The 72,089-nt window shown below is 44.1% G+C and overlaps 2 protein-coding genes across 2 annotated transcripts; one reads left to right on the forward strand and one right to left on the reverse strand.

The window, feature by feature from the left end:
- Window positions 1–6,834: 6,834 nt before the first annotated feature.
- Window positions 6,835–7,325, reverse strand: LOC136548561 (protein ALP1-like). Its single transcript, XM_066540043.1, has 2 exons — window positions 7,154–7,325; window positions 6,835–7,070 (listed from the first exon to the last, which is right to left on the reverse strand). Exons 1-2 carry the CDS (start codon window positions 7,323–7,325, stop codon window positions 6,835–6,837), a joined length of 408 nt encoding a protein of 135 aa, XP_066396140.1.
- A 5,289-nt stretch (window positions 7,326–12,614) lies between these two features.
- LOC136549733 (structural maintenance of chromosomes protein 6B-like) lies at window positions 12,615–32,627 on the forward strand. The gene is made up of 28 exons (XM_066541129.1): window positions 12,615–12,842; window positions 12,942–13,047; window positions 13,494–13,627; window positions 14,466–14,521; window positions 14,995–15,081; window positions 15,472–15,792; window positions 16,480–16,599; window positions 17,202–17,336; window positions 22,408–22,484; window positions 22,566–22,641; window positions 24,063–24,137; window positions 24,273–24,377; window positions 24,476–24,642; window positions 24,715–24,817; window positions 24,950–25,062; window positions 25,594–25,798; window positions 25,865–25,993; window positions 26,076–26,190; window positions 27,451–27,536; window positions 27,634–27,729; window positions 30,598–30,731; window positions 30,810–30,912; window positions 31,248–31,327; window positions 31,432–31,510; window positions 31,615–31,672; window positions 31,817–31,914; window positions 32,001–32,095; window positions 32,181–32,627. The coding sequence occupies exons 1-28, from the start codon at window positions 12,734–12,736 to the stop codon at window positions 32,236–32,238; spliced, it is 3,120 nt and encodes a 1,039-aa protein (XP_066397226.1). The 5' UTR covers window positions 12,615–12,733; the 3' UTR covers window positions 32,239–32,627.
- The last annotated feature ends 39,462 nt before the right edge of the window (window positions 32,628–72,089 follow it).

Here is a 72,089-nt window from a genome sequence, read left to right on the forward strand (position 1 = left end):
AACCTAGCCCAGTCGCAATACCGGTGTATCACCATACTTTATGGTTTATGGCGTTGAGGTAGTGATCCCAGCAAATATAGCCTTTAGATCAGCATGGGTAGAGAACTTCGATGAAGACAAGGCTAATGAAGCGCGGGAGCTAGAAGTGAATAGTGTAGAAGAGAAGTGGCTCGATTCCTACGTACGTACAGCCAAATACCTTGCTGTTTTTGGCAGGTACTACAACAAGAACGTTAAAGAGTGGTTCTTTGTGGTCGGGGACCTGGTCCTGAAGTGGAAGACGAATCAAGCTGGTGTCCACAAACTCACAACTCCATGGGAAGGGCCCTTCATGATCAAGGAAGTCACACGACCAACGTCTTACAGGTTAGCTCACCTGGACAGTACGGACGTACCCAATTCATGGCACATCGACAAGCTTAGGTGTTTCTATGCTTAACTACTAAGATATGTACTCCTCTTGTACTTTCGATTTAATTCAATAAAGATATTATGATTTCTTCGACCACTCTAATGTGTCACTTTGAAGTCTATGGTTATTCTAACTCAACCAGTCAAAACTGACCACCATTCCTTCCTAGGTTTTTGGAGCAGGCCCTGTCTCCGGTTCCTCCCAATGCGTGCATGGGATCTGCTCTCTATGCCATGGGTGATTGGCAGGTCCCCTCTGGTTTGACTTGTCTACGTCTACGTGTGCATAGGCTACGCTCCTCACACTTCGACCATAGGACAAACTAGGGCCATACAAACCTGTCAGGATGACGTGTCGACTAAACTGGTACAACTAAATAGAATGCTAACATGTTCTCACTTAGTTACACCAACAAGAGATCCAAGCTTAAATACGTTTTCTATAAAACAAACAAGCTTATGATGATATACAGTTACGTTATTACAAGCTTGCCTGAAAAGGTCTAAGTTTACAATAACACAACTACGTCTTCTTCTATAGCTATAGCCTATCCTATTGGCTGGTCGGGGCATGCAGCACCTACTGCTCGCTAGTCCTAACATCGTGCTCGAGTCTCGAGGACTCTTGTACTTATCGAGCTGAAGAAGATGGCCCCGCCGATGACTGACTGGTCGAGACCGTAGGCTTCATCGGTTGGCTTAAAACTGATGGCGCTTCCAGCTGACTTGTTGATGGCATAACCTGTACAAGTGCTATCCCGCCTCCACACAGGTTAATGTCGCCAATTATTTTTGCCGACAAGTCCAGCTGAGTCATCCAAAGCTCCTCAGCCTTGTCTGGATCTACCTCCTTTGGGTATCTAGCCTCCAGGCGTTTGAGATCGATCAAGGGGTAGTGAGCATGCACCATGCTTAGCACATGTGTGCCTGTGTACTCACCCGCCTCCTTCACGAACTTTTGGAACCATCCCCATGCCTTTCGGCATCTATCGACTAGTCCGAGCTGTGGCGTCCTTGGCACGTCTTCTGTAAGCGCCAGATCGATAAGGTTAAGGACTGACAAAATGCCCGTTGCCACTTCATGGCACTAGTTTTTCCATGTGTCTCGATCCTCGGTGATCTCTTGGCACTGTGTCTTCCAGCCATCATGATCTTTTATCACAGCCTCCAGATGCTTCTTGGCATTGACTTTAAAAACTGCAAACCGCACAAGACATTAAAACGTCATACCACGACAAGATAAGGTGGGCAACAAAAGTGAGCAAAGGGGTCTGGAACACTTACTTTTCAGTTCCTCTTTCATCTTGGTCGTGTGGTCCCGGAGCTATGACTAGTCATGCGCCAGTTTCCTGTTGTCCTCCTTTAGGCGATCACACTCTATGACCGCATGACTATTCTCCTCTCGGAGATGGACTACTTCGGCTTCTAAGCCTACACTATGGCTATTACTACCAACAACGCAGCAACACTTGTCATGCAATCGTTGTGATAAAGTAACTACTTACTTGTTCTTTCCTGCTCTTTGTTACTAAGCTGGACGACCAGGTTCTGGTTCTACACCTCTTGCTCCATCCTCTCATGGTTGGTGGCTTCAAGTTGGTGGCGCAAGCGTTCCACTTCGGCCACCAGTTCTTTATTGCTTGCTATGATCCCCTCAATCTGGTCAAAGCATTTCTTGCGGTACCTTGCGGTCTTCATCAAGTCCTACATGCAAAAAGCTAAGTAAGATAGTATGACTAGATGGCAAGATCAGGTGGTCAAGCAAAGCATACCTAGACTTTCGTCACCAGTCATTTTGCTGCCTGTTCAACTTTCATGGTCTCTTCGACCTCTAGGATTTCCTCATGAACAACCCATTGGCCGTTCCACCAGCGCGACACATATACATGTTGTCATCTATCCTATGGATGGCCTAGGACCTCTTCTACTTCGTCCTCTTTGGCCTCTTCTTTGGGTATCGGTGCTGGTCCAGAGTTAGCAGCTTCTGTGATCACTATGGCCTTCCCACGGGCTGCAGCATCGACAAACGTGCTCTATGCTCTCACCTCCATCCGCTGCTCCTCGGTCTAACCCGTTACCCTTGGTGCTGAGGTATCGCCCCCTGTAGGGTTGATGCTCGGAGCATTTGTGTTTGGCTCGGCTCTTCCCTCGACCCCCTGCTCAAGGACTATTGTCTAACTACTGGTGGGCTGAGGCTCCGATGGATTTTTTGCTATGGATACCTCCATGGACGGCTGTTGCACAGTCTTCTCTGCAATTGCTGTCGGAGCCACGCTACTCCTGGCTAGTTGATCCGGATTTTCGGTGGACACCAACCTAGTACATCCAAGATAAGTTTAGAAGGCAACCATAGTCAATAAAAATTGCAAGCTTACATCAAAGTTACAAATACTTACATGTTGGAAGCACGGAATGATGTGGCAAAGGCACGTCTCTTTGGTCGTGCTTGCTCCACATGCTGTGCGGGTGACACCTAGTCTCCCTCTACATCCAGCACTAACGCCGGGACTTGGTGCTCGACCCCTTTGCTGCTTGTCCTCCACGCTGCAATGGTCGGTGATGCGAGTCCCATCGGCACGGAGGAGCCACCTTGCTCCATCGACTCTAGTTGCCTCCTCTTTCAAGGGATGAGTCGAAAGATGTCTGCATCCTCTGTGTCATTGTCCGACAGAGTAAAGATTGCCTGATGATGCTTGCTGGCTGCCGGTCGCTTACCAGCAACTTTGGTCGCTGCCTCCTCCCCAACTCCGAGCATGGCCCAGTCGACGTCTTTGATCCTGGCACTGGTCTAGGCGGTTGGGCCAGCAACTTGTGGCCAATCTACACCAGGGGGTGGAGACACGAACATTATTGCTCTATCCTGACCATTAATCTGGGAAACACAAAGGAGATAACACAGTAAGTTTCTATTACAACATAAAACTATGGGTACAAGGCAGGATGATTTACCTTTGGGGGAGGTCAGGCGAGCTTGAAAGCGTGCTCGATGTCGCTCAATCTGACATAATTTGGATCAGCTAAGTTAAATAGCTCTCCAATTCTGGCTCTGACTTCAATCTTGTCAAGTGCCTCTTGCCTTGTCCTTGTTGGGTCTGCGCTACCTTGGTACTCGTAGCCTGGATGTACCCTCCTCTGGTAGGGCTAGATCCTTCGGCTGATGAAGTTCTCGACCACGCTCGGACCATCCAGTTTCTTCCACGGGATCATCCCAAGTAGTTCTGGGATCTGTTCTAGGTGCTCGGGCTTCTCTGACCAGCTAGTCCACTTCTCTGGAATGAACCCCACGTCGCATAGTGTGATCGTGTTTGGCTCTTCATGGATGTAGAACCACTTCTTGTACCAGTCGTCAAGCGACATGTTCCACAGGCAGTGCAGGTACTAGGCCTTCATCCCGTCACGAAGGTTGAGGTACACACCTCCGGCTATCTTTGAGCCGCCGCTTCCTTTCTTCCATAGACAGAAAAGATGGCGAAAGAAGTCGAAATGGGGCTAGAAGCCGCCATATGCTTCGCAAAGATGAATGAAGGTGGAGACAAGAAGAATCGAGTTGGGATGCAGATTGCAAATCCCAATCACGTAATACAGACAGAGCCCCTAAAGGAAAGGGTGCACTGAAACCCCAAAACCCCGCTTGAAGAAATCTTCAAAAACCACAATCTCACCTGGTTGTGGATCGGGGTACCCCTCATCCTCCAGCGCGCGCCATCCTACGAGTTCCTTGTTGTGGAGTACTCCCATGATGACGAGGTCTTCGATGGTTTGCTCGTTGCTTCTCGACTTCCACCACTCCTTCGCCATGACTCTGGCTTTCTTCTGGGCATCACTTTTCGCCATGAATCTGGCCTTGCTAATGAAAGCGGATATGGTGGAGGAGTGATTGGTGATGATTTCGAAGGTATTAGGGTTGGCAAGAGGAAGAAGAAGGCTGTGGTGGCAAATAGTAATGGGGTTCAGTAAAAAGTAACTTACCAATTCTATATTATATTTAACCAAGAGTTCCGCTGTTTCATCTGCCCGAGATTCTTGGGAGACGTGCGCACGCGCTGTAGATGGTTGTTTTCACAACCTCAAGATCTATGCCAATATATGCGCCTCTTCGTTATCAGTGTATGCGTCTCTTCGTTACCAGTGTGAGAGGGCCCACACTGACGCACCTCCTTACAGGTGCTAAGTGACTGTTTGCTTGAAAGGACAAGAAGGCAGTATGACATGCTATACCCGTCTACTTTTTTGACCAGACGTGTCAGATTGGACTTGACAGAGTAAGAAGATAAATAAATACACCAAATAATAGTACAAGTGGCATTTGGTTCTTCGCGCGCACGTCTCGTGCTCAGGGATGGTCCAGACCACTATCGTGCTCGGGGGCTACCCAGACCACTACCGTGCTCGGGGACTTTTCAGACCACTACCATACTCGGGGACTGCTCCGACCACTACCGTGCTAGAGGACTTTTCAGACCACTACCGTGCTCGAGGACTGCCCCGACCACTACCGTGCTTGGGGACTATTCCGACCACTGCTCGGAGACCGCTCTCCTTGGCTACATGTGATTTGTACTCACATACAGTCGAGAGACATTTATTTGGACCTTGCTACAAGGCTTATACTTCGTCTTCCAGCAAGCTCGGGGACTACATCGGTACGATGCACCTGCCGGTGCATCTCGTATTGCTTGTACGACGATTGGATTCTTAACTTCAGTGGAAATTCTTTTTAGACCCTAGCACCACGTGCCTATGTCACCTACTACCAGGCTCGGGGACTAAGTGGGCACACTTCACCTTGCGGTGAATGTGTTTATCTTATCGACCCCTACGCTTTGACTGATTGCCAGAATTACTATTGTCCAAGGGTCACTTACATTTCTTTTTAGAAATACAAGTGGGCACACTTGATAAGGAAATAAATCTTTTTCTTTTTTCTTTAAGAGCACCATGCATTCTTTGGACAACCGGAATCTTCGGCTATAATCGTGGTCTACTGCTCTCTATTATGACTAGAATGCTGGCACATTCGATTGGTCAATGTTTCAATCAGTTGGAGATGATATGAAGATGGATCGCATTAGTCGAAGGAGATCGAACGGCGTGTCGCAGCATAATACATGGTGCTCGGAGACTAGCTGTGGGGGTATTAACCCCTATACCCTTACGGCTAGGCTTGGGCCGGCCCAGATTAGGGGGTCCAGTCCACTAGAAGACGACACGCGGCCTGACCAACCTATTCGGAATCCTGCGTAAGGAATCAAGACAGATTTAGAGATCAAGCAAGATCCTAGTCAGTTAGAATAGAAATCCTTATCCGGCCACCTATGGCAATTGTAACTGACTAGGATTAGTTTCTAAATCTGTAACCCTGCCCCTCAGACTATATAAGGTGGGCAGGGGACCCCTCTAAAAAACATCTCTCATTGATATACAACAATACAATCAGACGCAGGATGTAGGTATTACGCCTTTACGACGACCAAACCTGGATAAAATCTTGTGTCTGCCTTGCATCACCATCTTGTTTGTAGCTTGTGCATCTATCTACCGATAATCTACTACCTTGGGCATACCCCTAGGTAGACTGCTGACCATATTTCATCGACAATTATACACCTGAGTGGCAGTCACCTCCTCACCAGAATACTCCCTCAGTGCCTTAGCAACCTGGTTGATGTCCTTTTCCTTGAACCCCTTGTCTACCCTAGCACCAGAAAAGGATGAGCTACCTCATCCTACGTAGCACAAACCCATTGGTGTTGTTAGTCCACCTCATGGGTGGCCTAACAGCCCCACCAGCACCACCCCCACCAGCATTGACAACACCAATAGCCCCATTAGCACCAACAACAGGCAGAGGTTGCACATTAGCAACAACAACAGCAGGAGGAGCCTCACCAGCAAGGGCAGCAGAAGCAGCCATCCCAACCCCAGGAACCTATGAGGCAGCATTGATAAACCCCTCACCAGCATTGGCATTGATAGAAGACATCCTAGGTAGTGCAGCAAGATAGCATTTAACTAACACATACACCACCACCACCATCATCACATAAGCAGCATTGAATCATAAGAACCAAGAACATAGGCAATACCAAAGCATTAGTCTCAGCATAGTCCATGAAATAAATAATAAGTCATACACACAGTTCAATAGTACCATACAGTGACAGACTGAGTTATATTACAAAGTTGTTACAAAAATGTGGTTCAAGTCCTAGAAGTGCCCCTATTGGCCCACATGCTAGCAGAGATAGCATCTCTCCTAGCTGCCATCCCACTGCTCTCTTGGGACTGCAAGTGATTCACAGGTTGGTTGTTTATAACAACATGGGGGTTGGCTACCCATGCCTCTTCAGTTGGTACCACTTCATCAATGCCAAAGGACAGGATCTAGTTATGCAGTATGCAACAAGCTAGGACAAGCTTCACTTAGGTCTTGTAGGTGTGGAAGGGCTTATTATCTAGGATACGAAACCTATTATTCAAAGCACCAAAAGCACGCTCTATTGTCACTCTTAAGGAAGAGTGCCTTAGGTTGTACAGCTCCCTGTCATTACTAGGATATGTTCTGCTACAAAACTCAGATAGATGGTAGCGCACACCTTTGTAAGGTGGCATCAACCCAGGGCAGCATGCATAGCCTGCATCAACTAGGTAGAACTTGCCTATAGCATCAACAAGGACTGTAATCAGTTTGTGATTGCTCTAATAACACAACAATAACACATGCTATTGACAATTCAGTTACCTTCTGGTACACTCAACCCATCTTGTCTCTCAATAGCATCAGCCAGGATCAAAGCATCATGTGTTGATCCCTCCCAACCAACCAAGACATAGGTGAATTTCAGGTCAAAGTCCACATCAGCCATTAAATTTTGAGTTGGGTTACTCTTCCTACCCCTGAAGGCAGTCTGCATGTGTCTAGGCACCCTAGCCAACACATGGGTGCCATCAATAGCCCCAATGTAGTCCTAAAGAACATTTCATTACAACAAATTAGGTGTATGTGACTTAGATTGTCTACATTGACTAAAGGCAAAAAAGGTTTAGTACATTGAAATATGGGTTCCATCTGTGGCTCCTAAAAATCTTAGGGTGGGTCTCAAGGCCAGGTGGCTTGATCATCTCACTCCTAAGCTCCCCAACAACATACAACACTTGGTAGAAATGGCGGTGGACAGTCTCTATGGACCTTCTAAAACTCTAGTGGACCACCCTAAACCTTTGGTTGTGTCCAACTACATGGAGGAACATTGAAACTTGTTCCTCAACACTTGCATTTATACTGTCAAGCACAAGCCCCCTCTGCCTGAATAGATTACAGAGAGCAAAGAAAGGGACCCTACTCATCCTTAACATGGCAATGCACTCCTTATCAGTGGAGTTCTAAATCAAGTCCAAGTTCTTCCTCCTATGCTCATCTGGTACAGCCCTAGGACCATACACTATGGGTTCACCCTTACCCCTCAGTCTCTTAACTCTAGAAAACATAAAAGCCACCATGACCACAACCATTGCTGCAACCTGACTAGCCATGGTAGAGCGTTGGCTAGCTAGATCCATCTACATTCAGTTATTAGAGACAGGTTTTAGTCATCAGGCATGCCATTGCTGGCCTCAAATTGAACTGCATTCATATAAACATGGACATAAACTAGCAGGAACAACTGCTTCTATCAAAAGAAGCCACCTAGAACCTACTAATAGCATCATCGACTAGTATAAAACATTACAAAGCATCACGTGTACACTGTATCAACATGAATGAATGAACAGTAAACCCTAACCGACCAAGAACCACATAAATCATAGCAAATCGACCACAAAAGTACCAGCAGACTACTTTAAATCACCAGATCCATAACATTCGCACCTCGGTGGCCAGGGATTTGCACACAACCACCTAAAATCTCAAGATTTGGATCATCCAGCTCCACATTAAATGAGATCCACGCGAGGTAAGGTCCCAGAAGGGATATCACCTTGCTACGAGCGATGAGGAGGGACAGGAAGAAGAGGCGAGGCGGAGAGGTCCAGGCAAACAAACACCACCGCACATGAGCCGGAGAGGAGGAAGAAGAACTAGAGATGTGGAAGAAGAGGGGTCCTACATGACACCGGCCACCACCACCACCAGGCGAAGAAGAAGAAGAAGAAGGAGGCGGCGGACCAGAGCCAGAGACGCAGCAGCCACACCACCAGCACCACCTCCACCACAACGACGGCGGCGGGAGAACTCCCAAACCCTAAGCGAGGAAGGAGAGCAGAGAGAGCGAGTGAGAGTGCCGGGGGGAGGGAGGGGGGATAAATGGAGGCTAAAACCCTAGTGGCGCCGTGCGCGGAGATTTCACCACTCTCGCGCGAGCCCGTGGGGGCCAACCGGTGGGAGGCCAAAATGGCCGGGGGTTGCTTTGATAGCCGTGCGGGCCGGGTTAGGGAGGGAGGCCTGGCAAACAAACACCCCCCGTTGCAGCCCACGGGCGCACTGGCCCAGCTGGTCCAGGTAAACAAACGCACCCGTAGTAGCTGCTAGCAGGGAACTTTTTGTTCAGTGAGGACTTCCAAACCGCTATGGTTGTCATCAGCAATTGAGCATGATGCTCATCTACATGTGTGTACGTGGAACCAAAGAGTCAAAAAAAAATATGGGAATAGAAAAGGGAAGCTGAAGTAGAGCAACAAAGCACACGGAATCAGTGTCGCTCCTTGTTGATCTGAAGCTGCTCATGCCGGTGTCCCCCCTGAGCAGTTAAAAACTGTTGTTTCTTTTGCATCTATAATATAAGTATTGAGAAAGAACAAATAGGATTTTAAACATATCAAGGAAGCATTGAAACAAGGACAATCTATTACCTAGGTTTGGTCATGCACATGCGTCTACACATTATTTTTAAACAAGCAAAATGTACTGTATAGATTTCAGGCATATATTAAATCAATGAAATATTTTTGGCATTAACCTGGCAGCTGAACCAAGGCACCTAGATCAGCATTGGTTGCTAGCTAAAAAATTCAATCCAAATGCACGTGACACACGAGACACGGACGTTGCTTACGGCTCTAAATACCAGGATCCTTGCAGAGTGCCTCAAACGTGGGGTAGACAAAAAAAAAAATCAGATCGACAGAGGAGGAGAACAGCGTCAATTACCAGCACATCCAACCGCTGAGCTCGGCTGCCGCCGGCGAGAAAGCCAATCTCCGCCGGCGCACACGAACCTAGGGTTTCGTCGAGCAGAGGAGCACAAGCTCCCCAGTGGGAAGAGGCGTTGAGGAGCCCGCACGGAGGATGAGGGAGAGAGGGGGCCACCAAGCCCCTCCCTCGCCGGCGAGGCGCCCGCAGGGGCGCTGCCGCCTCATGCCCACCACCGCCTCGGGAGGGAAGGGGAGAGGGAGGGAGGAAGGGGAGGGAGAAACGGAGGTGAGATGCAGGTGAGGGAGGATGGAGGAGGAGGACGAGGAGGGTGGCCGCAGCCACCATGCCGGTCATCGCCGTCCTGTTCGCGTCGGGATGGAGAGGGAGAGAGACCGATAGAGAGAGAAGGGAAGGGCAGAAGAAGAATCTAAAAAGAGAAGTAGGAGCCGCAGTATATATTTGGTTATCCGGATTCGGACTCGAAGTAGGAGAAGCCGGAGAAGCCCACAAGAAGCACGAGAAGCCGCTTTCGTCGGAATCAGCTTCAAGAAATCTGGGCCACCCAATGCGAGATCTAACGGCCGGGAAGATTTGGGGCGACGTGGACGGGCTTCTGTGCGAGGAGCCAACGCACTTTGTAGAGTTAAAAAATATAAAATATAAAAATAATAAAAACTAGACTTAGACCATTCAATGTCCAATTGGATATTTTATTCGTTGATTTTTTGGACCGGATCTATTTGGACTTAGAATGTGCATTCAGATGAGGTCCAAAACTAGTTTTTCGTAGTGTGGAGTGCTCCTCTAGTAACGGGTCTTGTCGACTTTGTTTTAGCCCAATGCTTGTTCAGTTTTTGAATCCGATTTCACCTTAAAAATTAGGTCAATCTTTTTCTTCTAATAATATCTGCGGCAATGCTACTACCACTCTTTAAAAAAAGGTCCAAAACTAAAGTTGAATAATTGGACTCCGATTGATGTAATCCGAAATTCATTAGACTAAGATGGACAAAGTATTGCTTGCCAAGTCGTCTGCGCTGCACTCAAGATTCAAGAACAACGCCTTCCGCACAAGGAAGACGACCATGCCGACAACCACCGCGGTGGCAAGGGCGGCCATGGCAGCGCCAGACATGAGGCTGGCCTTTGCGTCGCCACACGTCTTGTCAAGCACGTCGCCACACGATGCTTACGGCTAGCACCTGGTTTTGGGAGAATATGGATGGGTGTTGCATATCAGCGTGGCTATCGATGGCGGACATGGATAGACCGTTCAACGCCACCAGGGGCGTCATCTTGGACTCATCATTCTTGCTCGAGGATCCCCGTGAGGAGGTCGACGACACGTCCACGAACTGGAGGTTCTCATTGCCGGACAAGTTGATGGCGAGTAGACTGGTGAAGCGGATCATGGTGATGCTGAGGTGGCATTGTGAGAAGTGTCGGTGGTAACGGGACGACAAACTTGTGCCTCAACACAGGGACCCATTGCTGAATGGGTTGCTGCTAAGCATAACGCTGGCCACCTACCTTAGGGTCCACTGCGGTGTGCTCAACAACCTAACGACTATGGATGGCAGCGGAGATGTACTTCGGGTATCGTCGGAACGTTCTCTTCCCTGCTACGAAGAATTCATCCTATCCCCGTCCCCGTCCCCGTCCCCGTCCCCGTTAAGTGTCTCGGGTATAGATTCTTGCCCATCCCCGTACCCATCGGGCATCGGTCGGGTAACAGATACCCGACGGGTACTGCATACCCAATAAACAAGGACACTTGGGGTCGCAGCTTTGCAATCGGAGACGTTTCTTCTTCACCCGGGTATAAGTGTCGGAGTCTCGAAAATGCCGAGGAGAAGGAGCGAGGTTGCGAGGAGGACGAGCAAAGTTGGCAGAGAGACCGAACTGAGAAAGCGAGGGGCACGAGCGCTCATGAGGCAGGCGTGCTTGTGCTGCTGGTGGAGATGGCGAGGAAAAATTGAACTAGGGTTCCTAGAACACATAAACTATATATATGATTGTTCAGATTTGGGCCAAAATACCTATGTTGAGCTTCTTTGGGCCTAATACTCGCATGACAGCTCAAATAGTCGGGTTCCACAACGGGTAACGGGGACGGGTAAACAGGGAATGTTCCCGTACCCGCTATACCCGTCGGGGATGGATTCTTGCCCATTTAAATGCCCGCGGGTAAAGATATGATTCCATCCCCGTCTCCTAATGGATCAAATACCCGTCGGGTATCGGGTATCGGGCCCCGTTGCCATCTAGCTAACGACCGCCGGCCATGGGTGATGTCATTCCCCATGGTCAAGGCCACCTACCTTAGGGTCTGCCATCGTCCGTGTCGTGGAGGTGCTAGGCATAATATCGAAAGGAAGAACACCAATACTTTGTTAATGCTATTTGTCCATGGATACCTTGGACTTCGAGTGAATGAATGGATTGGATTAGTTCTCGTTGAAGTTAGATTAAACTGTACATTGACTTCACATATTTGGATTTCTCTTGGTTTCTTCTTAATTGGATTTGGATCCATTGCTAGGTCTACATTGTAGTTTTTGAGGCTTAAATAGATGCTTAGCTCTCTAAGCAATACTGAACAAAACTACCATTTAAGTTAAAGGCTCTTACATAGATGCTTATTTATTCTTTCACCTTAAGCATATTTTAAGTGTCCATGCGTGTACTTCTTTTATTCTAAGATGTTTTTTTTTGTAGATACGTAGATTTTATTATATATTTAGATATACAATATACTTAGATATACATAAAAATATATTTAGAAAAGTCAAAACTTGTTAGAATTCGAAATAGAGGGAGTGCATTACGTTGCATACCCTACTTTTCACAGCGGTCCTCGATAGAAGTGGCAGAGAATGGAAGAAATATTTCAACTAATAATGAGTGTTATAAAAAAACTAATAATAATAAGAGAAACAAAGTTTTCTTTTTTTGCGAAGAAAAAACAAAGTTTCTTATGCAAAGAAATAATATTTGTTTAAAGTTTTTCACAAGCCCATCTTCCCCGCGGCCCGCGGCTATTTTGGGGGGTTCTGGCGGGCTTCTTCCCAGCTAAAAGCACACACGCTGCCCCCAAACAAACCGCCCGCAAAATCCTCCACTACTCATCCTTTTTCGGGTTCAAGCTTCCACCGACGAGAGAGAAGAAGCGTCGCGTGGTCGCCGGCGATGGCGGCGGGGACGATCTCCCGCATCCGGTTGGAGAACTTCATGTGCCACTCCAGCCTCCACATCGAGCTCGACCAGCACGTCAATTTCATCACCGGACAGAACGGAAGTACGCCTCCCAAACCCTAACCCCCCGTCCCTCACCCCATTTCTCGCGGTGCCTCCTGAAGAATGATGCCTTCTCTTCTCCTACGACGCGGCGGCGCAGGCGGGAAGAGCGCCATCCTCACCGCCCTCTGCGTCGCCTTCGGCTGCCGCGCTAAGAACACCCAGCGCGCCGCCTCCCTCAAGGACTTCATCAAGACCGGCTGCAGGTTGAGTTCACCTTCTCTCTTTCCTCCCCTTCTTCTTCTTTTAGACCTGAAAAAATAATTTTTAGTTAATGATTTTCTAAAGAAAGAGTTAAATCAGTTTTAGGGCTAACGACCTTTGTGGACTCTGTTACTGCGTTGAGCTGTTTGACTGTTGTCTGTCGATGTGGCTAATTGATACAGATGAGTTATGGTTATGGAGAACTGCAAATATTGTGCCACACACGTACACCTAGTATATTCCCAATATGCTCCTCAAGCTCAAGGCCTTTACAATATATTGTATTTTTAAAAAGCATAAAGAAATTTTCTTGACAGTTTTCATGCATAGTGGATAATTAATCTGCCACACATATTCTTCACCGTACAACCTTCACTTAAGGTTTCGTGTCTCCTTTTGGAACCAGCTGTAACCTGGTCTAATTTTTTCATCTTCTCTACCACTCCAGCTATGCAGCAATTACTGTAGATATTAATAACCATGGGGAAGATGCGTTTAAGCCTGAAGTATATGGGAACACTATTATATTGGAACGCAGGATTACTGAATCAACCAGTTCTACAGTTTTGAAGGATCAACATGGTAAAACTACTTGTTCTAGCCTCCCTGATTGTTGGTCGTGTTCTTCAATTGCAAGTAGCGTTTCTTGTGTGAAGTTGCTGGCACCAAGTTGTCAATTGTTGGCCGTGTTTTCATTCTAATAGTCCGTGCTATTTGCTTTAACATTATTGTAGTTTTTGATATTATTAATTATACTGCTGCCTTTGTTTAGTCACTTTTTCACTTGTTAGGTTGTTTTACAATAGAGGCTTCTCATGGTATTGAGTTCCCTCCTTTCTTTTCTTGCACTTTGCACCGCATGCCTTGCTGTTTCCAAAATTTTAATCAAAGTTGGGGCAGTGGTTCAAACATTTGGGTAATTAGCCTTATAAGTTGTGGCAACATGCAAATGCCCCTTTCAAATATTATAGACTGTTGCATTTCTCCCTTTCTTAGTTGCCACTACCTTTCTTGTGAGAAGTATCATGACCCACTTCCAAGTAGGCAAAAAATTCACATGCTCTTAAATTGTTGGCTTCATACTATGTGCTTTTAAATCGCAGACATTCTGCCCTCCCACCATTTAATTATACTCAGAGCACCCAGTTTTTATGTGTTACCCTTCATTTCCATCATATATAGCTAAAATTCTATTAAACAAGAAATGAAACACTGTATGTCTTGGATGTGAGAATGGCTTTTGGCCAGAATTACGGGCTGACATTTGAAATCGCAGTAAGTATGAATTAACCAATTGATAATTGTGGTAAATTTGCCAAACAGGACTAAGAGAATAGCTTTATTTTTTATCAGCTCTTTTAGATTTCCCCATGAATTCTTATGTTATATCAACTGTTAATGTCTGCATGTATTGGAACAGGGAGGAAGGTGGCGCATCGCAAGGATGACCTAAATGAAATAATTGAACATTTTAATGTAAGTTGCTTGTTTCTTAGAACACTCTTGTCCTTTTGACTTGCTTGGTAGTTGGTTGCCTCTTCATTGTTTGTTTTTCTGTGGAGTAGTACTGCTTCAAAATAGGCAAAATATGATCGTATGATTGTTAATGAAGTTAATAATTGCCACACTCTTGAATGCGTAAGGCACATGGTGAAGTTTTGCTATACAATACACACATCCAACATGGTACGGGAGCAAATTCAGTCAGCAATGTAGGAGCTCTGCATGCTTTGATGTTGATAATATAAGAGTATAAGACCATTTCTAGTTTCTTGAAAGCATAGTGTATATTTATGGATGCTTGTGGTGAAAAAGTTGGTGCATCATCATGAGTTCATTCTATAGATATCTAATTGTTTTCATCTTTATACCTTTCTGTTATACTTATTTGTAATGTGATTACCAGATATATGTTGTCCGCACTGTGATGCATCTGTGTGACTTTTCAGATTGAAGTTGAAAACCCTTGTGTAATTATGAGTCAAGACAAAAGCAGAGAGTTTTTACATTCAGGAAATGACAAGGACAAGTTCAAGGTAATCAAAATTTTTAGTTTCACACCACTCGTTGTGCAATTTTTAACTATGCAATGGAACATCTATGCCTTACTCATGTGCCTTTCAGTGGTCTATTATTGTCGAATCCAAATTCATGTGCCTCGCAGTGGCCTGGATATTGTATATTTTCATTCTTGCTGAATTATTTGCTGATTGCTGTTTCATGAATAAGATAATGTTCAACTTATTGATAGGCCAGATTTCAGTATATACCATACCATTTTAGATAAACTTGAGCAATTATGCTTCAGTCATTAAGTTGAGTTTAAAAGTGTGCTGCACCTGTGCATTCTGTATGCTTTCCTAATATAACTGATAACTGGCCTCATTCTAGGTTTTTACTGTTCATACCTTTCTGTTTTGCTTCAGTTCTTTTTCAAGGCTACGCTTCTTCAACAAGTGAATGACTTGCTTGCTACAATAAGAGACAACCTGTACATTGCGGACTCTATAGTTGAAGAACTGGAAGCGTCAATTAGGCCAGCGCTCAGAGAACTTGATGAAATTCAGGAGAAGATAAAGAATATGGAACATATTGAAGAAATAGCACACGAGATTGAAAACTTGAAGAAAAAGTTGGCTTGGGCATGGGTTTATGATGTTGATAAAAAGATTGGGGGACAAGAAGAGACCCTTGAAAAACTCAAAGAGCGCATCCCTGCATGCCAAGAACGAATTGATCGAAATACAGTAAGTGATACTTTAATGGGAACAATTCTGTCTCATTTTTCTTAGAGCAGTCCTGTTCTATGTATGTTGTGATATATTTGTTTTGTTATCTAACTACCTAACCTTACTCAGTCTCTAGTTGTGTACCAGTAGTGCTGGAAGAACTTCATGTTTGTCAGTCAGCATTTTACCAAATATAAATTCATAATAGACTGCTAATTTGTTTGCTTGTATTGTACTCATAGTTTTGTTAGATCAAAGGATGAATTCAAGGACACTTCTTTAATACATTTGTATGGTCACGTATGATATTTGTAATAATGAATGGAGTGGACTTCAATCAAAGCTATGTAGAAATTTTGGTAAGCTAAGTAGAGCTTCTATATTGTAAATGTGCAATGCAGGGTATAATACCATAGTTCGTATTGGTTAAGAACATTGATCTTCTGAATTTGTTCAAAACATTTGCAGTTGGTTATTTCATGGCAGTTTGAAGTCATCATTTATTCATTTACAAACTAACCTGTAGAAATGGAGTTGCCATGGTTCAAGTTTCATTCCTTCCAGTAGTTTATGTTACAATTTTCCCTACTCCCTGAGGATGTTGCAGTCATGTTGCAAAGTTTGTGTGCTAAATTAATACAGGTGTGCCAGGTCTGGAATGTTGAAATGGGTTGTTAACTGAATTGATTTTTCCTTATCTTGTAGGCCATTATAGAGGAACTGAGGAAAGAATTTATTGTGAAGAAAGAAAATTTTAGATCTTTTTTGGAGAAGACACAGGAAGCAAGGAGGATGAGGGAAAAAATGGATCATGACATTCACGAGGTATGCTGTTGGCTTAAGTAGCTTTCAGTATTGCTGTATACATTGTTTCTGATGTTTTACAACAATTACTTAAAACACATCATGAATCGTAAATAACAACCTTGGTGCTATTGCATGTGGTTTTCATAATAGATGTTTATTGTATGCATGTTCATGGCCTTATATATGAATATGAAATTGCACAACACTGCAAGTACCTATACTTCACATGTTTCAGTTTACTGATTATACTTCTCATTTTGGTGTCAATTATGATCTAAGCTTTACCTTTAGGTCATGGATAGTTGCCACGTTTTACCACTAGTCATATGATACTGTTCACATCTATCACTTGCAGGCAATCACTTGCCTCCTTACTTTTGCCATCTGAATGTGCTTATATGAGCATCCACATTGTCTATGATAAATGTATCATTTAAGAAATTCAATAGGTTACACATTGAAGTAAATTAGAATTACATGTTGCAAATTATGTGAAAATTGTCTTATTTGTGTGACAAATTTCCTGAAATTTTGAAATTCTATCTATTCCTATTAGGTACTAGATATGATTGCGCCATTACTTTGTTAGCTGTCTTCTTAATATTTATGTTCCGTTGCAGGCTGTGAAACTGAAGATGGATCTTGAGAAAGAGCATGCTCGTGGAAGACAAGTATTGAATAAAATGAATGCCCGTTTGAGACAGCTAGAGGGGCAAGTTCATGAATTTGAGCTGCAGCATATGCAACAAACTCAGGTGAATCTTTTTCTGCTAAATTTATTTTTCTTTTGAGTAAAATACACTGGCGGTCCTTAAATTTGTTGGGTGCCATCTAGGTCCATGAACTTGCAGATTGCACAAGTGCAACCCTAAACATGCTAATCTGTGTCATCTAGGTCCATGAACTTGCAGAATGTATAAGTGCATCCCTGATCTTACTAAATAGTGTCATACAGGTCCAAATTGTTAGACATATGAGAAACTATGTGTTTGTTTTTAATCTAATTTTGGAAAAAGACATCTCTAACATAGAGATGTATACCTGAGTGGGACTAGTAGTGCAAGAATTAGCCCATGTTGAATTTGTCTGTTATTGAAAGTATGACTATCGATTTACCAACGTGTTAGAGATGTATACCTGAGTGGGACTAGTAGTGCAAGAATTAGCCCATGTTGAATTTGTCTGTTATTGAAAGTATGACTATCGATTTACCAACCCGATTGTAATCCTTTTCTCTTTTTTTTTTGAAAGAACAACAGCAGGGGAAGCCCCCACTGTTAGTAATTTATTAAACCAAAAAGAACCAACTGTACAAAAGAGACAGAACAAAAAACAGCAGCAAAGAAGGAAACAGGTAGCCTGAGGCAGGCTGGACCAAACTATGTACACAAATCTATCCAAGAAAGGAAGGGAGAGCGCTTGTTTTCAGAGATCCTGTGAGCTTGTAGGCGAGCTTCATCAATGAAACCTGTTTTCCAAGCAAGGAAGGATGGTTGGCCTCAACTAAAAATGAAGTTGTTTCTTTGCTTCCAAATTTGCCAAGCACTGATGATAAAAACTTCCATGAAAAAAGGGTTTGAGAACCCCTCCGCATGATAAAAGGGTCCAAATTTGCCAAGCACTGATGATAATCCTTTTCTGTTGGTAGGGATTACACCAGAGCACCTGCTATTTCTAATAGGCCATGAAGATCATTCTGAGCGAGTCCATAAAAAGTGATCCACTTCTTCATTGGTTATAGTTGTGATAGTTATGCAAGTGGACACTGCTGTTCAATGTAGTATATCTAAATTGAATTAAAATAAACCAATAATTTCTCATATGTCTAACACTTTAGACCTAGATGACACCATTTAGTAAGATGAGGGACGCGCTTCTAAAGTCTGCAAGTTCATGGACCTAGGTGACATAGCAAGTTTAGGGATGTGCTTGTGCAATATGCCAATATGCAAGTTCATGGACCTAGATGGCACCTTAGGACAAGTTTGAGGACCACCAGTGTATGACACTTTTCTTTTAGAAAAGTAAAACAGCTAGTTGCCAACATGATTGGTTGTAGTTGGGTATGGAATTAATCAACTCTTTGAGTTTGTGCACAATCGCCCATTAATAGATCAAGCCACACATGACGTTGATTGTCTTGGTTCACATCTTGGCCTTATATCTTGAAAAAAGTTAAAGTGCACATGCACCCATATCTTACACAAATTGTTTCTTTATTGAAAATTCGAACTAAGGATGGTGCATCACACATTCCATAAACAATTAACTTACAAGATCAAGGGTGCCTGCGCCCAGATATCATGTCTCTTTTCTGTCGATCAATTTCTTATGGAATATATTTTTTTTCATAATTGTACATATTATATTCCATGATTTCCTGGGACAACTCACTGTACTCAGTTACAGACAGCTCATGGCTAGGCACCCATGCAAACTAGTATATAGCAACAGTTAAATGAGAAGATGCCTCAAATTCGTTAACTGATAGACAATAGTGATGAGGTTTAAGCTGCCAAGGCCCAAGAGGGGCACATAGAAGTTGGTGCAAAATAGCTCGGATGTGTATGGGCAGTTAGGCATTGCTGCTACAGCCACATGATTGCCATTGGTGACATGGCAGGTGGCCACACCTAAGTTTATCTCATTTTGTGTAGTTGGTGATGAAGTTCTGCATGGACTTGGGTTGAGCAACATTGTCAAGGTGTGGCCATCAATGCAGGCATCCAGCTGCATGGTGTAATGGCGCTGAAGGGGTAAATGCATGCACATAGGCCCTGACGGAGCATAATTAAGGCCAAAACCTCCCACTCCTCTTGATGCAAAACGACTCCTTAGCACCAGGTAATGCTGCATGAGATGATATGGCAGGTACCAAGTTCCTGGATGGATTTGTGGATAGAACTAGCAGGATTACTGGACAGTGAAGAGCAGGTCCAATCCGGGGAAGATGAAGTAGTTAAGGGAAATGAATTTCCCTCTATTTCAGTCACATATTCAAGGAGCACAAAGCACCAACATGCTAGTGCCAGAAGAGAACAATCAAACAATGCATCAGGACACAGCGGCCTATGTGGCCTAAAGCCTTTTCAACTCAGTATAAAATCAAAGGACCCTAAGCTCTAATTACTGCGTTAGCACATTAGGCATCAATGGCCGAATGGTTGTGACACCATCTTAGTTAAGGAAGCATTCATTGGAAGGCTCTGCATTCAAGAAGCCTGCCAAAGCTTGTCATCGGCGAGTAGCAAGCTGAGGCAGCTCATTAATCCAACATGGTCCATACCATCTTCAACCTCACATTAGTCCTCACATATTCTCATGCTTGCGTCCACTGACTGTTACCTCCTACGCATTGATCAGTTGACATCCTACACTTGCCCGCCCATTGTGTTGGCCCCACCTTGATTTCGTATCATGCTTTGCCATTGCACATAGATACAAGCTTGATATTATGGTTATTAAGTTATTACTGGAGTCAAGCTGCCAAGAGTGAAGAGACTAGTCTTTGACTTACCATCTTGCCAGCATACTTCATTGAGTTGCAGCTAATTAAGATCTGTATCTCTTTCTGCTGCTGCTGCTTCTGCTGCTGCAATGAGATTGGGTAGAAGAGCGGAGGGGATATTATCCTGGAGGGAGAGAAGAGATGGGCTGTCAATGACCTGAGGGAGGGAGGCATAAGAGTGATGCAACAGCCAGATGAAATGGATTTGAGTGCACCTCCAATTGATTTGTGCTTGGATTTGCCTTGGAGAGATCCCCTTATTCATAGGATCCTCTTAATCACAATTTGATTTATATCAATTTTCCTCGTAAACTGAACCAGTGACCTGAGTTGCTGGCAGCAAGGGAGAGGGAGGATCTAGCCCTGCCCTACCGTGGAGCAGCGGAGGAGTCGCCCGCCGGGCGACACAAGAGAGCAGAGCCTCCCCATGTCGCTTCCTGTGGGGGATATGACCCCCGGTATCCACAAGACAAGACATGGGCCGCACCATCAGAGGTGGCCCAGCCCACAAGATCAAGGCGTGTACGGCACTGGTCGACGTGCACCGCAAAATATTGTATAGTACCAAATAGGATATTTTCATTGTAACCCTACCCCTCCAGAGTATATAAGGAGAGGCAGGGGTCCCTTAGTCTACAGCTACTACATCTCAATACAATACACCAAAGACACAGGACGTAGGGTATTACGTCGATCAGACGGCCCGAACCTGTCTAAATCGCTGTCTTTACGCCTTGTGTCACCATCTGGTTCCTATCACGCGCACCTCCACCGATCAATCTACCTTTGTGGGATACCCCTCGGAGGACTGCCTAGCATCTTTTGTCGACACTTCCCCAACCAGGCCTGCGCCAGATCTGCTCGCCGCCATAGCCACTTGTGAAGCTCCATGAAATCAAACAAATAGGCCACTACGGGGAGAGATGGCCCCTCTGCCGGTGTTCTCGCAGTCTGCCAGGCTTCCGGCCATCTGCTCCGGCGACAGAGGAAGCAGGGAGAGGGGAGCGGTGGCGGCCGCGGATTTGGGGTGTTACTTTGGGGTGCCACCTGAGGCGCCCTTTTGGATGACGCGGGAGCCTCTCCAGCCCAGACTTGTTGATGATTTAGATATTATAAATAGCATTTATAGTAAATGGGTTACCTTTGGGATTAAGGTATCGTAGTCCAATACCCAAACATGAGACACATGATGAATACAGGTTCAGGCCTGCTGAAGTATAATAGCCCAATGTCATGTGTTCTTTTTCTTCATTATTGATGAACTGGTTACAGTGTAGATGTCTATACTTAGTTACAAGGGTCTGGGCTTGATGCTGCTAGACTACGATCTCGGTGAGATCGGGATGGTGATCTCAGCAAGGTTAGGTCTTGAGTTCGATTCAGAATTCCTTGTCCCCTGAAGGTCTCCTCCTGTAATGTGTTAGACTATATAACACATATCTCTAATAATATATTTTTTTCACGAACTACGCAGGAGAGCTGCGCGTCATTTCATTAAGGTAGAAAAAACAGTACACGAGTCCAGAAGGACCCAAACCCAAGTACAAAGAGCAAACACACACACACCACACCTCATGAACTAATCTAGATACTCGCCACAAAGAACAAGAAAAACGACCAGCGACCAAAGGGCCTAAGCACCAAGGGCCAGCAACCTGGGCATGAGCTCTTGGAGCTTTGAAGCCCCTGCTGAACACCAGAGACCACCCTCCATGCTCACAGCCCTCAGCACCACCTGAAGACTCGGCCTCGAATTCTCGAACACGCAATCATTGCGGTGCTTCTAGATCTCCCATGCCACCAAGATTATTAAGGAGTTGAAGCCCTTACGCGCTTCCTTTGGTACAGCTCTGATAACTTTTCTCCACCATCCAGAGAAACGACCCACTGAAAGATCAGGTGCTAGTCCGTGTCTTCACTCGATAGGAGTTTTCTCCTTGTTAGCCAAGGCTCTACCTTCTGTTTTGTGTTGCCCCTGCTCTAGTGCTGATTACGAACCCTGGACATACTTATCCACGTCCTGGATTAGGTGGGATCTGTCAGTTACATTCCCAAGATATTCATTATTGGATGTAATATGCTTGGTTGGTGGGCCTGAACCACAGCTGTATATCCTATGCTGGCATATACCCCTTATTGGGATTTTGAATTTTTAGTCTTTTATTAATATTTGATTTGATATACTCCAGCAGTCAGCACTAATGTGTTACATCCCTTTTGGTTTCTTTTGATATTCATTTGGCTTTGGAACCTTCACTTTTCTTTTGGAACTTCCCATAATTCTATCTCATTTGAATCCTTTCTATATGAAATCGAAGGCTGAAGTATCTCAAGTTGAGGATAGCATACGGGAATTACAGCAGGAGATAAACTCTGCCCAATTAAATGCTACAAGGTAGTTTTTCCTCCTAATTACTTTTGCTTTAGGTGACACCAGGTTTGCTTATTGGATGTTTGATTCTGCTGTGTCATCCAGGTTAAATGAGGAAGGAAGGAAATTATCTGAAGAACTACAGGGCATTATTAAAAACATCGGTGACATCGGAAAAGAGGTATTTATAATTTTTTGCCTTCCAAACTAGGTCTGCCAAGAGTGGCTTATTCATTGCAATTTTTTTATGGTTCTCAAATGTACCACAAGAAAACCAGCTTTCTGCACAACTTTGTCATCTTGAGCACCATCTCAGGAAGCATACTAGCCAACCTAACAGTGACATTGATGTGTCTCTGTTGCCAATGGACAATGCCCATTGTTCTTTGGTGTGTGTTGTAAGTGTTAAAGGAGTGAAGTGATCCACAATTGGAGCTTTAGGGTTCTAAGTTGATTAAAAAATAGCTATTGAGGTTTAGAAAGCTGCTCATGCCCTTTTAAGGGGTTCTATGAGTCGTAGACTCTTCTTCTTAATATAATGATGATACACAACTCTCCTGCGTGTTTGAAAAAAAAGGTTTAGAAAGCAACCATAATACTTGATGGCAATATAAAAGAGAACCGAGACCTAAGTCAAATCTCGTTTAAGCTGAAAACGATACGGCAATATGGCATATAGAGGTAAATATGTAACCATCAATGGCATATAGAGGTAAATATGTCAAACCATCAATCAGAGAATGATTTGAATAGCCACAACTATCTGCACCATATAATTTTTTCCCATGGAGAGTTGTATATCATTATACTCCATCTGCTTTTAGTTGATGCCTAAGCTCTGGACACTGAGACCAAGGAGATTACTAATTGGCATTGCAGTACGGCGCATCGTGGCTTCAGTGCCCAGCACGCTTGGCCATCATCACGCGTCTCAAAACTGTTGCTCTGGGCTTGCCAACTCCCGCACGGTAATGTTCTGAGTGATCCATGCTACTCAACGACTTGGGATTTATTCAGTTTGGACCCCAGGGCAGATCGAGTGGTTGGGTCACAGTGCATTCAATCTCTGAGCAAAATCAAAGCGTCATCCGTCTTGCTTGAGGCACAATGGGTGCCTGCAATCCTGCATCTCCTATGGGACAATTGATTTCAGAAACTTTTTTTATACCCTTATGCACTTATCAGAAATAAGATGGAAGGAGTGTTATTAAGCAGAAAAAAGGGGCAAGAGCCTTGACAAACACACTCACATGTACACAATTTGGTGTTTGATTACATGCACACTCTTGAAAACATTGAACAACCAAAAAAAAAAAGCATTGAACAACCTTGACCTAACCAAGGGGAAAAGAGGACTCCTACCGACTGCTCTGCGGGCCAAGGACAAGGAAAAATGAGATGCCCCTAGCCCTGGCCAAACCCCAAAAGTATAACTCCTCCCTAGTGAGCAACATTGTTTTGGTTTAGGGGAATAATTTGAGTAGTCACAATTATCTTCACCGCATGCAATTTTGGCTGTGTTGCTATTGTTTATGCTTTCGGCCTCTTTGTCTTGGATCCTTGTGGTATTGTACTGTATATTCTGTTGCATGTACTTCGCAGATAGAAGAAGATGGACGTAGGTTCAATCAACTGAAATGTCAAATTGATGATCTACGACGACGCCAACATGATAAAGTAATATCCGATGCTTCATTAAGCATTAAATATTTCTACTATGATAATGCTCTGTGTATTTTTTTTTTTACTTTTTCAGTAGCAGCTATTTGGTTGTATAAATTAATTGTAGCAACTAGTGATGCTCCTTTGCAGGTGACAGCCTTCGGAGGAGATAGAGTTCTGAGACTCTATAAATCAGTAGAGAAACACAAGAATAGATTCAAATGCCCTCCTGTTGGTCCAATAGGACATCATGTGGTATGCCATAACTATCTTTGGTTGTTGTCTTGTCTCTTTTGATTACTATACCTGTTCACTACAGGTTTCACTACCTTGCTTTGTTTGCTTTGATGCAGCAACTGGCAAGCGATTCCTGGTCTGTTGCAATTGATTATGCACTTGGGAAGTTATTAGATGCTTTCATTGTCTCATGTCATAAGGATTCACTACTTTTACGAGAATGTGCGAAAGAAGTGAACTACCACAACCTTCAAATTATTATATATGACTTCACTAAACCACGGTAAGACGATAAGGTGTTTTTTTTGTTCATCTTTGGTTGTCTCAGATGAATTCTTATTCCATCTTTGAATAGGATTGACATTCCAGATCATTTGCTTCCTTCAACACCACACCCGACAGTACTTTCAGTTATCCATTCAGAAAATCCTACTATACTAAATGTATTAGTGGATCAGGTAATGCGTCATGTACACTTCACAAATTTGTTTATTTATAGATGTCAATCACCGTTCCTTTTTTTCTTTGGGCTCACATGCTTCAGTTTTAATAATAGTTTTGAGACGTTCCTAAAAAAGTCGCTATTTCAGGGACATGCAGAGAGACAGGTCCTAGTTCAAGATTATAAAACTGGAAAATCTGTTGCATTTGATCAGAGGATACGAAATCTGAAGGAAGTATATGCTTCTGATGGTTGCAAAATGTATGTCTCATTGGCACTGTTGTTTTTTGTTATTTGGATCATGTTTTGGTCACGCTCTTCTCCACTCTGGCATTTATCTAGTTTTTGTTAAGAAACGTATGTGTCTAGAATTTTTTTTTTCAGATTACTCCCTTCCATTTGTGTAATTTACCATCTAAACATTCACTTGGTAGTTTTCCGCCTGTTGAGGTTTTAAGAGAGATCAACTCCAACTGGCTGACTTTTTTTTTCCCTTGTGAGTATGGTGAGAAGTCTAAAATGCTATAATATGATTTCTTTTGACCCCTTACATAAACATCACTGTGTCGATGAACACCTTTATCGAGATCATTGGTCTCTCAGATGTTCACGTGATTAACTTTCGTTGTTATAAGTTGCATTAAGTTTGGCTGTGGAAGTGGTTATATTGTGGACAAATGGACATTGGAAGTCTAGGATACAAATTGGCAACCTTCAAAAGTCATTTGCTGTTCTAAAGTGTCTTCCAGAAAAGAAATGATGAGTTCTTGATTCTGTTTCAATTGATTGCAGGTTTTATAGAGGTTCTGTTGAGACCACTCTTCCTCCAAGTGGGAATTGGAGAGCTGGTCGTTTGTGCACTTCTCTAGAAGAAAAAATAACTGAAATGGAGCAGGAAGCTACTGAAATTAGGCAAATAAACTCAGAGAGGTTGGATCGCAAAAGGAAATTAGTTGCTGATCGAGAAAGCATCGATTTGGAATTAAGACGTTTAAAGGTAAAATTCAAATTGATGTGCAGGTTCCTTATAAGTTTTCTGATAGCAACCCCTCATGTTCCACAGAAAAAAAGAGAAAATGAGGAGTTGAATCTGGAGCGTAAAAAGGCGCAGTTGGATGACACCAAGAAAATTTCTATTGACAATAGTCATGCTGCTGCTGTGGATACCTCTGAGCTAGTAGCTGAAATGATGGTTCTCGATTGCCACTTTACTGCATTGCAACCAATCATTATCTACGCTAGCATCTCATCAGTTTACTGTCTTAATTCTGCAGGAAGTGAAGGAAAACATTGGGAACCAAGAATTAGCTCTGCAGAAAATTAATTTGGAACTTGCAGATGCTTTGCAAGAAGAGAATAATAGAAGAGCTTCTTATCAGGACTTCATTGGTAACATCTATTTCCTTTAATGTTGACTTAACTCTTCTTCAAACTTTGTCATACTTTACTGTCATAATAGAGCCATGTGGTCATAACAACCTCAAGCTATGAATAGTTGGTGGTGGGTTTGTTGTGTTTGTTGCCAGTAAGGTCAAATTTAAGCAACAATAAAATTTGGAAAAAGATCTATATACTTGGAAGCAAAGAGATTTGACTATGTGAAATACATTTCCTATATCTCAGGAAAATTTCTATGTATCGCTTCTTTTACCAGTAGATTTTACATTGGTTGTAGGAGTAGAACACCATTCACATTACAATAATATATATATTTCTGGATGGTTTGTGAAGAAGGGGACAATATTTCCTCCCATAACCTTGCTCTGTAGACAATACTTTAAGCCATATGTAAATGCTTAGAGTCTAGCCAGGGGTGTTGTATTATGATTTTAGGTTGTGGTGTGGGTGCTCCAATTAAGCCAACCTGTTCTGTCAGGGCCACCAGTTGCAATTTCAAAAATTCTCTTGTTATCCATAACATGTATTTTTACAATGGGATTGGTGTGATACAGGTCTTTGTCAAGAGATGAAATGATGCATGCACAACTTTTGGACCTTTTCGATTTGTTTACTGCAGTTTTTCCACTTTGTTTATTTCACTAAACACAATATTCTATTTAATATTTAGATTGTAGAACAAGTTATTTTTTTTTAATCTTTCTTAAACTTGTTTGAACACCAATGTATATCTGTTCCATCAGTTTTTTATTTTGACCCGCAAAGAAAACATAATATTTGGATTGCCAACTTGTTTTTGCTTTATTTCTACAATTTGTTCTGAATAAGAGTTGGGCAAAACTTTGGAGTGAAAAATTCAGGGATCTTGTTGAACTATAAGTGAATTGCCCACCTCTCCCCATCAGCTTAAGCTTTTGGGTTGAGCTAGTTGGTGCATGCAACTCAATACGGTATCAAAGTCTTGAGTTCGAATCCTGGTTAGCGTAATACTATAAAATAATTGTTGCTCACTCCTATTCTACGTCAGAGGGCTGAGGGAGCCTCCACATGAGGGGGAGTGTTGAACTATGAGTGAATTGCCCACTTCTCCCATCAACTTAAGCTTTTGGGTTTAACTGGTCGGTGCATGCAACTCAATAAATTTAATTCTTCCTTCAATCCTGTATCCTGCTTTTAAAGAAATATCTCTGCACTCTGCTTCCCTGTGCTAAATTCTTTAATATATACTAAATGCTAAAAACATTATTCCAGAGTCTGCACGTGCTGAAATGGAGACTATTAGCAATGCTGAGCATGACTTGCAGCTTGTTGAAGGAAAAATACATGATGCTGAGCAGGTTTTACTTACTGTTCTGACACCTTGTAGGCTTTCATGGCATACTGTTCTTGACACTTGTGGTCATGGTACTACATTGTATTTTTGAACCTTTTCAGGAGAAGGCTCACTATGAAGTTGTTATGGAAACGAAGGTTTTAGGTCCTATTAGAACAACTGAATCAGAGTTGACAGATCTTCAACAGCTTCATCAGGTTATTGCTCTTTTACTGGCAATAATCCTTTGCTCAAACCCCCTCTTTTTTATGTGTAGTTATGTCGCACCATCAAAATATATACATTCTGATATTTAGCACCCTTTAGTAAGAGAGTCCCATTTAGTGACTTTTAGTAGCGGCCGGTACTCTAGTCAAATCGACTTTGTCCTTACAAGGAGGGATAAACGAACATGCGTGGATTGTAACGTGATACCTAGAGAATGTGTGTTCGCTCAACATAAGCTGGTGGTGGCTGACTTCCGCTTTCTGGTGCAAGCTCGTGGGAACAAACAAGCTAGGGTTGCTAGAACGAAGTGGTGGAAATTAGAAGGGGAGGCATCAAAGGTCTTTAAGGAAAATGTCATTGAAGAGAGCCCTTGGAATGATGAAGGCGATGCAAGCAGCATGTGGGAGAAGATGACAACATGTGTTCGGAAGGTTGCTTCAGAGGTGCTTGGAGTGACCAAAGGGAGCGGATGCGACTCGAAAAACACTTGGTGGTGGAATGAAGATGTGCAAAAGGCTATTAAGGAAAAGGAGTGCTATAAGCGCTTGTATCATGACAGGTGTGCAAACAGCATAGAGAAATACAAGGTGGCAAAGAAGACTGCAAAACGAGCTGTGAGTGGGGCAAAGGGGTGGGCCTATGAAGACCTTTACCGACGTTTGAGTACGAAGGAAGGAGAGAAGGACATTTATAGGATGGCTAGTGCTCGCGATAGGAAGACAAGGGACTTCAACCAAGTCAAGTGCATAAAGGATGAGAGAGAGCAGCTCTTGGTGAAGGAGGATGAGATCAGACATAGATGACAAGAGTATTTTGATAAATTGTTCAATGGTGAGAACGAGAACACCACCGTTCAGCTGGACGACTCGTTTGATGACACTAACAGGCGCTTTGTGCAAAAGATTCAAGAATCGGAGGTCAGAGAAGTCTTGAAAATGATGAAAGGGGGTAAAGCGATGGGTCCTGATGGTATCCCAATCAAGGTGTGGAGATGTCTCGGGGATATAGCTATAGTATGGCTAACCAAGATGTTCAATAATATCTTTTGATCGAACAAGATGCCTGAGGAGTGAAGAAGAAGCATATTGGTATCAATCTACAAAAACAAAGGAGATATCCAAAGTTGTACTAATTATCGGGGAATTAAGTTGATGAGCCACACTATGAAGTTATGAGAGAGTCATCGAGCAGCGCCTGCGAGGAACGACGCAGATATCAACAAACCAATTTGGTTTCATTCCCGTAAGGTCAACCACAGAAGCAATCTTCTTAATAAGACAGGTTATAGAGCGGTTTAGAGAGCAGAAGAAGGACCTCCACTTGGTTTTCATTGACTTGGAAAAGACTTATGACAAGATACCAATAAATGTTATGTGGTGTTCTTTGGATAAACATAAAGTTCCATCAAAGACATCAAGGACATGTACAACAATGTTGTGACTAGTGTTTGAACAAACGATGGTAACACAGATTACTTCCCAATTAAAATTGGACTTCATCAAGGGTCAGCCTTAAGCCCGTATCTCTTTGCCTTGGTAATGGATGAGGTTACCAGGAACATACAAGGGGGATATTCTTTGGTGTATGTTGTTCGCTGATGATATAGTGTTAAGTGGACGAAAGCCAGGCGGGAGTAAATAGGAAACTAGAGTTATGGCGGCAGACCCTTGAGTCTAAAGGTTTTAGATTGAGCAGAACTAAAACCGAATACATAAGATGCGACTTTGGTGGAGTTGTACAGGAGGAGGGAGATGTGAGTTTGGAAGGTCAAGTAGTGCCTAAGGATACCTTTCGATATCTGGGATCGATGCTACAGAGGGATAGAGATATTGATGCAGACGTTAGCCATAGAATCAAAGCAGGGTGCTCAAGTGGCGACAAGCTTCTGGCATTCTCTGTGACAAGAGGGTACCACAAAAGCTAAAAGGCAAGTGCTATAGAACGGCGATTAGACCGGCTATGTTGTATGGAGCAGAATATTTGCCTACAAAGATTCGATATGTTCAACAACTGAGTGTTGCACAAATACGTATGTTGCGATGGATTTGCGGTCACACAAGAATGGACCGAGTTCGGAACGATGATATACGTGATCGTCTAGAGGTAGCACCAATTGAAGAAAAGCTTGTCCAACATCGGATGAGGTGGTTTGGCCATGTCCAAAGGAGACCTCCAGAGGCACCAGAGCATTGTGGAGTTCTAAGCCAAGCTAATAATATGAGAGGTAGAGGAAGACTGAAATTGACATGGGGAGGCAATAAAAAGAGATTTGAAAGCTTGGGATATACCTAGAGATCTATGTTTGAATATGAGTACTTGGAAAGTAGCTATTGAAGTGCCTGAACCGTGACTTGGGGCTCTTGGTGGGTTTCAACTCTAGTCTACCCTAACTTGCTTGGGACTGAAAGGCTATCTTATTGTTGTTGTTGATATTTAGCACCCTTGTGTTTGAACACAGAACTTCCTTAGAGATTTTGTATTCTGCATATTATCTATTTAGTGCATAGGTCAGTTGTACATGAAATATACTGTTCTAAAAGCAGCAACTATATATTGCATTTGTAAAAGACAATAGAGAGATTTAAATTACAGTCATGTGCTCAGTTTTTTTTTTTTGAGTACTAGTCATGTGCTCTGTACTATGCATCTAAACTGAGCACACTGAATCTAAACTGAGTCATGTGCTCAGTTTAGATGCATAGTAGACATTGAAAGACTTAGAAAAGCTGTTAAGAATTTCGAGCTGCTAGCCACCAAATTTTCCTTGTGCCACGTACCACTTTGCTTCAAATTTCAGTTGGATGGAGGGGGTTTATTTGACTCACAATGTCCAGTATTGACTGTATATTCTCTCGCAGGAGTATTTTGAAAAGGCTTCAACAATTTGTGCTGAGAGTGAAGTGGAAGCTCTTGGGGGTGTTGATGGATCCATAGAACAATTAAGTGCTCGTATTACGAAATTAAAGCAGAAATTTCAGCAAGAAAGCAGGAGGTCTGACCATCGTTTGTGCATGTCCATAATATATAAACAATGAGTTCTGATACTTTCTCCTAAAAAATATTTGTGCAGATATACTGAAACCATTGACGATCTGAGAGCACTGCATGACAAAAAGGGACAGAAGATCTTGAGAAAACAACAAATGTATGCAGGTTTTAGGGACAAATTAAATGTAAGTTCCATGCAATTTTCCTGATATCTTCATTCTTTGTAGATGCACATGCACATGGTTTTAAAAGGCTTGCTTGATTTATATTTCCCATCAACAGGTAAAGGGTTGTGATTTGATAACAACTGTTCATTTTTAGTTGTGGATACATACAATATGCAAGCCAAATCTGCATGACTTGTGCAATGGTATTGATTTGTAGGCGTATTGAAGTAATAATAATGACTGGCAGCTCTCATGCCAATTTGAGAAGAAAAACGATAATGGTGTTAGATATACCAGTTCATGTGTGATGCACTCAAAATGGATCTGTTTTTAGCCCATTTATTGCTCTGTAGGCATGTCAAAAGGCATTGGACTTGCGATGGAAGAAGTTCCAGAGAAATGCGGGTCTTTTGAAGCGTCAGCTTACGTGGCTGTAAGTTCCTTGCTACGCTCATCACCAAATTTTCTTCCAGGTCTTCCTATGAATTATGGAATATGATTATCCCTGAGTCTTGGCTGCCTTTCCACATATGAAAGGTTCAATGAGCACCTGGGAAAGAAAGGTATCAGTGGGCACATCAATGTAGACTATAAGAACGAAGTTCTGTCTGTTGAGGTGAGTTACTTTCACAAGATTTCCTTTTTCTAATGTTTTACCTAAATGCATACATGATTGGTTTTGGACCACTCTAAATAAAATGATTATGGTGTTCACTGTAGCTGACAATGCCTCAAGATGCGTCTCGTGATACCATTAGAGACACTAGAGGACTTTCAGGTAGTTGCAGCTTCCAATAGTCTAGTTAATTAAACAAGTTTTGTTTATTCTTGAGAACATTGGTAAAGAAATACGTGTTCTTTGTTTAGTGTTATCTGATTGTATAACTTTAGTAACTTCTGTTTGTGCTGTCATTCTATCCAGGTGGAGAGCGATCTTTCTCAACCCTTTGCTTCACCTTATCTCTTCATGGAATGACAGAAGCACCATTTCGGGCCATGGATGAGTTTGATGTATTCATGGTGAGCAATCATCTGGCCTTTGCTATTATCTTTGTCCATTTAATAACAGAACAAACTTGGTAACTGGTGCCATATGAATTTGGCAGGATGCGGTGAGCCGCAAAATAAGCTTAGACACCCTAGTAGAATTTGCTGTTGAACAAGGGTCTCAATGGATATTTATAACCCCTCATGATATCAGGTTTGTCAATATAACATCAGTATAACCACAGTTGTTTTGAGCTCTATTCTGTTTTGTAATTTCTCATTCCTTATCTTTTCCTCAGCATGGTGAAGGCTGGGGATAGGATCAAGAAGCAGCAAATGGCTGCCCCTCGTGGTTGACAGTGTTGAGTACCCCTGGTCCTTGTTCCTTGGACATGGGGTTGAATCTGCTACTTTATATTTTGTTTGTAGTTTGCATATAGCTCATTTTGAGATGTACCTAAGCATGGTCTGGTCTAGAGCTTGCCCCTGGGCAGCATCAGCAGTTCTGTAGTTGCATTGCTGTTTGGACATGGTCCGACTGTGCAATGTTAATTAGTGGTTGATGCATGTCTTGAAATCGTTGGGCCATTAAATGAACAAACTGTGGCTGTAAATGAACAAATTGCGGCTGCAGATGTTCGATGAAGTTAGCCCCGACTGAACTGGGACACCTGTGGAGATTTGAGCCTTTGTTGTCCAGTCTACCAGATTAATTCCAAGCGTATGGTAACTAATCACTTTTTCAAGGGTACATTAATTGAATGGGAATTATGTTTTTAGTGGAAGATGAATATATTCTCATAGTATATTATGACTTCTATATAGATTTTTACTTAAAAGGGAGGTTTGGTTCTGTAGCATTAAAATATCATAAGATTTGAAAAAATACCATTGACATACTATCGAATAGGGATGAAAGTGAAATTGAAAAATATCGATTGCCTCAAGGCTTGTTTTCGAGGTTTTATTGTGTTTTTGACAAAATGTTGTGAAACGATGCCATTTGAGGATTAGACAGTTTTACTCTTAAAGGGTATGTCTTTTGAGAATAGCCGTGTTCCTTTGTGACACCTTTTTTGCTAGTATATTTCAGACATCAATGAATGTAACAGTTCTTTTAATTACTTCATTTACATTTCACTTCTGACACAAACAACGGTGGCGGTAACTGTAATACCTAATGACAGTAACAGTTCTTCTAATTACTTCATTTACATTTCACTTCTAACACAAACATATTTCATTTACATTTCACTTCTAAAACAAACAACGGTAGCGGTAACTGTAATACCGTATAGGGTAACTGTAAATACCGTACTGGGTAAATGTAAATACCGTATTGGTAAAGGTAGAAAATTACGAGTAACAGTGTTATCGTATTTCTGCATTGAAGTACTATGATATTATTTTTTGTTTTCTTTAGAGAAAAAAAAAGATGATCTCTTAAACTTTTGGGCTTGCTAGCGCCTGGACGGACGGGACGTTCGGATGTCTGAGCTTGCAGCTGTTTTGCGTGTTGTTGCAAGTGTTGCCGAAGCATTGGGAACAAAAGCTTGCATCATACGTGTATAATCATTGTAACATATACAACATCTCGATCCACTTTTACAACATCCGTATGAAAGACTTGTAATATACCTCTGAAACATTTGAAACACTCGAAATATACGCTTGCAACATACATTTCCTTGCTACTTGGAGAATGGAGGCTCGTCGCCGTGTGAAGTTCATCGGAGGCAGCGGTCCGAGGCGAGGAGCGAAGAAGATGGCATCCACATTGAGTTCAAGGAGGCAACGGATGGATCTCAGAAGAAGGGCAATCGGCGGTCCTCGGCTCTCACCCCCGAGTTCAAGGAGGCGGCGGTTCGGGGCGCGGGGGAGCAAGCGTGGGCGGTGCGGTAGGTGGGCGGGGAGGGCGGCACGATGCCGGGTCGGAGCGGCGAGGAGGCGGTGGGGTGCGCAGCTGTGCGGGTGGCCAGCGGGGCTACAGGCGCCCGCGAGGCGCTGCGAGCCGCACGTAGGAAGACCGATTTTTTTTTTTTGTTGAAAAACTCCTAAATGGATGGGAAGGGATAGTTGGGCTAGCATCGTGGCCCACCAACAGAGCGTCCGAGCCGGACGAACGCCCGTTTTCCAGCGTTACCGTTCAACTTTGGGAGCTCATCAGCGGACTAGCAACCTTCCTTCTCTTTACGTCGCACACCTTAGAAGCCAAGCCTAAGTAGTCACAAACTCTAGTCGCATCATTGTCCGCTCCACTAATTGTACAAACCTGAGCTGGATGAAGGCTCGTCTGTAGGGGCGATGGCGGAGGATGGCAGTGGCTCTATATTACTCAAGCCAAGCATGGCGTGGGGCGTGCAGGAGATCGTCCAGGCAAGGCTCATAGGTGAGATCCGTTTCCTGGTTGAGTTTGGATCGGAGCAAACGTTGAAGTTTGTGCTGAATGGGGGCCCTTGGCAGCATAAGGGCGATGCCCTCATCCTGGTGAAATACGACGGGTTCTCCAAGCTGTCGGATGTGCTAATCACAAGCCTTCCAGTGTGGGTGCGTTTCTATGATATTCCTGTGATAAAAAAAAGTTCGTTTGTACGTGCACTTGGTGGCAAGTTGGGGAACCAGATCCTCTGCAGTCGATGAGGACGACTTTTCTCTGCAGTCAGTGATCTGAACCGTTCAGTAGAATCGGATGGTACGCAGTTCCTCCCAGGTGCTACACCTCTTCACGCACTAGGCCTCGGCCCAACAACGACGTTGCCCGGAGGAGCTATGGCTGCTATCTTTTTTTGCGCGAGTGTGAGGCGGGCCATCCGCCATGGCGAGCTCAAGATGCTCGTCGGCCTGCTTTTCACCCTTTGGCTTCGCTCAAGCTCTGTTGAACCAATGACCAGCGTCGCCGCCGCACAAGATGCTTCGCTCAAGATGCCTGCCGCCGCGGTGTTGCTGAAAAAGCTTGTTCTCACCGCGTCCGACTCTGCCTCCATGCTCGTCACCGCCGCGACAGTTGCCTGCATCACGGACTCAGCTCGACCTCGCCGCTGCGCTCCCGTTGGACTCCCGCGACAAGGCCACAGTGGCCGCTGCTTCCGCGCCCATCACCGTCGCGCTGGCGGCTCTGATCGACTACTGCGGCGCCGGCGCCGTCTTGACCGGGATGTTTTGGGCTATACCCATTGAGTAGGCTCGCGCGCATCTATCACAAGAAACCCAGTTGAGCCTGACTCCGCCGTGACCTCCGTCTAGGGCTCGAGGGCTTGCCCGAGCTCCAGACTTCCGATCTACGTTGATACGTTGGTCCGACCCTTGACTCCTGCCCGGCTAATGACGCCAGCCAAGGCCTGAGCACAAGAAGACAAGCCCCAGGCTAACGAAGCTCGGGGGCTCCGCGACGTAGCCCCTTGGACACGACATTGCCGACCACTTTCTTGACAAGGTACAAAGCTTCCCAGCGGACTTCACAGGCTCGGTGGTTCTCGAGCCCACGGGTCAGCCCCTGGAGCCGACCTTCTTTATCGCCAAGAAGATCCAGAAGGTCCACCTGGGGTGGCCAGTCCAAGCCGTCACAGCTTGACACACAGAGTGTCAGAATAGAGCAGCCGAACGACGTCCAAGGCTTCTTCGGCTCCACGAGACCGTCACAGTCCACACGTGTCGTTGCAAGGCTTTCCTAGATTCTGGCTCATGTAGACCGTAGACTAGTTCCCCCAAACCGCTATGTACCCGACCTATCTCGTTATATAAGGGATAAGATCGGACCTATGTGGGGAGACGAGGACTAGAACTCAGATCATTCTATTCCGTTCCTTGGCCTCTACTCAGCACCGAGAGCAAGGCAACCCATGGAGGGGCATCGAGAGCTCCTCTACCTCATCCCGTTGTCTTCCTCCTCTCCGATGAGGGGAAGGCTCTACCGGCGGCGAGGCAACCTTAGATTAGCACCGAGGTAACCCCCTATCAAATCTCTCTACAACCCTATTGTAACCCCCCGATTTGGGGTGCTTTTGAGTATAAGGATCATCAGCTGTTGGTTGTAGGGTACCGATTGGTCTGAACCAGGATAAATCGTTGCGTTCTCTCTGTGATTCTTGTGTTCTTGAGTCCACCCGAGCAACATGCTTGGCCCGGTTCTAACCCTGTGACCGCTGGCATCAGGTAGGGGGCATCGTCAAGTGCGATTCTGGCTCTATGGTGGCTGGAGCCACCCACCTCGTCACCGAAGCAAGCAGCACCGCCCCAGACGGCAGTGCCCGCTTCCCCCGTGAGTTCTCCGTCATGGCTAGCGCCTTCGCTCCGGGCCAAGTTCTCAACTTTGGGAGCTTGGCCTACGACACCGACTGCTACGGCGAGCTTCATCCACTCTACATGGCTGCACCGGCGGGCACCGAGCCCCTAGCGTTGCCCACTCCGCCAGGACTTCTAGGAGCAGATCTCGAGGTTCTAGCCTGACAGATCCGACGCGGTTTGGGCCCAAACCCCACCATGTCGGACCGCCGGCAGATGTTCTACATGCTGGCCAACATCCACCACCAGATCACCACCGATGAGGTGATTCCCACCGCCTGACCGCTTCTGGTACTACCTCCCAGAGCTGCCTTTTGGGATCCAGAACGTGGCAACGTCCTCACTAGTTGCGAGGTGCCACAAAGCGCCATCATATCCGGCGCGGCGGGGACCGACGTCCCATCACTACGTGCCTTCCTCAAGATCCTTTCGGGGAATGACTCGGAGTATGACTTTGACGACATCGACTACCACGCCCCTCCATGCATGTGCTACCACATCGACGACGAGGTTCTACCTGATGAGGCACTGGGCTCACGTCGCCAGACCAGAGTCCCCACAGCCGCACGACCTACCTTTAGGAGAAGGCGGACCGCTTGCAAGCTCGACAGGTGGACTTGGAGGCTGCCGAGGCAGAGGTCGAGCACCAAAGGTAGGACTTTGCACGGCAGCAAGCCATGCACCCTCTCGGTGATGATGATGCCGCCCGCATGGGGGCTCCTAGTGGCCGCTGCTTCCCCTGCATGGTGTACAACATGGCAGTCGCCGCTTGGGAGACATCTCCGACACTCGAACCCAAAGACCAACGAGCGGCTAAATGAGGCAAAGCGGCTCCTCCGCATCGCCGTCGAGCAGCGGGCCAAGAGCTCGGCATCCCGATGCCGCACCACGCTCTCTAGCCATCCCAGATGACGGCTACTCCCAATGAGGACCACTCTAACGCTCGTGCCCCATAGGTAAGGGGAAGCAGCGGTGACACCTCTGACAACAGCTGCAACCAGCCAAGGACTCAGGGCGCTAAGCCTGGTAGGAGCGAAGGCATGACCTTTCCCCTCAGCATACCCTCGCGTTCCATCGGATCGGCGATGATCGCAACATCTGTGACACCAATGAGGCTAGGCGCCATGCTCAGGCGCAGTCCCGTACCCCTGAGCAACGGGGTGGGGTGCTGCCCCGGATCACTTTGCCCTCCTAGTGTTCGGGGCATTGATCCGAGCGGCTCCCTACTGCAGGCATTTTCGGCCACAATGCACATCTCCAAGTATGACGGCGAGCCCAACCTAGATCACTAGCTAGAGAACTACCGCCTTGCCATGAAGGCTGAGGGGGTTAGACAATGACTTCGTCGTTCAATACCTTCCTCTGCTTCTGTCAATTTCGACCAGAGCTTGGCTCGAGCAGCTCGAGCCTGGCAGGATTCACTGCTGGGGCGATCTCTGTTCGGTCATCATCGGCCACTTCCAAGGCACGTACACTCGGCCAGGGAACTCATGGGATCTCTGCAACTGTAGGCAGAGGCCCGACAAGACCCTCTAGGAGTACATCTAGCTTTTCTCCAAGAAGTACAACGAGCTCCCTAACATTACCAACGCCGACGTCATCAACGCCTTCATCTGTGGCACAACTTGCGGGGAGCTTGTCCATGTGCTCGGCTGCGAGACCCCGCACATGACGTGGGAACTCCTGAACGTCGCCACCCAGTACGCCACCGGTGAGGAGGCGGTCCAGGCCAACTTTAGCGGCAAGGCCAAGGCCACCAATCACCTCAGCAGAGGTGACGATGGCAATGCCCCGTCTCATCCTAGTGATGCCGCGATAGGAGGAACAAGGACTGGAAGCGCCATGGGGAGGAGATGGTGGCCGCGGCTGACTACACTGTCAGACCTCAGCCCCTGGGCAAGTTGCACGCCCGGAACACTTCAAGAAGGCGCTTGAGGCCCCCTACCCGTTCCACAGGGGGCAAGCAAAGCACCTCCACAAAGGCTATGCCACCATGACGGGATACATCCGTAGCACCCTCGCCACCATGATGGGATACATCTGTAGCACCCTCGGCCAACAGGGCAAGGCCCTAAAGGCCGGCGACCCGGTAGGAGGCGCCCGAGAGGAAGACAACAAGTTCTCAGAGGCTGAGCATTGCCTCATGATCTTTGGGGGCTCCCAGGCATATGAATCCCACCAGTAGCGCCGCATCACCGAGCAGGAGGTGAACGCCATCCACACCCTCGCCGCTCCAACATGGCTCTGATGGTCCTAGACGGCCATCACCTTCGACCAAGAAGTTCACCCCAACAATGTCCCTCATTGGAGGTGCTACCTGCTTGTGGTTAGCTCGATCGTGGGCACCACGTGCCTCACCAAAGTGATGATTGACGGGGACAACGGCCTCAACATACTCTACACCAGCACCCTCGACAAGATGGGCATCCCGCGCAGCAACCTACGCCCTAGCAAGGTGCCATTCTATGGGATCGTGCCTAGGAAGGAAGCAGTGCCCCTCGGACGCATCCGGCTCAATGTGACCTTCGGCCAGCCAGACAACTTCCGCAAGGAGCCACTCACCTTCGAGGTGGTTTACTTCCCTAGTGTCTACAATGCCCTCCTCAGTCGACCATGCTTCGCCAAGTTCATAGACATCCCCAATTACACCTACCTAAAGCTCAAGATGCCTGGCCCAAAGGGGGTCATCACTATTGAGGGTAGCTTCGAGCAAGCCTACTACTGCGAGCAAGACTGCATTGCCCAAGCTGTCACACTTGTTGCCCCTTGTGATCCTAATGGCTCTGGCTACGACGCAAGAAGGGTGCCGGTGGAGGAATCAACCAAGCATCGACTAGCCCCTCCATCCAGGCGCTCGGCCCCCCAAAAGGGGTTGACCCGATCAAGGTGAGTTCTGACCTTTCCCCATGAGGGAATGCCTACGTCGAGCCATCCACCCAAAAGCGTCGCCTCCTGAGCCATGGCCCGCCTGTCGACCTCCTTCGCCGACCAACCTCTCCAACAACAAAAATCAAGATAAGTCCTATCCTCCTGACCCTCTTGCTTCGCTTGTCTCCATAATTGTCTCCTTTATCCTTAGCCGCCCTAGCGATAGCTCGGCTACATCAGAGGATCGACTAAGCTAACCATCTTTCTGAAGGAGAACTACCGTAGAAGGCCCACGAGTGAGGCGAGAATGGGATGGATGGAGCGAGAGGACTGGGCAAGGGATCGGTAAGGCGCTAACGAAATAGCCTCGACTGCCATGTTACCAGCTATGTCATCTTCCCTTTTTCTTATGTCCATTTCATTTTATTTGCAGGTACCTACCTATCTCCTGATCCTTCATTAGATCAGGCCACCCGACCGCATGATGGTCCGGGCCCCCCTAGAAGGGGCATCGCCGAGGGTTCTAAGGTTGGACCACCGGGCTTCAAGGCCACCCGAAGCACCTAAAGTGCGAGGGATGTTTAGGAGACGAGCCCACGCGGCTATAGCTAAGGCGCCCAGAAGCATCCTGACCATCTAGACGAATGATGTCTGAGTACTGACTCAGAGCCACTCGTGGTGACCCAACAAGGGAGGCAGCGAGCCCCCAAGCACCAACAGACAGGCTCGGAAACTATACGAGTGGCTCGGTTAGGAAGCCAAGGATCTCACCTCTGGAGGACAAGACCAGGGCATAGAATGACCATAAACCTGACGTTCACATGGACTTACCCACTAGCAGCATAGGCACGATGATCTTGGCCATCGAGGCCATCGTCGTAACAACCCATCCTAACGAGGGACCAAGCTTTTGAGCATGACTCAAGAGCAAATGGGATTACAAATGAAAGTTTTTTCATTTTATTAATTGGGAATGACCATGCGCTCATGATCCCTAGGGTGTGCCACGGCTGGAAAACCATGGGGAAGAAGCTGAAGCTCATGGCCAGAATGGGCTTGCGCAGCCGCCAACGCCATGGCAGCACCATGACAAAAGCCATGCAGAGCAACCTCCCTGACACAGTTCAGGATGTCATGCAGGCGGACCACTGGGATGGCGCCTCTGGCATTGACGAATCCCACCGCGTACTCCACCGCTGATTGGAGGCTTTCTAGCTGAGCTGATAGATCTAAATGATTTAAAGGGGAGATGATCAGGATCTTGAAGATAAAATTAAGAAGTGATAGAAAGTTGTGGTAGATATCTCACTCATGATTCTGGCCTCAGCCTTGGCCAGCCTGTCCTCCACCGGATCAGCCCTGGAAGGCGATTGACTTTGAACCATGGCCAGAGCCAATTCTGCAAGAGAGAGGCAGTCGATGAGATTCTGGCTAGCCCTATCAATGGAGGCGAGCAGATCATCGTTGTTAATCTATCTCCTCGGATAGCAGGGGAGCTGGCGATGAGCTATTGACGAGGATGATCCCAAAGGTTGAATAGAGTCGGCCCTATGCTCTAGGACGGTAGGGGAATCCCAAGTTGCACCCTCCTGATGACAAAGGCGCTGGCGTGATGACACAGATTCGTTGAGAGCCCCCTCAGTAGACCACTTGCTGTTCTCCATGATCTCAAACCTATGGGAAAGCAGAAATCGCACCAAAGACACGAAAGGTTTGGGACAAAGCGGCTTGTTTTTCGATCCACAGCCGTGGCCCGTATATATAGCCCGGGAAGGTGTGAGGATAGATTTTGCCAGAGTTATGAAATTAAAGTTAGATATGGAAATGAATCGACACTCCAGAAATTAAAGTCTTCTTTGGATTGAAGGGAGTCCGAGTCTCCACAAGGCCGAAGGTCAACATGAACCGAGTCACATCGTCCCATTGATAAAATTATACCAGGGGAAAGAGAAAGGTTGCCTGCTTAACAGATGCCCAACTATTTCTCGGTGGCTGGGAAACTGTGGGAAAGAAGTCTATGGCTTTCCCGATGGGCATTTGGTGGAGCGAACAAGGGGAAGGTGTCCACACATTTTAGCCCTTATAAACACTAGAACAGCTCTGCCAGCATGGAGAGAAGACTCAGGTGATATCATAAGAATTCTTCTAACCACAGTAGCTGATCCTCTTGCTCGACAAGGCGCTAAGATGAGCGACACAATCACCCTATGCACAAGAATTCTTCTAACCACTCAAGATCTTTATGGCAAAAAATTAGACCATGGAGGGTCCGGCAGAGACAGAGGCACTCGAGAAAGCAGGCAACAGAGAAACATAACTGAGTTGATGAATTGCTCTCGCTGGAGTCAGAAGACATTTTATAGTCAGCCTAGAAAGATGGATCCAAAGTGCCCACGAAGCAATGATGCCCTGTAAAAGTTTTGAAGAATAGGCTCATAAGCTGGCAAAGACGATGACAGACGGTAGACCTCAGATCAAGATTCTCTACCCGTGACCATAGACCTATCGAGGATACATGCATGATAATTTTGGAATAAAATTACTTTTATCCCAAAATTAGGAGGCATGTGTTTACACCAAAATTTGGGAAGAAGAATTGCAGGTACTCGAATGCTCCCAAAATCGTGTCATCAAGGAATCGATTGCATAAAGATCGGTATCAGCTGATTCGAATGCTGTACTGGAATCGACTCTCTTTAGATAGCGTCAGCAGATAATGATAAAAGCTACAGTTGGCATCAAGAAAAGCATGTTGGACTCTACAAAAAAGGAAAGATTAGGGTCTAAGTTATCATAAATTAGGAATGTTTTCTCTTATGTTAAAGATTGTAATGAGTCATGCTTAAATATGATTCATGCGTAGGTTTCGGGTATAAATATTGGACCCCGGCTATTATAAAATACATAATCAATCAAATACAAGTTACTTACTTTTTTGGCTCCGGCCACCCCTTAGGAGTAGGAGTAGAGTAGATCTCGATGAGTTCTTCAGCGAGCAGGGCTGCATCGGTCCAGTTGACCTTTGACTTGTTTGTAAGTACCGTCATGGCTTATACTTCTGTTCGTACGGCTGCATCAATCCGGTTGACCTCAACTATGACTCTGGTATAAGCTAGTTATCAACTCTTGTCTAGTTCAAGTATGGCTGCATCGATCCGGTTGACCTCCACTGCTCGAACTAGATTAAGGTCAAGTTATCGGCTCTATCTAAGGGTGGCGTCCTTCGGGTAGATTCATTAAGTTACTGATCTTGCTGATATTTTTCATTATTATTAGTTTACAGCAACATCAATCCGTCTGGTCGAGATCGAAATAGATCGGCCTTATATCCTTTCAGCCTGTCGTTCACTTTACTATAACACAATGTTTCCTTACTCTGAGTGACGGATCATGCTTCATCTGCTATTTTTACTTTGATCTTGATTGTGCATAGTATGCGGTTAAGGCACAAATAATCTTGAAGAGGTCTGCTAGCTAGTTGAATCTGATTTATAGTTCACCATTATGGCTGTAACGATCCGGTCGATCCCCACTGATGGCACTATAGATTGGAGGATGCTAGCTAGTAGATTTGTTCCTAGTTAGGCGTGACCTTAGCCATTTGCTATGCTCACATCATCTAAATAGCTGATTGCCTGTGCGTTAATGCCTACGGTGTGCGTCCATGATTCTATTAATCGTGAATAGATCTATGTACTTTAAGGGTTTGATTCATTGTCTTTATCATGGCTGTATCGATCCAGTCGAACCCCACTATTAGAGATAGCAGGTTGAGTCTGAGGAGTCCATAGGTTTGTTCAATTGAAATAGTCGATTGTTTACACACTGTAGTCCTTTTCACCTGAATCAGCTATTTTAGTCGATTTGTCCGATCCTTCACGTATAGCATGTCTTTCGGAAAGCCTATTGAAGTACGGATGTGTTTGTGGATTCTTTGATTTTAGTTTGTTACTATCATCATAGCTGCCATTGATCCAGTCGAACCTCACTATTGGTGGTAACAGATTAGATTCAGAGCATTTGTAGATCCGTTCGTATCAGATAGTCAATTCGTTCGTGTGCTGTGTCTTTTCCCTGATTAGATTCATCGGCTTCAATGCTTTACACTAGTAACATCTATCTAAGCCGATGATCTTATTTACATCTATGAGTACTATACCTGACAATATGAAATTAATTGCTACACATGAGCTTTATAGTCCATAACAACCGATTTCTGTGTGGATCGGCTATTCAGTCACTCTTCCCATATGGCTGCTCCCGAAGCAGCACACTTGGAACTGTCTGGGCATAGACCAGCACATTCCACCTTAAATTACTGATAAACTTTTCTTCTTGTCAATTGCAGGGTCAAATTGACTGGCACGTCTTGGGAGGGAGTACGTAGGATCGATCATTCCTGCATTGAAGCCAGATGGATCTTCAGCTCCATCAAGTGGACCCTTCTGGCTTGCTCATGTGCCCGACATGATTGACACATTTTCGCGCCGACACATGTTCTAGCACGCCTGGTGGGACCCTACAATCGTCATGGCGGCTTACAACAACAACGACATCCTTATGGTACCTTATGAAGACCTACCTAATGGAGATAAAAATGTCATCAACAAAGCTATAGAAGAATTTCAGAACAAGTGTTTGTTGTCCTACACCAAGACACGTGACAATACAATTGTTCAGAAATATCCACTACCAAGAGTTCTATTGCATGGGCAGACGGATGTAGATGAAGCAGAAGACCGACGTTTCTTCGTGGAAGCTATAAACAAATCTGTTCATGATGCCATATCGAACCATAACTTATTGAACATATTCCATAATACCATGAAAGAGGTGTTTCATGGGTTTTTAGTTGATCAGGTTGGTCCGGCTTATTACAACATTCCACATTTGTCAACTCAGGGGACTAATCAAGCCGGTACCAGCTATCAAGAAGCAGCACCAACCAGTAATGATGATGTCCATATAGTTCAGAGTTCATCTAAGCAAGTTCAAGGTGCTACTATAAATCAGATATAGTATAATCCTGGATTATTAGTACAGCATGTGCAATAGCCAGCGGGGTAAGGTCTGAACTAGATTATTAATTTTGGCACATCAGGCCACATACCATTGTCGGCTCAAAAAATAGCACCATCAATTCAAAGGATCCGTAGAGATATAGATCCCAATGTCTATAACCAGAGATTTCAAGCAGCAAACTAATAAAGGACCCAGTAGATAGAGATTCCACAAGGGTATCATTATGACATAGATTACAATACCCTTCACATGATTCTGAATCTAGGGTACCAAGGTACCGAGAATTTTAATCCACAAACGGGTCAGCAGGTGCAGAGAAGTCCAAATCCAAATGCTGATGAGTTGTTGCTAAGAGTAACTGAGATGATGAAGAATCAGTTCGGTTGGAAGCCAAAAGGGCAGACCTTCTTGTACAAACGCCCATATCCAGAATGGTACAATTTGGTCGCTCTTCCTACAAATTATGGGCTCCCAGAGTTTGCCAAGTTCATTGGCCAAGACAACACAAGCACAATAGAATATGTCAGTCGATATCTTACACAATTGGGTGAAGCATCCATTGAAGAGGCCCATCGAGTTTGTTTCTTCTCCTTGTCACTATCAGAGCCAGCCTTCACTTGGTTTTGATCACTGCCAGCTAACTCCATTACCAATTGGGCTGACCTAGAGAAGAAGTTTCATACATATTTTTACACTAGGACAGGAGAAAAGAAGATTACCGTTTTGACAACTATAAGATAGAGAACTAATGAATTGAGCACCGAGTTTCTTTAGAGGTTCCAAGAGACTAGAAATTTATGCTTTTCACTAAACTTGACTGATGGTCAGCTTGCTGCTTTGGCCATTCAAGGAATGTTGCCAACATGGAGAGAGAAGCTGCTAGGACAAGAATTTGACAACTTGGGTCAATTGGCTCAATGAGTGGCAGCGCTCAATAGCTAATTCCAGAATATGCGCAGAGATACCCGATTCTAGAAAAGTACCATAATGGCCAAAGCCTATAATCCATATTCAGTCAATGGCAGCTATGAAGATGACGAAGAAGAAGAGGTTGCCGTAGCTAAATGGAATTGGGGTAAGAAGATAGTAATGGTGCCAAATCCTTGGGGGAGAGGGATCGAAGAGAGCTATAACTTCGACGTCATAAAATCAGATAAGCTCTTTAATTTCTTGCTTTAAAAGGGACAAATAAATTTGCCCAATAATCATGTTATGTTGCCCCCTGATCAGTTGAAGAATAAGAAGTTCTGCAAGTTCCATAATGCTACTTCTCATTCCACTAATGAATGTAGAGTTTTCCGGCAGCATATACAGAGGGCTATTCAGCAAGAAAGGCTCAAGTTTCATACGCCTCGGAAGATGAGAGTTGACGATAATCCTTTCTCAGGAGATCAAAACATGGTCGATGCTAGACTGCTCAAGGGGAAGACTAAAGTCCTAACATCAGTTAGATCTAAAGAAACTAGGACAGTCGATCCCAAGATGCAAATATCAGCTGATGAGTATAGAGAAATTAGAAGGCATCATGATGAGCAGAAGAGCCAATATAAGCACAGAGAAACATCAAAGGATGGGGTGGCCAAGCCGTGTGTTACATCTCAAATTTTGTTGAATAAATGGCGGCAGTAGAAGGAAAAGGATTATCGGCATTGGTTTGAAGAGCAAGAATACCAGCGTCAATAGGAAGAAGAAAGATACGAAAGAAAACAAGCCGAATCACATTGGAATTGTCCTTTCTTCAGACATTGCTGGAATGAAGGTTTGAAATTGCCTACCAAAAATAACTGTCCAGAGTGCAGCGAACAATATTGGGAGTTTAGGCAATCTCAAGCCAACTGCCGATCTATCCATGCTCAAGATGTGTATCATCATAATAACATGGATCAGCACTTAAAAATAGAAGTGTTCATGATCGGCTTTAAAAACGAGTTATTGATCAAAACTAGGCTGATTATGAAGAAGAAAGTAATCAGGGAGAATATGTTTGGCAGGAAGGCCAGTGGTGTCCAAGAGGTCTGACAAGAAAGCTAGAAAAGAAGAGTGCAATGCCTAAGGAACAGAGAGCTAGAACAGGCTCAGGTGTCTAGTAAACCTCAAGTATGGCGTGCTAAGCAAACAGCCGATAGAAGGCAAACATCGGCTAATATTCAAATGGGTTTTTTGTTGCCATCAGAGTCAGAGCTCCAATAGATCAAGATGTTTACTTAGATTTTGATGAATCGGAGTATGAGGAGATAGTTGCCAAGTTGGCAGTTATACAACAGGCTATATTTGATAAACCAGTCAAGCATCGACACTTAAAGGCTTTATATGTAAAAGGTTTTGTTGATGGGAAGCCGATGAACAAGATGTTGGTGGATGGAGGTGCTTCTGTCAATCTTATGCCTTACACCACTTTTCGCAAACTTGGCAAGGGACCAGGAGATCTAATTGAGACCGACATGATGCTTAAGGACTTTGGGGGTAATGCGTCTAAGACCCAGAGGGCAATGAACATCAAACTGACAATTGGGAGTAAGACTCTGCTCACCATGTTCTTCGTCATCAATGGAAAAGGGTCATACAATTACTCCTTGGTCGTGATTGGATTCATACAAACAATTGCGTGCCATCAACCATGCATCAATGTTTGATTCAATGGCATGGAGATGATGTTGAAATGGTTCACGCTGAGTCTGTGAGTATCACAATAGCTGATCCAGTCTTTTGGGAGCTAGAAGACTTCAAATGCTTTTCTGGCAAGTTATGGGAAGGAGGCTTCATTAGAATCAATAATGAAAGCCAACGGCTGATCCAAGCAGTCATCTTTGGAAATTTGTTTTAATGGATAATCCAATAGATGATATAGATGGCAAACTAGGACATGGCTTCACGTCGGCCGATGAATTAGAGGAGGTAGATATTGGTTCTGGAGATAGGCCTAGGCCGATGTATGTAAGTGCCAAGCTAGATCCTAAGTATAAACAAGAGTTAGTCGAGTTATTAAAGGAATTTAAAGACTGTTTTGCTTGGGAATACTATGAGATGCCTGGTCTAGACCGATCGATTGTTGAACATCAATTGCCAATCAAACCTGGATATTGGTCATTGAAATAAGCTCTGAGGAGATTAAACCCAAATGTGCTTGATGATATCAAAAAGGAGACTGAAAGGTTACTGGAAGCAAAGTTTATCCGACCGTGCCAATATGCAGAGTGGATATCGAATGTTGTCCCTGTGTATAAGAAGAATAGAAAGTTAAGAGTTTGCATCAATTTCAGAGATCTGAACAAGTCCACACCCATGGATGGTTATCTGATGCCAATAGCCCATATGTTGGTAGACGCAGCAGCCAGGCACAAGGTTATTAGCTTCATGGATGGTAATGTAGGATATAACCAAATTTTCATGGCTAAAGAAGACATAGCAAAGACCGCTTTTAGGTGCTCTAGCGCAATCAGTTTATTTGAGTGGGTTGTGATGACCTTTGGTCTGAAGAATGCTGGCGCAACTTATTAGAGGGCAATGAACTATATTTTTCATAAGTTGATCGGCAGGATTGTTGAAATCTACATTGATGATGTGATGATAAAATCCAAGGGGTACAAAGAGCATCTAGCTGACTTGCAGGAGACTCTGGAATACACAAGAAAACATGGTCTAAAGATGAATCCTAATAAGTGTGCCTTTGGAGTATCAGTTGGACAATTCTTGGGTTTCATGGTCCACGAGAGAGGAATCGAAGTTGGTCAAAAAAGCGTGAAAGCAATTGATGAGGTAGTGCCCCTGACTACTAAAATAGAGTTACAGTCTTTGCTTGGTAAGATTAATTTTATCAGAAGGTTTATTTCAAATTTGTCGAAAAGGGTTCTGTCATTTTCTCCCTTGTTGAAGTTGAAAAATGATCAATAATTTAAGTGGGGTGACGTACAACACAATGCATTTGAGGAGATAAAAGAATATATGAAATGCCCACCTGTGCTGGTTCCTCCTCAGCAAGGTAAGCATTTTAAGTTGTACATATCGGCCGATGATAGAACAATTGGATCGGCCTTGATGCAAGAGTTTGAAGGAAAAGAGCGAGTTCTTTTCTATCTAAGTAGAAGACTCCTGGATCCAGAAACAAGATATTCTTCCATCGAGAAGTTATGCTTGTGCTTATATTTCTCTTGCACTAAGTTGCGACACTACTTATTGTCGGCCGAGTGTACGGTTGTTTCCAAGGTTGATGTGATCAAGCACATGTTATCAATGCCAATACTGAATGGGAGAGTGGAAAAATGGATTCTTGCGTTGTCAGAATTTGACTTTAGGTATGAATCGGCTAAAGCAGTCAAAGGGCAAGTAATAGCCAATTTTGTCACCCAGCATCATAAGCCAATTGTTGGCTATGTGGAACCGGTACCATGGACATTGTTCTTTGATGGGTCATCATGCAAGCAAGGTGGTGGCATTGGTATTGTTATTATTTCACCTCGGGGGGCAAGTTTCAAGTTTTTTCTTCCAACTGAACCAATGATTACCAACAACCAAGCGGAATATGAAGCTATTCTTAAGGGACTTCAACTTCTTCATGAAGTAAAGGCCGAGGCAATTGAAATATTTGGAGATTCGCAGTTAATTATTAATCAGTTGATCGGCCTATATGAGTGCAAAGAAGATACTTTGAGAAGATACTATGATGAGTGCCAAAGGTTGCTCAAGGAATTTCTTCAATTCTCTTTTCAACATATTCCAAGAGCACAGAATCAAGAGGCTAATCGTTTAGCTCAAAGTGCGTTAGGTTATTGAGTGTTTCAAGAAGTCTTGAGTAGTGAAACCTCGAATGATGATTGGAGAGTTGAAATAGCCGTTTACCTTAGGAATCCTTCATAGAAAGTTGCCAGAAAGTTAAGATATAAATCGACTAAGTATGTTTTACTGGATGATCAGCTGTATTACAAAATAGTCGATGGGGTGTTGCTCAAATGCTTAAATCAAGAGGAAGCTAAGGTGTTAAGGGGTGAAGTGCATGAAGGGATATGTGGAGCTCATCAATTGGCTTATAAGATGAAATGGATTATTCATAGATCTGGATATTTTTGGCCAATAATATTGGAAGACTATTTTGAATATTATAAGGGGTGCCAGACTATCAACGTTTTGGTATTGTCCAAAAATCGCCTGCATCGGCTATGAATCCAATAATCAAACCATGGTCATTTTGAGGTTAGGGAATTGATTTAATTGGCCAGATTTTTCTGCCCTCAAGTAAAGGACATAAGTTCATATTGGTAGCAACGGATTACTTCACTAAGTGGGTTGAGGCAATTCCTTTAAAGACGGTAACCTCAAAGACCATGGTTGATTTTGTCAAGGAGTATATTGTGTATCGTTTTGGGATTCCTCAAACTATCACTACCGATCAAGGGACAATGTTCACATCAGAGGAGTTTGTAGATTTTGCTGCCAGTATGGGAATTAAGCTACTAAATTCTTCTCTTTACTATGCTCAGACTAATGGCCAGACAGAGGCATCCAATCAGATTATGATTAAGCTAATTAAGAAAAAGATTGAGGAGCAGCCAAGGAAGTGGCATTCGACGCTTAATGAGGCATTTATGGGCATATAGGATGGCCTATCATGGATCGATTAAAACATCACCTTATGAACTTGTGTGTGGCCATAATGCAGTCCTTCCTTGGGAAGTTCAAACTAGATCGAGGCGTGTTACATTGCAAAATGATTTATCAGCCAAAGTCTACATGAATCTTATGATAGACGACTTTGAGGACTTGAGTTGCTACCGGCTACGTGCTCTTGAGAATATCGAAGCTAATAAACTAAGGCTTGCAAAATATTACAATAAAAAAGTCAAGAGCAAGCAATTTTCTGAAGGAGACTTGGTCTGGAAAGTGAAATTGCTGATCGGGTCAAAAGACAACAAGTTTGGCGAATGGTCACCTAATTGGGAAGGACCTTATCGGATTAAATGTTGTGCGCCTACTAATGCTTATATTTTGGAAACACTAAGAGGAAAGGAAGAATTTGGCAGAGCAATCAATGGGAAATATCTGAAGAAATATTATCCTAGCGTTTGGATTAATACTTGATAACCGATCTATTCAGTCGTTGGCTCTAATAGCCAATACCAGAAGGGTATCACCTCTAGTATAAAAAATAAACCTGAAAGGGTAGAAGCCAGTATGATATGTATCACCTATAAGAGCAAAGCAAACATAGATAGATTGATGCATGGAATATGAAGTAGGAAGCAAAAGAAAATCACTTAAGACGAAGAAATTATTTGCTAATATCACCTATTACAAACTACAGGCTAGAAAATACTTTGTTTACTATATCATCGGCCTAGGAAGTAAGGGCTACAGAGTTGGCTGTGTCAAAGAAATCCTCGACCAGCCGCTCATGATCCCCAGGGTGTGCCACGACTGGAAAACCGTGGGGAAGAAGCCGAAGCTCGTGGCCAGAATGGGCTTGCACAGTCACCAACGCCATGGCAGCACCATGACGAACACCATGTAGAGCGACCTCCCTAACATGGTTTGGGATGTCGTGTAGGCGGACCACTAGGACGGCGCCTCTAGCATTAATGAATCCCGCCATGTACTCCGTAGCTGATTAGAGGTTTTCCAGCTGAGCTGATAGATCTAAAAGATTGAAAGGGGAGATGATCAGGATCTTGAAGATAAAATTAAGATGAGACAAAAAGTTATGGTAGATATCTCACCCATGATTCTGGCCTCAGCCTCGGCCAGCCTATCCTCCATCGGATTGGCCCCGGAAGGCGATTGGCTTCAAACGATGGCCCAAGCTAATTCTGCAAGGGTGAGCCAGTTGGTGAGATTCTAGCCAACCCTATCAATAGAGGCAAGCAGATTGTTGTTGTTGATCTATCTCCTCAGATAGTAGGAGAGCTGGTGGCGAGCTGTTGACAAGGATGATCTCGAAGGCTGAGTAGAGTCGGCCCTATGCTCTAGGACGGTAGGGGCATCCCGAGTTGCACCCTCCTGATGACGAAGGCACTGGCATGGTGACGTAGATCCATTGAGAGCCCCCTCAGTAGACCTCTTGCTGTTCTCCATGATCTCAAACCTATGGGAAAGCAGAAATCACACCAAAGACACGAAAGGTTTGGGATGAAGCAGATTGTTTTTCGATCCATAGCCGTGGCCCGTATATATAGCCCGGGAAGGTGCGAGGATAGATTTTGCCGGAGTTATGAAATTAAAGTCAGATATGGAAACGAATCAACACTCTAGAAATTCAAGGGACGGATCACGAAGAGATAACAAATTTGGACTTATTGCTTCCCATAATCACAAAATAACGCAGGAAGGATACGAAGGGTTTACATTGACCAACAATCCCACCAATGCTTCTTTGGATTGAAGGGAGTCCGAGTCTCCATAAGGCCAAAGGTCATTATGAACCGAGTCACGCTGGCCCATTGATAAAATTATACCAGGAGAAAGGGAAAGGCTGTCTGCTTAATAGATGCCAACTATTTCTCGATGACTAGGAAACTATGGGAAAGAAGTCTGTGGCTTTCCCGATGGGCATTTGGTGGAGCGAACAAGGGGAAGGTGTCCACATATTTTAGCCCTTGCAAACACTAGAATAGCTCTACGAGCAAGGAGAGAAGACTCATGTGATATCACAAGAATTCTTCTAACCGCAGTAGCTGATCCTCTTGCTCGACAAGGCGCTAAGATGAGCGACACAATCACCCTATGCACAAGAATTCTTCTAACCACTCAAGATCTTCATGGCAAAAAATTTGACCATGGAGGGTCCGGTGGAGACAGAGGCACTCGAGGAAGCATGTAGCAGAGAAACATAACTGAGTTGATGAATTGCTCTCGCCGGAGTTGGAAGACATATTATAGTCGGCCTGGAAAGATGGATCCAAAGCGCCCATGAAGCAATGATGCCCTCATAAAAGTTTTGAAGCATGCGCTCATAAGCTGGCAAAGACGGTGACGATAGACCCCAGATCAAGATTCTCTACCCGTGACCATGGACCTATCAGGGGTACAGGCATGATAATTATGGAATAAAATTACTTTTATCCCAAAATTAGGGGCTTATGTTTACACTAAATTTTGGGAAGAAGAATTGCAGGTACTCAAATGCTCCCAAAATTGTGTCATCAAGGAATCATTTGCATAAAGATTGGTATCAGCTGATTCGAATGTAGTACTAGAATAGGCTCTCTTCAGATAACACCAGCAGATAACGATAAAAGCTACAGTTGGCATCAAGAAAAGCATGTTAGACTCTACAAAAAGGAAAAGATTAGGGTCTAGGTTATCTTAAATTAGGAATGTTTTCTTTTGTGTCAAAGGTTGTAATGAGTCATGCTTAAATAGGATTCATGCATAGGTTCTAGGTTTAAATATTGGACCCCGGCTATTGTAAAACACACAATCAATCAAATACAAGTTACTTACTTTTTGGCTCCGGCCACCCCTTAGGAGTAGGAGTAGAGTAGATCTCGATGAGTTCTTCAGCGGGCAGGGCTACATCGGTCCGGCCGACCTCTGGCTTGTCTGTAAGTACCATCATGGCTTATACTTCTATTCGTACGGTTGCATCGATTTGATCGGCCTCCACTGCGACTCTGGTATAAGCTAGTTATCGACTCTTGTCTAGTTCAAGTATGACTGCATCAATCCGGTCGACCTCCACTGCTCGAACTAGATTAAGGTCAAGTTATTGGCTCTATCTAAGGGTGGCGTCCTTTGAGTAGATTCATTAAGTTACCGATCTTGCTGATGTTTTTCATTATTACTAGTTTATAGCAACATCAATCTGCCCAGTCGAGATCGAAATAGGTTGGCCTTATATCCTTTCAGTCCGTTGTTCGCTTTACTACAACACGATGTTTCCTTACTCTGAGTGACGGATCATGCTTCATCGACTGTTTTTACTTCAATCTTGATCATGCATAGTATGCGGTTAAGGCACAAATAATCTTGAATAGGTCTGCTGGCTAGTTGAATCTAATTTATAGTTCACCATTATGGCTGTAACGATCTGGTCGATCCCCACTGATGGCACTATAGATTGGAGGATGCTAGCTAGTAGATTTGTTCCTGGTTAGGCGTGACCTTAGCTATTTGCTATGCTTGCATCGGCTAAATAGACGATCGCCTATGCATTAACGCCTACGGTGTGCGTCCATGATTCTGTTAATCGTGAATAGATCTATGTACTTTAAGGGTTTGATTCATTGTCTTTTTCATGGCTACATTGATCTAGTCGAACTCCACTATTAGAGATAGCAGGTTGAGTCTGAGGAGTCCATAGGTTTGTTCATGTGAAGTAGTCGATTGTTCACATGCTGTAGTCCTTTTCACCTGAATCGGCTATTTTAGTCGATTCGTCTGAGCCTTCATGTATAGCATGTCTTTTGGAAAGCCTGTCAAATTATGGATGTGTTTGTGGATTCTTCGGTTTTAGTTTGTTACTATCATCATAGCTGCCATCGATTCGGTTGAACCTCACTGTTGGTGGTAACAGATTAGATTCAGAGCGTTTGTAGATCCGTTCGTATCAAATAGTCGATTTGTTCGTGTGCTATGTCTTTTCCCTAATTAGATTCATCAGATTCAATGCTTTACACTGGTAACATCTATCTAAGCTGATGATCTTATTTACATCTACAAGTATTGTACCTATCAATATGAAATTAATCGCTACACATGAGCTTTATAGTCTGTAATAGCCAATTTCTATGCGGATCGGCTATTTAGTTGCTCTTCCCATATGGCTGCTCCTGAAGCGGCACACTTGAAACTATCTGGGCATAGACCGGCACATTCCACCTTAAATTACTGATAAACTTGCTCTTCTTGTCAATTGTAGGGACAAATTGACTGGCACGTCTTAGGAGTACGTAGGATCGATCATTCCTGCATTGAAGCCAGGTGGATCTCCAGCTCCATCGAGCAGACCCTTCTGGCTTGCTCATGTGCCCGGCATGATTGACACATTTTCACGCCGACAACATGAGATGTACATGCACATCACTCCACAAGATGGCTCTTCTTCCACCAAGAAGAAAGATTTGGCATTCAAGGCTAGCCAAGAGAAGAGGGGCAAAGCAAGAGTTGATCATGATAGCTCAAGTGATGATGAGATTGATGATGCAAGTCTTGCTCTCATGGTGAGAAGAACTACCAAAATGCTCAAGAAGCTAAACAAGAATGGTGTCAAGTTTGATGGCAAGAAGAAGAAATTCTTCACTAGTAATAGAAGGAAGCCCATCTCTAAAATGGATTGCTATAATTGTGGAGAACTTAGTCATCTAGCTCATCAATGCCTCAAATCCAAGAAAGACAAGTATAAGAAGAAGTACAAGGGCAAGAAAGATGACTCAAGTGATGAAAATGATTATGATAAGAAGAAGAACAAGCCGTACAAGAAGAAGAATGGCAAGAAGAAGGAATTTCACAAGAAGAAGAAGGATGTCAAGGCATACATTGTTGGTGATTCGCTCATGGACATTGAATCATCAAGTGGCTCATCTGATGATGAAAGTGAGAATGTGAAGGAGAAGGTGGCCGCTCTTGTGATTGATTCTTCACTATCTTCACCGACACTGCCGCCGTCATCCTCTACACACCTATGCCTTATGGCCAAGGGTGAACAAAAGGTACAAAATGATGATGATAGTAGTGGTGATGATAATGCTAGCAATGATGAAAGTGGTAGTGATAGTGATGAAGAATTTGAATCACCTTCTTATGACGATCTTGTCAAGTTGCTAAACCAATACACTAAAATTATTAGAAAGACAAGAGCTAAAAATAAAAAGCTAGAACTTGAGAAGGACTCACTCTTAGCAAAGTATGACATAGCTGAAAAAGCTAGTGTTGAGCTTAGAGAAGAAAATAAAATTATGTCATCCAAACTCAAAGAGCTCAAATCCTCTAAAAAGGAGCTTAGAGAAAACATGATAAACTTGAGGGGATACATAATGAGCTCACCACTAGTTACAATTTGCTAAAAGAAGAGTGCACCAATCTCAAGATTAATCATGGCAATCTTGTTCTTTCTCATGAGTTATTATTCAGAGAGCCACATGATGCTACTAACAATGCTGTTAAGATTGATATAGCTACATCATGTGGTGACTTAATTGTTGAGAGCATTGAGCAAGGTTCTAGTAGCAAAGGCAAGGAAGTGGTTGAGTCCAACAACTATGATGATTATGTCAAGCTCAAGAATGAGAATGAAAAGCTCAAGAAAGATCTTGAAAAGCTATCAACCACCAACACAATTGTGATAGAGAATCTTGACAATGATTATAATATAGCTCTTGAGAATGAGATGCTTAAAGAATAGAACAAGAGACTCAAGATGGAGAAAAATCATGATGAACTTAGAGAAGAAAATGAGAAGCTCAAGTTGGAGAAAGAACATCTCAAGACCGGTTTGAGCAAGTTCACAAGAGGCCAATATCTTCAAAGTGAGCTACTCATGAACACCGTGATGAAGATGGATAGAAGTGGTATTGGGTACTTGGCAAATCAAGAGAAGAAAGCTCAAGCTCAACATCAACAACAATACAAGTCAAAGCCTAAGCCAAAGAGATGTTTTGAGTGTGGACAAGAAGGTCACTTTGCTCATGAGTGTCAAACTCCACCACCACAACCCTTGTCCAAGCATGCTAGACCCTTTGCCTTCAATGCTCACTACATGCTTAGAAAGGATTCTAGTGGAAAAATGAAAGTCATGTTCTTAGGTCCACCCAACAAGAATAGGCCTAAGCAAATTTGGGTTCGAAAGTCACTAGTTGAGAAAGTGAAGGGCCCTCATCAAGTTTGGGTCCCTAAACAACAAGCTTGATCTCTTGTGTGTAGGTGAACTACAAGACCGGTGGAAGTCATTGGGTTATTGATAGTGGTTGCACTCAATATATAACTGGTGATCCTCGTATGTTCACCTCACTAAATGAAGAAGTAGATGGTCAAGAAAGGATTGCATTTGGTGATAACTCAAAGGGCAAAGTTCAAGGATTGGGCAAAGTTGCAATATCAAATGATCATTCAATATCAAATGTGCTATATGTTGCTTCATTGAGTTTCAACTTGCTATCCATTGGTCAATTGTGTAATCTTGACTTTCAATGTTTGTTTACCGAGAAGGAAGTGGTTGTGTCAAAGAAAGATGATGATCAAGTTATATTCAAGGGTTTTAGATACAACAACCTATATCTAGTGGATTTCACCTCCGAAGATGCAAACTTGAAGACATGCTTATTCACCAAAACATCACTTGGGTGGCTATGGCATAGAAGACTTGCACATGTTGGGATGAGCTCACTCATGAAGCTAATGAAGAATGAATTGGTGAGAGGTTTGAAGGATGTGAAATTTGAGAAAGACAAGCTTTGTAGCGCATGTCAAGCCAGCAAGCAAGTTGCAAACACTCATCCAACAAAAGCTTACATGTCAACAACAAGAGTGCTAGAGCTTCTTCACATGGATCTATTTGGACCAACAACTTACAAGAGTTTGGGAGGAAATCTCTATTGTCTTGTGATAGTTGATGACTACTCTAGATATACTTGGGTTTTCTTTCTTCATGACAAGACCAAAGTGGCCGCATGTTTTAAGAAGTTTGCCAAGAGAGCACAAAATGAATTTGAAGTGAAGCTCAAGAAGATAAGAAGTGACAATGGAAAAGAATTTGACAACACAAACATTGAAGCATATTGTGATGTGATCAAGCATGAGGTCTCCGCAACATACACTCCTCAACAAAATGGTATAGTAGAGAGAAAGAACAAGACACTTATCACCCTTGCAAGAACAATGCTTGATGAGTACAATACACCCAAAGCTCTATGGGTAGAAGCTATCAACACCGCATGTTATGCATCTAATCGCCTATTTCTTCAAAAGTTTCTTGACAAGACCCCTTATGAGTTGCTGAATGGGAAGAAGCTAGACGTATTATTCTTTCGGGTGTTTGGTTGCAAATGCTACATCTACAAGAAGCGGCAACACCTAGAGAAGTTCCAAAGACGTTGTGATATTGGTTTTCTTATTGGTTACTCATCAAAGTCCACGGCATATCGAGTGTTGGGTTCATAAACCTGAGGTCCCCAGTGGACCCGCTTCCCTACAAAAACTTGGCCCAACAGACAGCGTAGCGACAACACGTGCCTCCTGGGCTGGCCCAAATACATAATGATAGGCCGAGAGAACGATCTGGTCCTTGACCAGAAGGCCTAGACAAGGTGGGGACATAGTCTGACTCCAACCTCCTTTTTCGACCGAGGATACGCTGGACCTCTGCTCGTGGCTCTTCCTCAACTGACACGGTCAGGGCCAACTAGGAATGATCAACTGGGGACGCCCGCTAGGTGAGGGCCTAGGGATCAGGCGGAGAAGATAAGGTAAGGTGCTCAAGTCAAACTATAATACCGAGGACTATACCCTGCCATACCCTGTGCACCGACAGGACGATGCTACCAGGCCATGCCAGATGGGCACTATGCAACCTTCTAGGCATGTTAGAACACAAATAGTATTGTAGGCGCCAATGTTTGCCATACCAGGCGAACACGGTAGAGCCTACCACATGCATCTTGACATAAATAGTATTGTGGGCTCCGACAGCATGGGCAACAAGACTAGATAGTGCACGTATACATTCTCTCTCTTTCTCTGACTTGTAAGGCCATCCCCTTCAACTATAAAAGGGGATGAACTCTCTCCTAAAAAGCTCTCTGGCTCTCTGGCTCTCCTCAAAAAGAGAAGCTAGACAATTCGAGCACTCGAGGACCTAAGAACTCGAATGGCTAAATAGCTCTAGAACTCTAAAGCTACATAGAGCATATGCTCCAATACTTAGTGCACGTTAGAGCCCCCGTCACTCTTGGCCCTTTGGTTCAGAGTCTGACCAGGCCTTTAACACACCCTTCTTATTCCTACTCGTTTGTAATCCCACAGCAAACTTTGAGCACTTAGGCTTAGGAATAAAGTCACCGATCGACTAAAACTAGACGTAGGACACGTTGTTTGAACCAGTATAAATCCTATGTCATTGAGTGCTAGGCCAGATCTGATCACAACGCACGGCAAAACTTCAAAAATTTACTTGTTGGTCACTTTTTGCACCAATAGTTGGCGCTATCTGTGGGGAGGACGCTGTGCGTTCACACTTTTGGTCATCGGATGGCCCACCTTTCCACCATCTTCATCATGGTGGGCTCGAGCGATACCATTTGCTTTGGCTCACTAGAGTTCCCTACGCTCCCACCTATTGGGATGTGGGTTCCTCCCGTCTTTGTGCCACTCTAGACCTTCCTCTTTCGGAGTCTGGACTTCATCGCTGACCGGCTCAGTGTACTCCGCCTCCACGAGGAGGCCCTCGTCCTAGCATCCACAAGAGGAGGGCACCCTCCACCAGCCCCAGGCCACCCGACGACCTCAATGTCAAAACCCTCGCGCTTCACCTCAAGCCCATGCTGGGCTCAAATTCCATAGTGAGTAACGTATATGTTGTTCTTTACTCATTATTTAACACCTTCCGCTAACTCGCTAGAGGGACCCCATTGTCCCCACTGCGACCGTCGAGCGACCGGTTCCCCTATGGCTTTGCGTCCCCTAGGGACACATGTAACACCCTAGGTGTTAGGCTTGCATAATTTCACTTGCATTGCATAAGCATAATCATCAAGCATTCACATATAAGCTTTTACATATGAAACGTACAATTGAAACATGTGAAACATGCCGTGTTATATTATGTTTCCTTATGTGTATGCTTCTGATCATGCATGAATAAGTGTAAGTGGTTGATGTGGGTCACTAAAACACCTTAGCTACACTTAGGATGACTAATGGAAGAATGTTCTTGTAGATCACTTTATCTAATTAAGCTCCTAAGTGATGATATGCTTGTTGACCTAGGAAGTGTTATGTGTAACCAATGTATGAAATGCTTGTGTGACCTTATGAATACCTTAAACATGTTTAGAATGTCACTATGAACAACTTTGGTATTCATGACTAGGGCTAGTTTGGTCTCTAAGTCATAGTTGTAGTGTAAGTCATCATTTGAAAGTGGTATGTTTGACCTAGGTTGAACTATGTCATAGATTCTTTACATGGCAAAGCACCCTTAAGCAAAGTTGTAGTATTTGAGTAGAGCAACAACTTTTATTTTTGGGTCATGAGCTAATTTAGTCCCTAGCTTGGTCATTTTGAGCTCATAAGAATCAACATTTCACTAATTTTGGGATTTGGAAAATTTGCTAAGTCATTTTGAGTTTACAGTTTGACCTGCTTGACTTTGTGCTGATGTATCTTCCTAACCATTGAGAATTAGACTTTGATTTCTAAATCAATTTTGTATCTGGTACATAGCTCTACAAATCTTGTTTTAACATTGTGCACTAATTCGCCACCGTTTAGGATTTAGATGGATGGAAAATGTGCTGTCAGGCTCGCCATCGGGCTCTGATGGATGCCGCGTCGAGCGCTGAGGTGGCCGGCCGTGGGCAGAGACAGGCCACCACTGGCCGACATAGGGCCCTTGCTGCAGTGCACTGGCGCACGTTATCTGTGAAGCCGCACGCCTCATTTCGCACTCACGTGCTCACTCTCTCCCTCTCCACTGCCCTCTATCGCTCCCACCGTGGAGAGCCGAGCGCCGTCGAGCAACCGAGCAGCTTTGCCATCGCCTAGCTCCCACTCCACCATGCTATTGCTGCCTCCATCTCGTAGCTAGCTTTGCCGTGTTACCCTCTACCACCTCGATGTGTTTGCTGTGCCAGATGAGCTACAGTGAGGGCGAAATCGCCGTTTCCATCCCCGTTGGAGAGCTCAGCTTCCATGGCCACCTCCACGGCGAGCTCGTTGCTGCTTGGCTCACGTGTGCAGTGCTTTTGATTCCTCACGTTAGAGCTTGGTCAGGGTGTAGACTAGCTAGTGGCATAACCTCGCCACAAATGGATGCCTCGCTGGCGTGGAACACAACACGCAGCGCCGTCGCGCTCTCATCGCCGCACCACCACACATGTGGACACCCTCACCAATGCTTCCACCCGAACACTAGATAGGTTCGAGTCATCACCACGGTTCTTGTGCGCTCCTTGCCTAGCCTTGCCGTGGCCGGAGCCGGCCGGCGCACCTCCGCGCAGTGCCGCCGTGCCGCCATGGCTCGCGACGAGCAGGCTCTGTTGCATCTGTACTGCCACCACCTATGTCAGTCGATGCGGCTTGGCGATTAGTTCACGTAGGTGTGGTTGGTTTCTCCAGAGATCTCACCGTCGATGAGATAACGCCGGCCGGCCACCGTGCTCTGTCTTCGAGTCACTGATCGGTGGACCCCACTGACCCATGGGTCCCCTCTGTTAGCGACTACTATTTAGGGTTTCTGTTATTTCTTTTACAGATTTTTGTACTAATTTTTGAAAAATCATAAGTTGAGTTGTAGATGTCCATTTTTGGAGAACTAAATTTTGTTATGTTCCTTGTGAAGTCTAGTATTTATAAAATATGAGAGGTACAGTTTCTACTATTTTTTTGGTGAATAAAATATAGCTAGATAAGTGCGTTTTGAATGTTTACAATTTTGTAAAATGTGTAACTTGAGCTAGGAATGTGATAAAATTGTGATTCTAACTTTGTTGGTCTTGTATCGACATGCTCTAGCTATGAAAAATATTAAGTTTGCAGTAAACTTGATTGAAATATGATCTTTCTATTTATCTATTAATAAATGGTGTTTTCTAATGAAAATTATAGCGATAAAAATATGTAACATTTTGCCCTGCAAATTTTTGTACAGTATTATGGCACTATTATGAAGCTAAGAAAAATATAGAATCTGTTGTTTAACACTTTTCTATAGGGTTAACTATTTTCAATAAAACAGACCTTGATAACTTGTCATTTTTGTATAGGTTGTTATACATGTCCAAATGGTATACAATTTTCATAGTAGTCTATTGTAAGCACCAGGGAGCCACTTTATTTTTTTGAGAATTTATTGTGTATATTTGGTATATGTTTGTTATTTCCTCTAATTATCTAATTAAATTAATAAAAGCATTTAAATAAATAGATTGTGCTTGACCATGATGTTTTTTGTGGTGCTTGTGATGCATATGAACTGTTGATGTTAATAGTAAAGCTTAGAAGCAATTAGTGGTATGCAGCTAATTAATTATTGCTCTATAATTCAAATAAATGGCTGCATGTATAGTTTTGGTTGTGTGGATGATTTCATGTTGATAATGGCCTTTTCTATAAAACTTATTAATAACAAAGTTGTAGATAATTTACTTATCTACATTGTGTTAAATATTCATAGTCATAGGCCTTAGGGTTTAAGAGTTTTGGCTGTAAGAAATTTGCTGTCCTAGTTGTTTACTTTCTGGACAGATTTTATTAACTGAATTGTTTGACCTAGATAACTGTTGAATCACCTTAAGAGTATTAAAAGAAAGTTGTAGAAAATTTTGCAGGCTTTCTAGAATGACCACAACCATATGATTGTGATGTATATAACTCCAGTTATGGTTAAAACAAGTAGCTGCTATTTTGTAGTTCGGTAAATGAATTGCAGAAGTGTTTGCTTGAATAATAGAAAAGAGATATGCCCCTACTCAGTAGAATATGATGCACTTGTTATTACCTTAATACCATGCTATTGAGAATACCTATGAGGATGCATTCATCATGTTCTATCATATTATACGTGTCATCATACATGCATTCGCGATATCTTATTCCATGCTCATGCATATAGGATCGACCGAGGAGATAACATTGCTAGAATTCAATGAAGAAGAGGAAGGGGATCAGCAGGAGACTCCTCAAGCCATAGCTCTAGGAGAAGAGGAGCAGACTCTCGAAGAGCTCCCTAAGTGCCTAGATCACCGCCCCACCTCTTTTCTCAAAGGCAAGCCCCAGAGCATTCTAAGTCTCCTAGTGTTTTACAAAATACTACTTGAGTCCTTTATGTTTGACGCATTAGGTTATAAGAGTTGATTAGAAACACTTGATGCATAGAACTACCTTGTCCAGTTACATATACCTTTAACCCTATGTAGGTCCAGGATCGAATATATGTTTAGCTATGCTTAGATCGATAGAAGTCGGGTGATTTCCTGTCACCTGTGAGATATAGGTGGATACCGAAACACGGTTGTCTATATTTACTATCATGGAAAAGAACCATGGGGTAATGTAAATGGAGGCTTGGTGGAGTCTATGTGTTGGCTGACTCATGTGATCCCGTCTATGATGATTAAGGACCATACCGTTGTTGGAACTTCTGATAAGATTGAACGCATGCCTATCACTTAGATGGCCAGATAACTCATTCCGACCGCGAAGCCAAGTAGCTCAACTTAGGCTAGGCCTCGTTCTATAAAAGTGCACACTCTGGATGGTAGTAAGGATTTGCGAGGAGCTAGCCATGAGTCTAAGGGCTGGGTAGTCATGATCGTCCTTGCAACTGGTTGTTCCTGATTGTGCGGCGCTGGTCAAACTCGCAAAATATGTACCTGAGTTGTACCAAAGGTGACCATTGATCTGGTCTGCCTAGGTTTGTGTTAGGAATAAATTTGCAACTAGTTGAAATCGATTCAAATCGCCGTCTCTTCCAGATAGTGAGAAACTTAGTGTCGGTGTTTTGAACAAACACCAACTAGTAAATTTATATTTGTTGCGTGTTAGGCTCGGATGGTGTACTAAAGGACACAAGGTTTATATTTGTTTGGGCAGAATGTCCCTACGTCTAGTTTGCTACTGCTCATGTTATTAGTACTAAAAAAGGTTCGTAGTAGGGGGTACAAATGGTTGAGAGAGGGACAGGTCCCAAGTCTCTGATGGAAAGGTCAAAAGGACACCAAGAGCTCAGTTGTTGCTTGGCTGTGTGTTGTGCATGGAGTTGATCCCTCCCCTTAGTGGGGTGTCCTACCCTCCCTTTTATAGACCAAGGGGGGTAGGGTTTACAGATGGGAGAAAGAGGAAAAAACCAAAGGTAGAGAAGGTCCTTCGAAGGCACCGGGTCTTCCTTTTCCCTTGAGCCTGCCCTGCTGACATGGCAGACCATGCTAGGGATAGTGCATTCACTAACCCTGACATGGCCATGCCCTGGCTTTGCTTTAGCAAGTGGTTATGTCCCATCCCACTCTGGCGGATGGTGCGGCATGCCAAGGTGCCATGTCAAGATCCTACGGAGAGCAGATGGGGAAGTGACTATATGTCCATAACTATAGATGATGCGAGTTCTCTCTTGGATTGTAGTGGTTGTCGTATGCTTATGTCAGGATCCACATCCAAGGGCTGATGGCGGTGCCCACAACACTGTAAGACAAAAGTCAACGCCTACAACATTATTTGGGCTCTGCCATGACTAGAAGGGCTTAAAGCACCCGTTCCATCGTATCTTAACAGTACTTTCCTACAAGCGTGTAGGGCATGGTCCTCGGTACTATGGTTGACTCGAATGTCCTATCTTACCCTGTGCCCATCATTATGAAGGAGCAGGGAGCAGTCATTGGGCAAGACGGAGCCTGTCTCGGGATGTCAGGCGGGGTAGAGCCAACCCTCAGCTGTCGGGCGAGGCGGAGCTAGCCCTCAGACATCGGGCGAGGCGGAGCCAACCCTCAGTCATTGGGCAAGGCGGAGCCAGCCCTTAGGGGTCAGGCGAGGCGAGGCCCATCCCTGGTCATCAGGCGAGGCAGAGCCAGCCCTTAGCCATCAAGTGAGGCGGAGCCAGCCCTTAGCCATCGGGCGAGGTGGAGCTAGCCCTTAGCCGTTGGGCAAGACAGAGCTAGCCCTCAGGGGTCGGGTGAGTCGAGACCCATCCCTAGTCATCGGCCGAGGTAGAGCTAGCCCTTAGCCGTCAGGCGAGGTGGAGCTAGCCCTCAGTCATCAGGCGAGGTGGAGTCTACCCTCAGGGGTCAGGTGAGGTGGAGCCAACCCTTAAGAGCCGGGCGAGGCATGGCCAACCTCCTATCATATGGACAAGAAGTGCAGTTATGTTCTTGTCTACTTGAAAGCATCAACGTTTGATGGTTATTAGCTTCACCTCATTGGGTACCCTATTATTAGGTCCCCGACACTTGGCTAGCTCCAACATCGTAGTAATTGTATTATGGAATGTGATGGTTTGGATAAACATAGAATTACTACACCGGCTATGGTTACTATTGTATGCTCTTAAATGATATACCACATGTTTGGCACATGATAGTTGCTAATCTATAGATGAACAACTATAATTAATTTGGTGACCTAAGTACAACTGTATAACTGAGTTAATCATTTTTATGCAAGATATTGTCAAGCTACCTTCACTTATAAAGCCTTGCATAATCCTTGGAGTCAATTTATTTCTAGTTTATGACGGGTAAGTCTAGCAGAGTACCTTCTCGTACTCAGGGTTTTATTCCCATTGTTGCAGATGGTACCATCTATCACGGCTATTACAAGAACTGCTTTTATCCCACCATGGATGAGGAGTGAGCCTTGGGCATGCATCTTTAATAATCCCTCTTATATGCTTTTGTGAATTGTGATCATGAGTTAGCACTATATTTGAACTATGTTGACAAATGCTAGTTTCAAACTTAATTTGCTTCTGCTACTATCTATCGGACTTGGTTTGTAATAACCGTCTTTAGTACTCTGATGAATGGATTGTAATTGTGAACTTTATGTAATATGTGACATGTATGTTGAATCATGTACGATCTTGGTTGTATGTGGATCATTTATCAAGACCCATCGTGGTACTCGATGGACTACCGGGTTTATATGGGCTCACGTATGACAGTGCGACCGCTTGCGGGCTGCCATTATAGTTGTGCTCTTATAAATTGGTCGGTTCTACGATAGCTGGCATCAGAGCAAGATTCCACATTAATTGCCACATGTGTATTTAAAACAAAGGTTTTTGTTTTCCAAAACTAGTTTCTAGGAACTAATAGCTATATAAATAGGTATTTGAAACCTAGAGTTGAAATCTAAAGTGTGTCAGTGATCACTTTCTTATGCCCAGTTAAGGACTCTTAGGTGGCTAATTAAGTACTAACATGGGGGTTTTTACTTTTGTCATCCATACGGCATGCTATTGTATGGATGCCATTCACTTGAATGATAATGTATGGATCAAATGCCTCTACGCCAAGGTAAGAAGGTAAGTTGATGAGTGGCATGACCACAAGATGTGAGCGTGCGATCGTGGAGAGCCAGCGTAGATACGGCTATGTATGCATGCTTGCATGTGTATATGGTGCGTATTTAATTATGGGTAATAAATTGTCATTGGGTAGCTTTGATATGGAAGTATATGTATGGGTGTACATATATGGAAGTATTTAGTTGCAACCTAGAGCCCAGATTTACATTCTGCATATTTAATTGTGGGGTTGGGCTGAAATGAAACTCTTGTGCAGGTACACTAACATTGAAACTTGTAGCCTGACTAGCTACGCTATATATGAGAGAACATATGTATGCCACCGTGTATGTTGTTAGAAATAATTTTTCCTAAGTTTGTAAGGACATACGGAATGCGCATGCATCATGATAAATAATTATTTAATACTTGCATTGTTCCACCCCTTATAGATCTCTTACTCAGTTATGTAACTCTTATCCATTATGACTTTGTCTCATGAAAGTTGCACATGTTGTTGGTACAGATGGCAGCACCGGCAGGAAGTGAGAGTTTCCTATTGGAACTCCTACTCTGCTTTGGAGAGTCTTGCACTATGCGGGGTATTATGAACCGCCCCTCTATCACTGGAATAAAGTATACCTAGAGGGACAGCCATGGTATGAAGTGCGGCTAACCATACCAACTCATACTCAAGCACCCTTCTGGCAGAAATGGAAGGCAGAATCTGAAGGAAGAACTCCTTGGGAGGCTACCCAAGTAGTAGCCTTTGAGGTACTGAGTCAGATCTGTCAGCAGCATGGGGATGAGCTTACTAGCAGTGCTGCTGGTATTTTTCCTCTAGTGGATCTGTCCGTAGCAGTATGGGCATAGTGCAATCGCAATGCGTTGATCCAAGATCAGGATGAGCGGGTAGATAGTTCTAGTCTCGCTATGAGCACTATGTTTGCAGTGATGAAGATGTTCTATACTCGTCAGGACACCAGGGATTTTTGGCAGGAGTCCTATACCACTTGCATGGATAAGCTCATGAGGGCCGAAGCCACACAACGTAAGCTCAAGAAGCGTGTGTGCAAGCACAAAAAGACAGCAAGTGAGGCTCGATGTGAAACTGATCAAGCCTATGTAGCTTTGGGAAATCTCCAACCCAAATGGAGCAAGTTGATCCATAGAGAGCTGCCGCCCAAGAGGCAAGAGCAGATGATCAAGCAATGTTAGTAGGACTACAGGAGCAACTGGAGGCCGCCCGTGCTGAGGCATCCACAGCTACACGCTAGTGGACCATAGCAAACAACCATGCAGCTTTAGCAGAAGTAGAATGGGATAGGGCCCATGCCCTAAGTGTCCAGTAGGACCGTGTTGAGAGGGACTTGCGCCAGCAGCTTCCACAGACCCAGCATGTAGTGATGGATCTTCAGCATGAGGTGCATTATTTGAACAACCAACTGCACCCGATCCTTGATGAGGAAGAAGATCCAGAGATGTTAGTTGAAGATGACGGCTAGGACGAGGAAGAAGTGGAGCCAGAGAATGAGGATGATCCTATCTCTGACCTCAACAGTGATCATAATGAAGATTATAATTACCTAGTAACTAGTTAAAAGCATTAGATGTATCCCTGTTATTTATGTAATGGACTTGTACTTGAAGTTTGGTAATGGCATTTGGACTTCAATGTAATATTGGCACTTTGCATGTTATTTCATGTTGGGTTGAACTTTAATACAATTCTAGTTTGTTTTGTTGGTGATTATGACTTGAATGTTAATGCGCTGCGAGCTTGATAAGTGGTCAAATTGGTGATGTCATGTTGCGAGAATGAATTATTATGCCTCTGTTTTATTATGACTCACACTCGTGCTGGAGCAGGCAGTAGCCAAGAGGGCAATGACCATGACTTACCACCACCACCACCACCGTCTGCTAATGAGTTCTTTGCACAATTTCTAGGAAGTCAAAGAACTATGGAGGAAACCCTGCGCCTCATTGCGCAGAACACGGCTCGCGCCCGCCAACAACAACAGGGGCCTATACCGAATTAGTACAGCACTTTCAAGGATTTCCTAGACACCAAGCCTCCTATTTTCAAGGTGGCCGAAGAACTGCTCTTGGCGGATGAATGGCTCAACACTATTGAGCAAAAGTTCTGTCTACTGAGGGTCATAGAACATCAGAAGGTAGAATATGTGTCCCATTAGCTGTAGGGACATCAATCAGAACCAGGGAAATCAGAGGCAGGTGAATCCTAAGGCACGTCCTGGATACGTGCACTACACTACTATTGAAGAGGTTCCTATGGGAGAGGTTGTCACTGCTGGTATGTTTCTTGTTAACAAACATCCCTCTATTATTTTATTTGATTCTGGAGCTTCTCATTCATTTATGAGCCAATCATTTGCATCTAGACATGATTAGAAAGTAATTGAGGTAAGCAAGGGTGGTTATTGTATAAGTTTAGCTGGGGCTACTATCTCTACAAATAAGATGGTTAGAGATGTGCTTATCTCTATACAAGAGAGGGAGTACATGATGGATCTGATAGTATTGCCTGGATTGTTTATAGATGTGATCTTAGGAAAGAAATGGATGAGCGATCATGGTGTTCTCATTGATACAAGCACTCGTACTATTATGTTGAGAGAACCCCAGGGAGGTAATACTTTTCTAGTACCACTTTCCTGAAATTTTGAACTCCAACACTTGGCTTGTGCTATCCAAGCCACTACCCTTTGTGATATACTAGTGGTTTGTGAGTTTCCTAATGTATTCCCAGATGAGTTACCAGGTTTACCACCTAATAGGGATGTGGAATTTAAGATTGAGTTAGTGCCAGGTACGGCACCTATCTCAAGGAGACCCTATAGGATGCCACCGAATGAGTTAGCTAAACTTAAGATTCAGTTCTAAGAACTATTGGACAAAGGTCTCATTCAACCTAGTTCATCTCCATGGGAATATTCAACTTTGTTTGTGAAGAAGAAGGACAAGTCCTTGAGAATGTGTGTGGATTATAGGCCACTTAATGTTGTGACCATTAAAAACAAGTATCCTTTGCCTCGTATCGATATCTTGTTTGATTAGTTGGCAAAAGCAAAGGTATTCTCCAAGATTGACTTGAGGTCAGGCTATCATCAGATAAAGATTAGGCCATAGGATATACCTAAAACAACTTTCTCCACTAGCTATGGCTTGTATGAGTATTTGGTCATGTCTTTTGGACTAACAAATGCTCCTACCTACTTCATGTACTTGATGAATTTGATATTCATGCCTGAGCTCGACAAGTTCGTGGTTGTGTTTATCGATGATATCTTGATTTATTCAAAGAATGAGGCAGATCATGCAAAGCACCTGAGAATTGTTCTGTCCAAATTGAGGGAACATAAGTTATATGCAAAGTTTAGCAAGTGTGAATTTTGGTTGAGCAAAGTACCTTTCTTGGGTCACATCTTATCGAGAGATGGAATTTCTGTAGACCCATCTAAAGTACAAGAGGTCATGGATTGGAAGGCCCCGACTTTAGTTCATGAAGTTCAGAGTTTTCTAGGGTTAGCGGGTTATTATCATCGTTTCATTCTAGATTTCTCCAAGATAGCTAAGCCCATGACTAGACTCCTTCAGAAAGATGAAAAGTTTAGTTGGACACCAGAATGTGAAGCAGCTTTTCACACCCTAAGGACCCTGTTAACTACAACTCCTATTTTAGCACAACCCGACATTAAAAAGCCTTTTGATATGTTCTATGATGCATCGGGTATAGGTTTGGGGTGTGTGCTCATGCAAGAAGGAAACGTTATTTCCTATGTGTCTTGGTAGTTGAGAAAACATGAAATCAACTACCCTACGCATGATTTAGAGCTTGTAGCAGTTGTTCATGCATTAAAGATATGGAGACATTATTTGTTGGGCAACATATGTCACATATATATTGATCACAAAAGTCTCAAATATATCTTTACCCAACCTGAGCTGAACATGAGACAATGAAGATGGCTAGGGCTGATTAAGGACTACAATTTAGAAGTGCACTACCATCTAGGGAAAGCCAATGTTGTAGTAGATGCACTTAGTCAGAAATCTCATTACAACACTATAGAAGCATTATTGGAGCATGGATTTAATTTATTACATCATGTTGTGCTACACAATATCACTATCAGTTGTTCACTTGAGAGAAAAATCATAGAACTACAGAAGACAGATGCAGGTATATTTCACATCAAGAGAAAGATGCAAGAGCAAGAAACAAAGCATTTCAGATTAGATGAAAGAGGTGTGTTATGGTTTGAGGATCGACTTGTGGTACCAAAAGATTGTGAGCTTAGAAATCAAATTTTAGATGAAGCTCATTCGTCCAAGTTGTCTATCCATCTGGGCAGTAGCAAAATGTATCAAGATTTGAAAACCTATTTTTGGTGGACCAAGATGAAGAAGGAAATCACCGCCTATGTTGCTAGGTGTGATAATTGCAGTAGAGTAAAGGGTGTTCATTTGAAATCTGTTGGATTACTTCAGCCATTGCCTATTCCAGGGTGGAAATGGGAAGAAATAAGTATGGACTTTATTACAGGCCCTCCGATGACACAGCAAGGTCATGATTCCATATGGGTCATTGTAGATCGCCTCACCAAGTCAACACATTTTATACCGGTTAACACAACATATCACGCGGCGAAGTATGTTGAGTTGTATGTTTCTCAGATTATGAGACTACATGGAATACCCAGGACTATAATCTCAGATCAAGGACCACAGTTTATAGCTCATTTCTAGGAACACTTGCACCAAGCTTTGGGGACTAAACTAATCAGAAGCTCAACATACCATCCACAAACTTCTGGATAGACTGAGCGAGTGAACTAGATCTTAGAAGATTTGCTGAGAGCTTGTGTTATATCTTCCAAGGGTTCATGGGAGAAATGGCTACCTTTAGCTGAGTTCTCCTACAATAACAGTTATCAAGCAAGCATCAAGATGGCTCCATTTGAAGCCTTGTATGGTAGAAAATGTAGAACTCCCTTGAATTGGATTGAGCCCATTGAAAGAAGATACTTTGGCATTGACTTTGTCACTAAAGCTAAAGAGTAGGTGCACATTATCCAACAACATATGAAAGCAGCATAGTCAAGACAAAAGAGTTATGCTGATAAAACAAGAAGACCAATGACTTTTGAAGTGGGAGACTATGTATACTTAAAAGTGTCACCCATGAAAGGAGTATAGAGATTTGGAGTGAAAAGAAAGCTTGCGCCTAGATATGTAGGGCCATACAAGATTACTGAATGAAAAGGGAATGTCGCTTACAAGTTACAACTTCCCCCAGAGATGAGTGCCATATTCGATGTCTTCCATGTTTCTCAGTTGAAGAGATGTCTTCGTATACCTGAGGAAGCCATTGCACCCACCAACCTTGAGCTCCAATCGGATTTGACCTATGAAGAGAAACCAATCCAAGTGTTAGAAGAGATGGAAGAGTAACACAGAGTAAGGTCATTAAGTTCTATAAAGTGGTGTGGAATAATCACAGTGAACAAGATGCCATGTGGGAACGGGAGGATTATTTACGTGAGGTTTATCCCACCTTTTTCCAAGAATGGTAGGTCTTGCAAATCTTGGGATGAGATTTCTGTAAGAGGGAGGGGCTGTAACACCCTAGGTGTTAGGCTTGCATAATTTCACTTGCATTGCATAAGCATAATCATCAAGCATTCACATATAAGCTTTTACATATGAAATGTACAAATGAAACATGTGAACTATGTCATAGAGTCTATGTCACCATTTGAACAACTATGTCATCATTTGAAACTTTGGTATTTATGAGTTTATAGTTTGACGTGCTTGACTTTGTGTTGATGCATTTTCCTAACCATTGAGAATTAGACTTTGATTTCTAAATCAATTTTGTAGCTGGTAGATAGCTCTACAAATCTTGTTTTAACATTGTGCACTAATTCACCACCGTTAGGATTTAGATGGGATGGAAAACGTGCTGTCAAGCTCGCCATCAGGCTCTGATGGACGCCATGTCACGCGCTGAGGTGGCCGACCATGGGTAGAGACAGGCCACCGTGTGGCCGCTATTGGCCAGTGTTGGGCCCTCGCCGTAGCACACTGGTGCACGTTATCTGTGGAGCTGCTCGCCTCATTTCGCACTCACACTCTCACTCTCTTCCTCTCCACTGCTCTCTGTCACTCCCACCACGGAGAGCCGAGCACCGTCGAGCAACCGAGTAGCTTCGCCATCGCCTATCGCCCACTGCACCATGCCATTGCCGCCTCCATCTCGCAGCTAGCTTCGTCATGTTCCCCTCTACCTCCTCGACGCATTTGCTGTGCTAGACGAGCTACGGTGAAGGCGAAATCACCATTTCTGTCCCCATCGGAGAGCTTAGCTTCCGTGTCCGCCTCCATGGTGAGCTCGCCATTGATTGGCTCGCATGCGCAGTGCTTTTGATTCCTCACATTAGAGCTTGGTTAGGGTGTAGACTAGATAGTGGCATGACCTCACCATGAATGGATGCCTCGCCCGGCACGGAACACGATGCGCAACGCCATCGTGCTCTCACCACCACACCGCCGCACATGTGGACACCCTCACCGATGCTTCCACCCGAACCCCAGATAGGCTAGATAGGTTCAAGTCATCACTGTGGTGCTCGTGCACTTCTTGCCTACCCATGCCATGGCCAGAGCCGGCCGACGCACCTCCACATAGCGCTGCCATGCCGCCATGGCCAGCGATGAGCAGGGTCTGTTGCATCTGTACTGCCACCACCTATGTCAGTCGATGCGACTTGGTGAGTAGGTCACGTAGGTGTGGTTGGTTTATTGGAGATCTCACCGTCAGTGAGATAACACTGGTCGACCACCGTGCTCTGTCTTGGGGTCACTGATCGGT

The sequence above is a fragment of the Miscanthus floridulus genome, chromosome 4, assembly GCF_019320115.1.
Source record: "Miscanthus floridulus cultivar M001 chromosome 4, ASM1932011v1, whole genome shotgun sequence".
Classification (NCBI taxonomy): domain Eukaryota; kingdom Viridiplantae; phylum Streptophyta; class Magnoliopsida; order Poales; family Poaceae; genus Miscanthus; species Miscanthus floridulus.

Coding starts and splice junctions, on each gene's coding strand:
- LOC136549733 (XM_066541129.1), top strand. CDS start 12,734: ATGGCGGCGGGGACGATCTCCCGCATCCGGTTGGAGAACTTCATGTGC. Junction 14,522..14,994: donor AAATAATTGAACATTTTAAT/GTAAGTTGCTTG, acceptor GTGACTTTTCAG/ATTGAAGTTGAAAACCCTTG. Junction 17,337..22,407: donor AGCATATGCAACAAACTCAG/GTGAATCTTTTT, acceptor ATGAAATCGAAG/GCTGAAGTATCTCAAGTTGA.
- LOC136548561 (XM_066540043.1), bottom strand. CDS start 7,325: ATGCAGACTGCCTTCAGGGGTAGGAAGAGTAACCCAACTCAAAATTTA. Junction 7,071..7,153: donor TGGGTTGAGTGTACCAGAAG/GTAACTGAATTG, acceptor TTGATGCTATAG/GCAAGTTCTACCTAGTTGAT.